Source organism: Trachurus japonicus, chromosome 14 (assembly GCF_045865225.1).
Source record: "Trachurus japonicus isolate A0001 chromosome 14, Traja_1.0".
NCBI lineage: Eukaryota > Metazoa > Chordata > Actinopteri > Carangiformes > Carangidae > Trachurus > Trachurus japonicus.
Window position 1 is genome coordinate 300880 of NC_140920.1, and position 72089 is coordinate 372968.

Consider the following 72089-nt stretch of genomic DNA (forward strand, 5'->3'; position numbering starts at 1 on the left):
GTGTGCATGTGTGTCTGTTTGTGTGTAATTGTGTAAATTGTGTATGTGTTTGGTAAGTGGTTGTATGTTTGTTGGGTGTGTGTGTGTGTGTGTGTGTGTGTGTGTGTGTGTGTGTGTGTGTGCGTGCGCGCGTGTGTGGTAGTTAGTGTGTGTGTGTATGGTGAGTGTGTGTCCATTTGTGTGTGAGTGTGTGTCCATGTGTGTGTGTGTGTGTGTGTGTGTGGTAGTTAGTGTGTGTCCATTTTTGTGTGTGTGTGTGTGTGTGTTGGATGTGTGTGTATGGTGAGTGTGTGTCCATTTGTGTGCGTGTGTGTGTGTGTGTGGTAGTTAGTGTGTGTCCATTTGTGTGTGTGTGTGTGTGTGTGTGTGTGTGTGTGTGTGTGTGTGTGTGTGAGACACTGACAGACTGAGAGAGAATGTGTGTGATAGATATATGAATTGTTGAAATAGCACAAAGTATGAAGGAGGAGTTAGATCCTGAAAAAGAGCGGAAGAAGTAAGAATAATAATTAGATAGATAGATAGATAGATAGATAGATAGATAGATAGATAGATAGATAGATAGATAGATAGATAGATAGATAGATAGATAGATAGATAGATAGATAGATAGATAGACAGACAGACAGACAAAGAGAGAGAGAGAGACAGATAGAGAGGGTGACAGAGGGAGAAAGAGAGACAGAGAGTGAAACACACACACACACACACACACACACACACACACACACACACAGGTAGATAGATAGACAGACAGATAGATAGATAGATCTAGAGAGAAGGAGAGAGGGAGAGAGAGGGAGGGAGGGAGAGAGGGAGGGAAGGATAGAGAGAGGGAGGAAGGGAGGGAGAGAGGGAAGGAGGGAGAGAGGGAAGGAGGGAGAGAGGGAAGGAGGGAGACAGAAGAGAGAGAGGGAAGGATAGAGAGAGGGAGGAAGGGAAGGAGAGAGGGAAGGATAGAGAGAGGGAGGAAGGGAGGGATTATAATTATTATTATTTAGAAGTATATAGTATTGAATAATATCATTTCAGACAGACAGACAGACCCAGAGAGAACAAGAGAGAGAGACAAATAGAGAGGGTGACACAGAGAGAGAGAAAGAGAGAGATAGATAGATAGATAGACAGACAGACAGACAGACAGACAGACAGACAGACAGACAGACAAAGAGAGAGAGACAGATAGAGAGGGTGACACACACCCACAGATAGATAGATAGATAGATAGATAGATAGATAGATAGATAGATAGATAGATAGATAGATAGATAGATAGATAGATAGATAGATAGATAGATAGATAGATAGATAGATAGATAGATAGATAGATAGATAGATAGATAGATAGATAGAGAGACAGATAGAGAGAGAGAGAGAGAGAGAGAGAGAGAGAGACAGACAGACAGACAGACAGACCATGCCACAGCATGGTGGCAGCTTTAACCATAGGCTTTAACTGCTCTGTGACACCCTCAAACAGATCTAATGTACGACAAATCTGTACTTAGTACGAGCAAAAGGTTTACATTTTCCGAACCATAAGACCTTGCTGAACGCGTCCATGTCACTTTGGTGTTTCTAGAGTAAAAATTGTTGATTGTGTCGCAGGTTGGAAACTTTGGGACGTTTAGAAAATCAGCGCCTACTTTTGAATGGGAGTCGATGAGAGGAGAGAGGAAACTGGCTGCACTCGGAGGCTCTTAGTTTAAATTGTGTTCGTCTCTCTGGTTTTTTGAGCACATGAAGAGATCGAGGATGAGCTTGTCTACAAACATGCCCGAAATTATGTGTGTAGAGTGTAATCTGTGGCCGTGCTGGCAGGATAGAGAGAAAAATGTGAGAGGATTTTTAGACCCTCTGTCACTCTACCAACTGCCAACGTCCGAACATTCCGTCCCATTGACTTTCATGTTAAATCTGAATTTTGTCAGAAATTTTAATGATTTTAAAACTATACATATATCTGAAACTGTTGAAGATATCAATAAGCTGAGATATAGCTGAATAGTTGAAAGGTTTGTGAACAGTTTAAAAGTTGAATGAAGTCTGTAGCTGAAAGTATGCTGAAGCTATTAGAGGCTGAATGAAGCAGAAGATTTGAAGAGTTTGAAGACTGTTTCAATTCATTTCCTATGGGAGAAAAATTGCACAAAAAGTTAAATATTTTAAAAAGTATAAATAGTATGAAAGAGAAAAGACATAGCATAAATGTCCTGAAAAAGCTGCACGTTTTGATATATGAATTGTTGAAATAGCACAAAGTATGAAGAAGGAGTTAAACGCAGAAAAAGGGAAGAAGAAGTAAGAATAATAATAATAATAATAAGTATAAAGATTTGAATAACAATAGTGTGAATGCTTCCAGCATTCACACTAATAATAATAAGAAGAAAAAATCCACACAATAACAGTAGTGCCCGGGCTTCGCCCGGGCACTGGTCCCTGCAGCTATTTCATAGCTGTTGGGACCAGTGCCCGGTGCGATTGCCCGCGGCCCTAATAATATTGATGAGCTGGAGTGTAATGTGGTCAGGATCTAAAATAAAACACTTGATCTCTTCCCGTCTCCACCAGGTGACAGGAAGCAGTCGTTCCAGCTGTTCTGGTGTTTCCATGACAACCCTCTCTCTCTCCCCCCCCCCCCCCTCAGGCCACTCGTCCCTCTTCCCGATGGAAGACGGTTTTCCGGACGAGGAGCGCGGCGACCCGGGTCTGGCCGGTCTGGGATCTCCTCACTGCTTCCCTCACCAGAACGGAGAGCGCGTCGAACGCTACTCACGCAAGGTGTTCGTAGGGGGGCTGCCCCCCGACATAGACGAAGGTACGGATGTGTTGTCATGGCAACTGGGATGGTCCAGACACAGAGAGGAAGTCTCTCCATGTAGTTTACAGTTTTTCTCAATCGCTTTGGTGCTTTTCTCACATCACTCTTAAAGGACAATTCCAGGAGAATTCAACTCAGGGGGTGTATTTTCATATCATTTAGGTCTAACAGAATGAATTTGAAGATTTTCAGTTTAATGTCTCCTGTTTTGTGGTAGTTGTGTCTGTCCCCGCGTCGCCACGGCAACAATGAATGGGAGTGGATGTAAGTTCCACTGTTTAGGCTGTTTCCATCCCTCAAAGCCACAGACAGCGTCAGATGGAGACTCAAACATGCAGCCAGAAGTTTATTTACTTCAACAAGCCGACATGTTTGTAAAACTAGATCTAATTCAAAGTCTCCCGGAGTCTCGCGCCAGACCCAGTTGCCGTGCTCGGTGTGTTCAGGTGCAGTGGGAAAAGCTACCGTTTGTGTCATAAACACAGGAATATCAACTCTTTACTTGCTTCAAGTAAAAAAAACTTCTCGGCGCATGTTTGAGTAGCCACCTGACGCTGTCTGTGGAAAAAAATGTACACTTGAAGCAAGTAAAGAGTTGATATTCCTGTGTTTATGACACAAGCGGTAGCTCTGACTGCACCTGAACACACCGAGCGGCAACTTCGGGCTCGCGCGAGACTCCGGGAGACTTTGAATTAGATCTAGTTTTACAAACATGTCGGCTTGTTGAAGTAAATAAACTTCTGGCTGCATGTTTGAGTCTCCATCTGATGCTGTCTGTGGCTTTGAGGGATGGAAACAGCCTAAGCAGCAGAACTTACATCCACTCCCATTCATTGCTGCCGTGGCGACGCGGGGACAGACACAACTACCACAAAACAGGAGACCTGAAAACCTTCAGATTCCTTCTGTTAGACCTAAAATGATATGAAAATACACCCCCGAGTTGAATTCGCCTGGAATTGTCCTTTAACATTTGCACAACAGTTAATTCATTTCTCAGAACAATTATTTCAAACTGTAAAACCTAGTGGATGACCTGCAAAAGCGCGTCACTTGCTCAAAATGGATTGTCCATCCCTCAAAAGCAACTGAAGTCCTCATGTCAGTGAAAGTGTCAGTGTGGTCAACATGAGAAGTCCTGACTCCATCGTTTATGAACAAGATAGTCACATGGCTTTGTCATGTTTTCATTAGGACACTTTATTCTCTAAGTGTTTTCCAATGCACAAAGTGATGATACCTGAACATGCTCCAGACAGCACTATACACTAGGGCTGCAGCTATCGAATATTTTAGTAATCGAGTACTCTACTGAAAATGACAACGATTAATCGAGTAATCGGATAAAACGTATTTTTGCTTGGTTAAAGAGCAATTATGAATACACAAGAGAAAATAACATATTTCACTTAATAATGAATGACCAATTGGTTTCCTTTTGTAGAATCAACTGTTTTTATTTCTTAAATTCACAAGCAAGTATTTTCTGGTCTTGAAACATTACCAAAGAGGCGACTGCTGCTAACATAAATAAGAATAAATAAAACACAAATAAAAATAAATTAAATTAAATTACTTTCAAGATATCAAAAATAAATTAAATTAAATTACTTTCAAGATATCAAAAATGTTTTCTGTGGAGATGCTGCAACATGGAAGACGTGCTGCTGTGGTATGCAAGGGCCGTGTTACAACTAGAGTGCCTATAGAGAGACATTTTCTGTCTTTTTGTCGCCTTTTTCTCCCTCAGTCAAACACCCACGTCCGCCCCCCCGTTAAGGTTTCTACCTAATCAACGGTCTCACCGCAACAGATGGTTCACGTCATGATAACTTCAGTATTTTGGCCATTCAAACTTCCACAGTCCATAGTCCTTTTCTTTGTTTGATATTTCAAGAGACTTGGTTAAGTAGCCTAACCATGGATAGCTCCTAGGCAGGATTGTTCTGCTGTGTTGTCGCCACTCGCCACCGTCCCCCCGGTCATCGCGGCCATCGCCTCGCCGCCGCCCCCCTCCTCCCCATCTCCGCCGTCATCCGCGGCGAACGGCCGCGCGCGGGGGGGGGGGGGGGGGCGTGCACGGTTACGTTCATAGGTTACGTTACGGCGCATGTTGTGCCACATTGAAAGTCCGTGCGGCCGCTTGAACTACAATTAAATTAACGATTCCTCGAGGCAGAAAAAAATCCTCGGACCATTTTTTGTAATCGAGGTATTCGAATTACTCGAGGAATCGTTTCAGCCCTACTATACACTACTAGTACAGCCATGTGAAAACTACAGTAAAGTTACACATTACTGTATTTAGTAATGTGTAACAGGAACTGATGATGTCATCTCTGTTAAAATACACTAACACCAGACTGACGTCGTGTTAGAAACAGAAAAGGTTCTGAAGAAGGAGGTTGAACTGGACCTGGTTTCTCTCTGGGTCTTTACCAGAGTCACTAGCTGCGTTTACATGCAGTGTTTTCCTCAATCTGATTATAAACAATCGTATTAAATGAATCTTATTGGACCTGTTTACATGAACACTAAATAAAGCGATCCACATTCAGTCTGCGTCTACATGGACCAGCTGAAGCCGGTTAGAATAAACTCTGTCTCAGTTCAGCGGCTGCAGCCTTCGTTGCTACAGTCTGCCCTATTTCCTGTTTCCTATTTCCTGCGATCGTCAATACGTGACGCCTACGTACGATGACGCGCATGTGCAGGATGAATAATGCGCTCTATCAGCTAGAGATGGTGTGGATTGACGGGCCGGTCCTAGAGTCTGGGGGGCCCAGAGCAAAGAAGCCCCCTTTTACATTGAAGTTCATTTCACAGCCTGTACTTTATTACTACTTGAGTAAAGGAGTTGAATCAGTACTTCTACCTTTACCAGAGTATTTTTGCATGAGTGGATGAATTAATAGGGAAAAAAGAGTAAAAAAAATATAAATATTAATGATATCGTCCCATGTGATCAGACCATCTCTATTGTCAACAGAATCCCCGTTTACATGCAGCATGAAGCTGATTATCAGTCGGTGTAGACGAACTCTTTCAATCCGATCCCAAATCCGATCCGATCTGGGTGAATCTGATCCGGTACGGTGTTTACACGATACATTTAGAATCTGACTGACCTCTTAATCTGATTGGAAATAGGAGTTTTGGACCCAAGTAAACGCACCTACTGATGTACAGTATATCACAACAAACTGTACAATGTTGTCACATTTTGAGCCAGGAGAAATATTATTTATCTTTATTTATCTCCCACTGTATTGTGTTGTATAGTATTGTATTGATGATGATGATGATGATGATGATGATGATGATGATGATGTGGTGTCTTCTTCCTCCTCAGATGAGATCACCGCCAGCTTCAGGCGTTTTGGACACCTGTTTGTGGACTGGCCTCACAAGGCCGAGAGCAAATCCTACTTCCCCCCTAAAGGTGTGTAGCTCTGTGGTTGTGTAGCTGTGTAGCTGTGTAGCTGTTGTGTAGTTGTGTATTAGTTGTGTATTAGTTGTGTAGTTGTGTATTAGTTGTGTAGTTGTGTAGCTGTGTAGAATAGAATAGAATAGAATAGAATAGAATAGGCACTTTATTGTCATTCAAATACACAGTGGGTCTCATTCATGAAACGTGAGCAGCACGGATTTGTGTGTAAACCCTGAGCAGCGCAAATTTACGTGGATTTCCGCATTCATCAATCTTTTAGTAGCGCTGATTTTTTCGTAGCTACTCACAAAATCTACACCTGCTCCGGACTGTGTGTAGCGCTTGTGTAAATGTAGGAATGCAAATAAATACTGCTTGTCACTGTTGAAAATTACAATTTTAATCCGTATTACTCTCTCTCATGTTCAAAATACGCCGATGCCTTTGAAACACGTAATTTAAACATGACAAACAATTAGAAATATTTGGAGAGAGAGACGTTTTAGGGATCGGACCCGCACAAACACGTCAAGGCTCCATCTAATGATGATAATAATCTGATATAAAACCGGAAAAAACTTTTTTGTGTTGCTACACGCTCGGTGGACGCACACTTCACCCTGCGCAGCAGCGCAGTCAGCACCGGTTTGGATGGAGCTGTGACGGACGGCTGGTGCTTCTGTAACAATACAACCTGCCTATATAACTTGATGTGTTGATCCAACCATGCTCCTCTACAGCTGAGGCTGTGAAGAGCCTCCTCCTCCCGTCGCTGCTGTAGCTCTGGAGTTGTGTGTATTTTTATTTTTATTTTTTTTCATGTTTCATATCGAACTATTCTGGCTTTACTTCTTAAACGGTTCTTTAATAAACCAAGGATAGGCTACTTAATTCACTAAATCTGTTTCTTCCCTCCACGCCTTTGACCTGACCCAGTCACACCACTACTAGGCTAACAGAAGAGAATTAAATATTTTTTCTGGACTCCACTTCACCCAAAATGACTTTGATCCGTGATCTCTCTTTTTTTCTCTCTCTCCCTCTTTCCTCGTTTGCGTCATGGCCGCAGGTGAGCAGGATGCAGCTACCTCCTAATATGGTGGTCAGGATCTCCTTATATGGCTATTCATGTATGGAGATCTATGCTAATTGCTGATCACCGGGGGCGTGTTGTTAGTTTACGATGGGTTGGGATTCATGAAATTACACACGTGTTTACGATCAAATCTGAGTTTCCCGCACCGTTCATGAGTCCGGAGTAGAGTTTTAGTAGAGTGAGCTTTTATGTGCAAATCTACACACAGATTTACTCACGTTTCATGAATGAGACACAGTGTGCATAGAACGAAATTTCGTTTCACTGATTCTTGGCACAAACAAAACATATGTATGTATATATAAATATAAATAAATAGCTGTGTAGCTGTGTATTAGTTGTGTAGTTGTGTAGCTGTTGTGTAGCTGTGTATTAGTTGTGTAGCTGTGTATTAGTTGTGTAGTTGTGTATTAGTTGTGTAGTTGTGCGACAGGCAGACATGTGGGGTGCGGAGCTGCGTGTGTTGACTCAGTCGACTGAAACATTTGTTCACTTGTTTGTTGAAGCTCACGGTGCTGAGAACGTTCAGCGTCTTTAATCTCTCTGTGTGTCTGTGTGTGTGTGTGTGTGTGTGTATGTTGTGTGTCTCTCTGTGTGTGTGTGTCTCTCTCTGTGTGTTGTGTGTGTCTGTGTGTGTGTGTGTGCAGGCTACGCCTTCCTGCTGTTCCAGGATGAGAGCTCTGTCCAGGCTCTGATCGACGCCTGCATCGAGGAGGACGGGAAGCTCTACCTGTGTGTGTCCAGCCCCACCATCAAGGACAAGCCGGTCAGCACACACACACACACACACACACAGAGACACACACACACACACACACACACACACACAGAGACACACACACACACACACACACTCTGCCTTGTTTTGTAAAAAATGTCACAATAACAAAAAACCCAGTAAATGTTTATAATACCGTAATTTCCGGACTATAAGCCGCTACTTTTTTCTCAGGCTTTGACCCCTGCGGCCTGTACAACGATGCGGCTAATGTATAGATGTTTACTGGCTAACGGCCTCCGGGGGGCGCTCTAGCAGGAAGCGCAAGTAGTAAGACAGACATGTGGGGAAAGATTATGCGCTGAAGAAGACACTAGTTTGGAGTGTTGGTGCAGTGTTTTATTTTCTAACCAGGCATGTTACTGTCTGTTGATGCTGTGTTGATGCCGTGTTGGTGCTGTGTTGGTGCCGATTTTCAGGCACAGTTTGAAAAAAAAAGCATGTCAGGAACTAAGCAGGATTTCCCCCGTGGCTCTGCTACATTTTTACCTTAATTAAAAAGCTCCGGAGTAATTGTGATGGTTTAACTCGTCTCACTACATGACTTGTGACTTGTTACGAGTGAGAACGGAGGCTCTCTGTCTTCACCTGGCGTCTCACGGCTGAAAACCAACCTGGTAACATCACTACAGTAGCTACCTGGCCGCTGCCCCGTGTCCCAGCTCTCATCTCTGCTGCACCGCAACACAAACGCGCTCTGTAACCCGTAGCCTAATCTTTTGTTCATGACGGTACAAATGCACACGCGCCATCGTATATGTTATGTAATGTTATCCACCGCTCCATTTATTGATTTTTCGCCGGCTTCGTTGTCTACAAATGCACATGGCTAGGAGCGTAACCAAAACAGAGGAAAAGCGAGCGGACTTGCATAGTTCCACACATCTTCCGTGTAGCCTACCGTCTTTCTGTGTAAATATCTCATGTTACAACATGAAAAACCTGCGGCTTATATTCAGGTGCGGCTTATATATGTAAAAAATCAATTTTCTTTTAAAATGTAGCTGGTGCGGCTTATATTCAGGTGCGCTTAATAGTCCGGAATTTACGGTAAATTAGTGTACTCGGCAGTCTTCAGAAGGTTGTTTCCTGTTGCCCCCATGTAGAACAAACGCAAAACTAAAAACTGTTTATTATATATATATGCATGGAATTCTCTGCCAAGATTTTTACACAGGGAGTAAAGATGGATTTGTTTTTACCAGAAGGAGCTCCTCTCTGCTGCATGGTTTCTGTTTCTTTGTCCTTTAACAACAGTTTGTAAATGAGATGTGAGCTTGTTTGTGTTTTGTGTTGCTGTTGTCCACTGTGTGAATGATGATGATCTGTGTTGAATGTTCTGTTATGTGTTAAATTCTGAAACAGAAATGTTTGTAAGAATCAGAATCAGAATCAGAATCAGAAAACCTTTCCATAGCAGTGGGAATTTTTCTTAGACGTGTGCATACGTGCGCAAAAGAAACATAAAAACACAGTTTAGCATGACATAATAAAAAAACAGGCAACTGACACAAGCAAGATACAGAATGACACAAGTAAAAACAGAATAAAAACCTTAAAAAGCACATTAAAAGATGTTTTGACCCCAGGAAGAATAGCTGCTAATAGTCTTGTACAGCAGCTAATGGGGATCTAATAAACACACACACACACACACACGCGCGCACACACACACACACACACACACACACACACACACACACACACACACACACACACACAGGTCTCTCAGATCATCAACAGAACTGAAGGTTTATGAACGATGTAAAGTTCTGATCCGTCTCATCACAGCATCACGGAATATAAAGCCTGTTAGCTCGATGCTAACGTAGAATGGAAAACCTCATAGCCGGGCTGTTGCTGTAGGTTTAAACCGTAGCTTCATCTCTGTCTCTACTTGACAACACTACGTAACACTGTAGCCATGGAGCTGGTAATGAACCGCTACAGGTCAAATACAGGTGGAGGAAAAGCACGGCTTGTAATAGTCCTTTAAATAATCCATCCAATAATACTGACAGGAAGTCTGTAGAGCAGGCTGCTCTGGGTCGAATCCCGACTCAGGCGGCCCTTTGCTGCGTGTCGTTTCCCCCTCTCTCTACCTCCCCACTTCCTGTCTCTCTCCACTATTCTATCAGTTAAAGGCAAAAAGGGACAGTTCAACATTTATTCAGCTCCTTCTCTCACCATAATAACCCCTATAGTCACAGCAGCAGGTTCATCACCTTTAATTATCGGTGCATGTTGTTTTGAGATGGGCGGAGCAGAGCCGTGAGCTGCTCAGTGAACACAATGGTCCCCTGTCCCTCATCAAACTCATCAAATACACAATCCAACAACTCCACAACGCTCTGGTGGACAAGTTGTGAGCTGCACATTCACCACGCTATGAGATAATAACACAACGTTACCAGACATGAAGCAAATCCTCTGAACTGTGGATCCCCTGCCCATCAACCCATCAATCAGTCAATCATATCAATTCCATCCGGTTTGCCTGTCCACCTGCTGGCTTAGACCAACATCCCTTGCTCTTTCTTTTAGTTCTTAGTATGTTTTAATTTGAACTTGTATTATAAGTATTTTATTCTATTTATTGCACCCCGCACTTTCTTTCTTTCTTTCTTTCTTTCTTTCTTTCTTTCTTTCTTTCTTTCTTTCTTTCTTTCTTTCTTTCTTTCTTTCTTTCTTTCTTTCTTTCTTTCTTTCTTTCTTTCTCTTGGATATGTTTGCCTTTGTTACTGTTTTGAATGTATATATATTATGTACTGTGTATGGATGTTTTTACATGTACATGGCAGCTGTCACAACTCCCTTGCCCAAGACAAATCTCCCCTTGTGGGACAAATAAAGTTTACCGTAGATGACCAAATAATCGCCCGCGTGCAAATACGCGCCTGTGCTCTAACAGCCGCCGGGGTCCGACCTCATTTGGCAAAATAAACGCCGGTTCAATTAAACGCCCGGGCGATTAAGTGTTTAAGTCTTACACAGAAAACAAAAGTTTTTTTTAACAGTGCTTCACCGGCTCTCACCTCTTCTGTCAATCAGCCCCTCCTCTCTCTCTCTCTCTCTCTCGCATGCAGGCGCACACACAGACACACACAGAGACACACACACACACACACAGACACACACACACACACACACACACACACACACACACACACACACACACACACACAGACACACAAACACAGGTGCGCTAGCGGGACAGGTCGCGCTGGACTACTAATAGATAAATGACTACAGATGGAAATTAGCTGGGAGCTAAATCTGGTGCAACCATCTTTTCATTTTTTCCTTTAAATGTTTAATGTAATTGCACATTGTCCCTTATCAAATGAATAAACTAAACTAAACTAAATGCGCTAATGTACAGTGTTGAAATTACCGCGATCGACCCCCCCCCGCCGCTATCGTTCATAACACTGCTCTGATCAGCTCCCTGTGTCGCGGTTACACAGACAAACTGTCTTTGTATTTATTGTCTGATGTCAATAAACATGTGTCGGGGAAAAAGTAGTTTTGTTCCATTGTTCCTACAGTGACCTCCTTGTTCTCAGCATGATGGTCTGGTGCTGCTCATTGCAAAAATAAATTGTAGCCTGTTGCAAATACGCGCCTGGTTCTTATAAACGCCTGGGGTCCAAATCGATTTAGCATATTAAACACCCGGGCTACTAAATGGTCATCAACGGTATTTGATTTGAACTAGTTTCTCTCTGACCCCGTGGTTGTGTGGTTGTGTGGTTGTGTGGTTGTGTGGTTCTGACCCCGTGGTTGTGTGGTTGTGTGGTTCTGACCATGTGGTTGTGTGGTTGTGTGGTTCTGACCATGTGGTTGTGTGGTTGTGTGGTTGTGTGGTTCTGTGGTTGTGTGGTTCTGACCCCGTGGTTCTGTGGTTGTGTGGGTTCCAGGTCCAGATTCGGCCCTGGAACCTGAACGACAGTGACTTTGTGATGGACGGGTCTCAGCCTCTGGACCCCCGGAAAACCATCTTTGTGGGCGGAGTTCCTCGTCCGCTGCGCGCAGGTAAGATCTGAACCAGAACCAGAACCAGAACCAGAACCATGTTCAGGTCCAGTCTGTCTCACTTCACAACCCTCTGCAGCTTAAAGGTCCAGTCTGTCATAATTAACAAGGTTTATAGTTAAAATCTGAATCTACTACCCATGAATATATTTGTACACTGCAAAAACTCAAAATCTTACCAAGAATATTTGTCTTGTTTCTAGTCAAAACTAATCTCATTACAAGTAAAATCACATAAAAAGCAGCTTGTTTTTAGACACTTTTTACTTCTTTCAAGCAGATTTTCACTTGAAATAAGTAGAAAAATCTGATAATAATTTTTCTTTCTCATTACGAGCACAAAAAACTTGCTTTCACTGGCAGATTTTTCTACTTATTTCAAGTGAAAATGAGTTTGAAACAAGTGAAAATGATCTAAAAACAAGTTAATTTTTAGGTGATGAGTCTTATTTTAAGTGGAAAGAGTTTAGTTTTGACTAGAAATGAGACATTTTGACAAGAAATAAAACAAATATTGGAATGATTTTGAGTTTTTGCAGTGTACTAGTGTATAATCGCTATAAAATAAAACCTGTTTGGTTTCCGTAGCCTTTTAATTCTTCTTTTATATCTACATTTAACAAGGGTCTTGCTTTAGAGAGCGCCGCCATGTTTGTACGGCAGCCTGAAGGGAAAAGTAGTGAGTGAGCGCTGGACGTGACGGTTTTACCACCATTTTACGGACTGGACCTTTAACATGTGGCAGAGTTACTGTAGACCAGTTTTTAGAGGGTGAAGCTTCATGGTGTTTTAACCCCCCCCCCCCCCCCTCTGCAGTGGAGCTGGCCATGATCATGGACCGTCTGTACGGGGGCGTGTGCTACGCCGGCATCGACACCGACCCGGAGCTCAAGTACCCGAAGGGGGCGGGGCGAGTGGCCTTCTCCAACCAGCAGAGCTACATCGCCGCCATCAGCGCTCGCTTCGTCCAGCTGCAGCACGGAGAGATCGATAAACGGGTCAGCTTTTCTGATTTATTTTTTATTTTTTTAAATGGGAACAGTACATATTGATGGACATTGAAGTGGCTAATCTCCATCCTCAGTCCCATTGGCAGGTTGATGTTAGACATAGAAGACAATGACGATAAAAAGTACAAGAGGCAGGACTAGGACAACAAAACACCTCGACATCTTACACAAAACATATATGAAGGACATAAACCAGCAGTTGACCAAAGAGGGTTAAAAGAGTGGGTAAGGGGACCAACAGGTTACTGAGAAGTTATAAAGAGCTACAGTGTTAGCTACAGTGCTACAGTGTTAGCTACAGCTACAGTGCTAGTTAAAGTGCTATGTGCTAAAGTGCTGTTTGCTGAAGTGACGAGTGCATAAGTGCAAGATTGAATTGAATTTAATTGCACGATGCCCCAATAAAGTGCAGGATCGACATAAACTGCACTATCTCATAGCACACGACTGCACATGCAGATGTGTGTCCAATATTGCACAAAGTTTGTATACATAAATGTATTATGTACACACCATTGTATGAAATTGAGATACATGTGTATATGTATACACAATACACAATACAGAAAAGGAAGGGAAAAAGAAAAAAGAATACAGAGTGGTGGGGGGGAAGGAGTTCTCCTCTCTGTTCTTACTCATGTTTAACTCTTTATTCTCCACTGCTGTGTGTGTGTGATGAGCTTGTTAGGGCCACGGGGCCGTCGCACCGAGCACTACTGTTATTGTTATGGATTTTTTCCTACTTATTTTCTTCTTTCATCTTACGGACAAATTTCGATTCGCTACTAGTCCTACAACTCGAAGAGTGAGTTGCAGGACAAATTATACATCAAAACGTGCGGTTCGACCGGGATCGGTATGCTATTACTTTTCTCAACAGAATACGAACTGCGCAAAATTTTGCATTGAAGTCAATGGGACGAACAAAAAAAAAAAGAGTGAAAAAGACCAATCATTGGAGTTTATCAAACGTCTACTGCTCAGGCATACTTTCACCTAGAGACTCCATTTAAACTTTAACAGGGTATCCGCGGGGTTTTGAAAAGTATTAAAAGGTGATAAATCAATTTTTGGAAAATTAAGACCCTTAAAAAGTATTAAAAAGTATTTTCACGACATTATAAAGTCTTAAATTTTGAAGGTATCCGAGTAGCGAAATGGTACTCAGATACCGCCCACGTCTAGTACAGCCCTACTAGAAACAAAATCCTTTTTTTTTTAATAAACTTTGCCTTTTATTTATTATCCTAGCCTATTTTGAATTCTGTTGTATCATAGTGGTCTATAGTCTTTATCACAAACTAGAACTGTTGAGTTAAAAGTGTCACTGATGTAAATGGTTACAGCTTGAAGTGGTGGTGAGGTGTTAAAAACTATTGAGAAGGTCTTGAAAAAGTCTTAAAAAGGTTTTAAAATTAACTTCAAGATTCCTGTACAAACCCTGTTTAAACAGTAGACACAAGTCTTGTGTATTGTCGTATTACTCCACGTTTTGATAGGTCATATAGTTTTTGATCAATCCCTGATCAATGACCATGATCATTTTTGGAGAAATTATGAGATTATAATGGGTGTGTATTGCACGGAATGTTCGTGTTAGAGTGCGTGACAAGTTGTCTGAAATCGTCAGAAACTTTTCTCTTTCCACACTCCTCCTGGACACAATTTACACTCTACACACATGATTTTTTCCTAATTTGTAGACAAACTTGTTCTGTCTCTCATCATGTGCTCAACATATCAGAGAGACTTACAGAATTTGAATGATCAGCCTCTGAGTGCGGCCACGTCTGTCTCTGCTCCTCATTGACTCCAATACAAAGATTTTCCGAGAGAAGCAGAACGGACCGATGTTTTAAAATCGCAAGTGTCTCCAAAATATTTACTGTAGAAACACCAAAATCACACCAAATCGTTCAGGAAGTCCTTACGGTGATGATGGTCTGTGTTTTGTTCTGATAGGAGTCACCGTTTTGTCACAGTAAGCCTGAATGTGAGACCGGTGCAGAGGCAGAAAATCGCTCTTTTTCTTGACGTTGTGTGTCTTTGTGCGTTAGGTGGAGGTGAAGCCATACGTTCTGACGACCAGCTGTGTTGTTAACTCTGTTGTGTGTCTTTGTGCGTTAGGTGGAGGTGAAGCCATACGTTCTGGACGACCAGCTGTGTGACGAGTGCCAGGGAACGCGCTGCGGGGGGAAGTTCGCTCCGTTCTTCTGCGCCAACGTGACGTGTCTGCAGTATTACTGCGAGTACTGCTGGGCCGCCATCCACTCCCGCGCCGGCCGCGAGTTCCACAAGCCGCTGGTGAAGGAGGGGGGCGACCGGCCGCGCCACATCTCCTTCCGCTGGAACTGAGCGCTGCGCGGCTGCACGGCTGCACGGCTGCACGGCTGCACGCAGGCGGCAGGTAGAGCAGAGCGGCAGCCGCAAATCATTGTACAAATAAATGCACTTTTCTGTTGCTGGTTCCTTTTTGCTCTAATTTAAACACAAAGCGTTTCTCCGTTGGTTGGTTCAGTTAATATATAAATATATTTTAATTAAAGATAGAAAAGAAACGACTGGAATCATATCCACATATGTCCAGCAAGGAAAACAGATGTGTAACATAACTTTATTTATGCGTTTTTGAGTTATTTTGAACTATTTCTATGAGTTGATAGAGAGTAGATGAGCAGGCCGGCCGAGCCCAAACCGTTTGTAGCAGAGCAAACCAGACAGAATCTGATTGGCCGAGAGGCGTGAGGACGTTTTGATTGGCCGAGAGGCTCCAGAGCAAAGTGAATGAGGACGTGTTGCTAAAGAAGAGTGCACTTATTTATTTCAGCTCCGCGGTGCAGATCTGAGATCAGAGACCCGAGTCGACCAAAGCTGAGACAGAACCGACTCTCAACCCTCTTCTCTTCTCTCCTCTTCTCTCCTCTTCTCTTCTCTTCTCTTCTCTCCTCTTCTCTTCTCTTCTCTTCTCTTCTCTTCTCTTCTCTTCTCTCCTCTTCTCTTCTCTTCTCCTCTCCTCCACATCTCACTCTGTTCACCTCCGTCTCTCCGCTTCCATCTCCTCACACCGACACACACACCGAGACACCGAGACACCGACGCGGCGCCGAGGCGTCGGCCACAACAACACAACACAACTCGCTCATCCTACTTGAAACAACACAAACTAGATTTTAGAAACACAAACATAAAATTCTTTGGGTTTTGATCTCATGCAACAAACTAATACCTCAAACTCAGCTGCTAATGTCACCGGGACACAGACAGACAGAGATACAGAGATACAGAGATACAGAAGGACAGACGTGACCGGGACAGATTCAACTTTAAACATAAGAGACAGACAAAAAATAAGACGGACGGACAGAGATACACACTGCAAAAACTCTAAATCTTACCAAGAATATTTATCTTATTTCTAGTCAAAACAAATCTAATTCTACTTAAAATAAGACTCGTCACATAAAAAGCAGCTTGTTTTTAGACACTTTTTACTTCTTTCAAGCAGATTTTCACTTGAAATAAGTAGAAAAATCTGATAGTGGAGCAAGTTTTTCTTTCTTATTACAAACTGTCTTTCACTGGCAGATTTTTCTACTTATTTCAAGTGAAAATTAGTTTGAAACAAGTGAAAATGATCTAAAAACAAGTTCATTTTTAGGTGATGAGTCTTATTTTAAGTGGAAAGAGATTAGTTTAGACTAGAAATGAGACATTTTGACAAGAAAGAAGACAAATATTCTTGGAAAGATGTTGAGTTTTTGCAGTGTAGACAGAGACAGACAGAAAAGAAGACGGACAGGACAGGTTCAAACACAAGAGACAGACAGAAGGACAGACAGACAGGTGTAGCTCCGCCCCCTCATGTCTGCCCGTGGCCCCTGATGCTAAGCTAACCGCTAAAAGGGGGGCGGGGCCTCGTTCCTCACAGAACTCTGTCTCTGTCGTTTTTTGCGTAAAGTTTATTTCGGTGTTTTTTTTTCTTCTCCCGAGTCTCTTAGAGGAAGTTTCAGGTCAGAACTCAGCATCAGTGTTAGGAGCATAAATGAAGATAGTGTCTGCAGCGACACGCACAACCACACAACTACAACTACACACAGTGGTCAGTGTGTGTCTGTCTGTGTGTAGTTGTGCGTTTTTTATTCTTTTTCTTTTGTTCGTAGGTTTTTGTTTCGTTTGTTTCTTCAGTTTCAGTTTCAGTTTCAGTTTCTCTCCTTCAGCGTGAAGCTTCTGAACGACTCAAACCAAAGAGATCGGCCTCGAACACGAGTCGCTATGACAGAGAGGAGCAGAGCGCACACACACAGTAACACACACAGACACACACTGTCTCTCTCCGTAGCCCAGATCGCAGTGCACCACTTTACTTTACGTTAGTTTTCACAGGTCTGAGTGTTTTGGGTAAATGTAAAGTGCACATCGATCGACACATCTGATCCTGGCGGCGTCAGGGAGTTCGTACAGAAACTTGATTCTACACACTAGACTAGTGATGGGAGCCTCATATCGTTAGCGTTGCCGTGGCGACGGCGTTAGTCTGCGTGCGGTGGAGCAGTGGGTGGGTGGGTGAGCATTTTAGAAGTTAAAACACTTTGTGAAGAATTTGCTGTTAAATGAGATGATAAAAAAAAGAAGATTATTTTATACATGGCCTGCTGATTTTTGGTACAGTGTTTTCTAGCTAAATTATTTTGTCATGCACATATAAACATTTATTATGCACTACTTTTCTAAATATTTTTTCTTTTTCCAACAGTCATTTTAGGCACATTTTTCACAAATGGGGAAACTCCTTTTTGCAATACCTCAATTTTTCACATTGTGAAAGGTAGCTTTTGTACTTTTGTTACTGAGAAGAGATCTGCATATATGGAAATGTTCATTTTAAGACAAAAAAAAAAAAAGTTGAGTGATTTCAATATATATTATTTTCAATTATGCTTTTTATACATTTCAGTGCTGAGGAATCTTTACAACTTTAAGTGCGCACTCGCGTGTTGCTGCGACGGCTTCTCTGCGTCTCAGCTTTTCATACACTAGACGTTTGGTCGATGTCGGCATGGCGACAAGAAGTAGAATTAAAAAAAACACACACACACACACACACACACACACACACACACGCGTTGTAATTTGAAATTGATGTTAATGTCTCTATTCTAGTTGGACATTTGGTAACTTCTTCTGTCTTGGTTTCCTCTCCATAGACGAACATGGAGTTACTATAATTAATAATAACTTATTATAAATAATAATAATAATAATAAGGAGAATGCAAAAATGTGGGTTCACGCTGAATAACGCTGAATCTCATCTCGTTATCACAAGAATGGATGTTTGGTGTTTAGATATTTTACTATTTGAAGAAGAAGAATAAGAAAAAAAAAAAAAAGTATATATATTATATTCTTGAACTTGCCAAGTTAACTAGCACCTATTGTAATCCTTTAGCATGCATGACGACGACCAGAAAAAAAAGAAGAGAAAATGACACGTTAACATGAATTAGCTATTAAAAATTAATTGTTGTGGTGTGCACCAAATGTTTCTCAACTATTGACCCCCCCCCCCCTCCCCCCTTCTCCCCCTCCCTCCCCATGAACCAATACAACACTGTTCTGTTTATTAAAGACTTGAGAACTCGTCTGTTGTCGTGGCGACGATGATTGACGACGATGATGGGATAGAGAAACGTATCTAATCTGGAGGAAGGAAAGGGGAGCTTATAAAAGACTTGAATGTGGTAAATGTTGCAAGTTAACTTCAAGTTGTTATGTGCAATACTTCTTTTGAACCTTTTTCCAGATAAAGACTCTTTGCAATGTAATAATTCTTTAATGCCATTTTTAATTGCAGACATTTAATTAAAAGAAGATGTTAATATGTTTTTCACAGTCATTTTCTACTGTTATTGTAATCCTTTTCATGCTGGTGTTTGTAAAAAAGAAAAAGAAATCAAACTATTTGTACTAATATAAATAATTGAAGTTATTTTTAAAACATTAAAGGTTTTGTGCTCATTTGCTTATTTTGTTTATTTGAAGCTACTGTGATTGATTGCATTGTAATTATTAGGTCAACAATGTATTTAGCTGTTTATTGGTATATTTTTAATTGGAATGTATAATTGATTTTTATAATTTTGATCAGATTTTTGTTATATTTTTGAGGTGAAGCTTTTAATATGTTAAAGTGTCTAGTTTTTACTAATTGCTATATTGTGCTCCACAATATATGGTTCACATTTTCTGAAGGAAAATAAATATTTAAATATTTGTCTGTTTAATGATGTTACTTAATGGCAAGATTTCAATAGTTTTTAACTGTGTATGGGAAGGTTGTTGTATTTATTAATAGCATTTTTTTTACTTATGATATCATATCACCTTAATTTTTATTGTCATTTCACTTTATAAGTTCCTATTTTTGTATTTTCCTTTCTAATTAAGTTATGTAATACGGATATGTCCATATTTCTAGGAGTTGGTCTGTAGAAGTGCTAGTGAAATGAAAAAGAAAAATCTAATGTTATTTAATTGTTTGCAGCCAACTATTTATAACAGTATGCATAATTTTTAAATATTTGTAATGTGAAATGTTGAATGAAATAAATCTTAACTGTGATGAAACGGTGTTTTCTGTGTTTTTCTTGCTGCTGTGATTCTGCTGGTCTGGAGTCAGTCTGCTGCTGTGTATCTATGTTGTGATCTCTGTACTGTATTTAGTATTTATTGCATTTTATCCTTGTTGTAAAGCACTTTGTGATTTTATCTATGAAAAGTGCTATAGAAATTAAATTTACTTACTTACAGTGTTGCAGCTGCACCGCCTCAGTTCAGCCACTAGAGGGCAGCGACACCAACAGCATCCTACTGCACTGCTCTGTTATGTTATTATTACTGATTGATTATTGATTAATAGATCAAACCTATAGTTAAATGTTGATCAGTGACATTGTTTTCTCGTTTCTCAACTCACTTTAACATTTTAAAAACAGCCACAGCTGAAACAAACAAAGTGCTGCACATAAATAAAAATAGAACCTATAAAACAGTTAATATCAGTAAAACAATAACGATGTTAAAACAATAAAACACTAAAACAAGAGCAGAGTCTGAACGGGTTTTTGGATTCGTTTTTAAAAATTTAATAACATTTCTTGGAAGAATAAACAGGTTCATACAGCAACATGGAAACTTCACATCTTTAATGAAATTATATTTAATTACAGAGTCAGAGTTAGTCGGGATAAGTTAAAGTTAGTTAAAAGTGAATTGGAGTTAGTTAAAGTTTGAGTTAGTTAATATCAGTAAAACAATTAGGGGAGACCGGGGACAGTTGCAACACTTTTTGCATTTGGCTCTGTTACTCAGAGACGGTTTGGATTAGACAAACCACATTTTTATACAATAAACTTACATTTGTCTGTTAATAGCCAACACAATTTAAAGATGATTACAGAATCCACATTCTTCACAATTTGCATTTGAGTGTAAGGAGTCAGATGTTGCAACATGTTACAAATACAATATATTTCATGTCTAGTAAAAGGATTATTATCAACAATGTAAGTTCTATAGTGTTATTTATTCATCAGCTTTGATCAGATGGCCATTACAGTTTAGATTTGTCTAGATGAGGAGGAATTACTGCATGTGCAGATGTCAAATATTCAAATTGATTAAAAAAAAAAAGACTTTCAGTGACATAGGATGAATGGAACAATTTGTGAGGGAATAACTTTTATTTTGCCATTGTCATTTATTCTCTCATCATTTTAATATTAGCAATACAACGGTAAAACAAAAAAAAAAGTAATGTCAAAATACTGTTTTGTGGTCTGTTTTTATATTCATATATTGCACGGGGACACGTCCGTTCAGCCATGATGAAACTCCATGTAGCTAAACAAAGTGCTCTTGATACATGCTAATCATAAAGTTTACATATCACTCCTTTAAACCATAGAAGTTTGAGCAGAATCACAAAAAGAGTGAAAACAGTTTTAACAAAAACAAAGCTCAAGAAAAAAAAAAAAACTTTAACCTTTTTTTTTTTTTTGCAATAAATAGCCTACTGGAGCATCTTTTGAATTCAAAAGAATCCAACTGAGCATGTGCAGTGTGAGTGTCATCACTCTAGCTTGTTCCTGATTGGAGGAAAATGACATGTTGTAACCATCCCCTGTTGCTACTGTCCCCGGTCTCCTCTAGGCTATCATGTTAAAACAATAAAACACTAAAATAAGAGCAGAGTCTGAATGGGTTTTTGGATTCATTTAAAATATTTAAATAACATTCTAGGAAAACAGTGGGAGTGAGAAATAAACAGGTTCATACAGCAACACGGGAACTTCAGCGTTAGTCGGGATTAGTTAGAGTTAGTTAGGGTTAATTGGAGTTAGTTAAAGTCAGAGTTAGTCAGAGTTAGTTAGAGTTACAGGGACACACCAGTCTGTCTGTGTGTCGCTGCTCTCTAGCCGCCAGGTGGCGCTGCAGCAGCAGAACAACCAGAGTGAGTCTGAGCTCCACATGTTCTGCTGCCTTCAGGGACCCTGGGAAAAACCACACTTCTAATATTTACAACCTCATGAAAATACATCAGAGTTTTCTGTTTTCAGTAAAACTGCCAGCACTGATATAAAATCAATATTTATGAAGATAATTGATCAGTAGTTATTGATTGGACTCAGGTGGAGGTGGAGCAGCTCCGACTCCTCATCAGTCTCAGATGTTCAACCAGAGCAGAGAATCTGGACGTTTTAAAAAGCAAACTGCAGACCTGTATACCTTTTTAGCCTTGCTTTTAGCTGATTATTATTACTTTTTATTGTTATAAAACATTCAATTTAATTTATTTTATTTCTTATTATTGTCTTTTTTATTCTATTTTAATTAATCCACTTTTATTCTATTTTATCCTACTACACCTGTCTATTTTAGCCTACTTCATTTTTATAGTGTCTTTCTTTTCTTCTCATTTGATCTATTTTACTTCTAGTGTTTTCCCCACTGCAAATGATTGAGTAAGACAGCGTTTCCTCTAGAATCCAATGTTCTAAAATTATTATGTGAATGCCTATGTGAATGTACCTAATATGTGTCCTCTATGTTTCTTGTTTTTATCATGTGAAGCACTTTGAGCTGCCCTGGGCATGAAAAGTGCTACACAAATGAAACCTGATTGATTGATTGATTGATTGATGAACAACAGAAACACAACAACACAACAACCCTGACTAGTGGGACCGACCATTAGCTACATGAGTCTCAGTCTGTGTGATGATGATCAAAACAAAGTAAGTAGCGGAGTTTCCGAGGCTCCTCAAACGCAGCATCAGTTCATCCTGTTTCTCCTCCGGATCAGAGCAGCGACGGCTCAGTCAGCTGGACCCGGACTCACACACACACACACACACAGACACACACAGACACAGACACACACAGACACACACAGACACACAGGGGGTCTGGACCAGGACCAGGACCAGGACCAGGACCAGCAGCATCATCATCACCTCCTCTTCCTCCTCCTCCTCCTCCGCCGTAAGGAGCAGCTTCTCTCTTCTCTCCTTCATCTCCTCTTCTTCAACCTGAACCTGATTTCTATTTTTCTCTGATCGATCCGCGTTTTTTTTTCTCTCTTTTGGTTTTTATTTAAATTTTTTTTTGCTTTTGCTTTTTGGTTTTTGCTCCTGTGATCGATCAGTGATCAGTCTGGTGATCAGCCTCTGACTGATCGATCACATTGACCTGTGCAGGTGAAAACAACAAACAAACAAACAGCAGCAACAACAACAGCCGTGTGGTGCGTTCAGGGTCCTCCGGAGCCAGAGGAGCCAGAGGGACAGAGGAGACAGAGCATCCTGAAGCATCCCAGAGCAGCGTTGCCATGGTGAAGCTGGGCAGCAGCCTGCAGGACAAAGGGGCCAAGGGGAACATGGAGGAGGACTGCAGCTTCCAGACGGTTCCTCTCATCACTCCGCTGGATGTGGGCAGCCTGCAGAGCCACGCGCTGCACGGACACGCGCCAGACAAGGTGAGGGGGGGGGGCGGGGGGAGAGAAAGGGTTAAACCTCCTCAGACTGCAGTTCTGAGAAAAATGATTTTAAAGTGTTTTTTGTTGTCCAGTCAACTGTGTTGAACTGAGGATTCTGAAAATGGGTCAAATCCTTGTTTTTACCGGTAGTACCTAGGGGAGACCGGGGTTGGTTGGCACTGTTCACTCGTTGCCATGGCACTCTGGTGTCATTTATGTGAGAATATTCAAACCAGCGTTAAATGAAAGGTTAAGGTGTCAGCTTTAACTAAACACATTCCAATGTCCACAGTTATATTCTAAAATCAGTTTATTTATGAATAAAATCATACTGCGCATTAGTGCCAACCAGCCCCGACACGGGGTTGGATGGCACACTTCATGGGGTTGGTTGGCACATTGTAAAAATGAATGGATGAAGCAACCAATATAATAATAAATTGGAAATTTAATTCTAATATATTCAAATTTAAGAAGATAGCATGTATATGCATGCATATATTTGCATGTATAACACTAAAACAGGGCATTTAAGACCAGGAACAAGATAACACGTAGTCTAGTCTAGCTGTGTAAAAATATTTAACTCAAACTTAACATTTTACCCTTATTTCACAGTTACCTCTGTTTGTCTGTGCATTGAGGCTAAATATAAGCTGGTCATACAACACAAGAAAGGGTTACCCCTTTCTTGTGTTGTATGACCAGCTTATACCATTGGTTGGTAGACTGGTAGCAGCCTGTTGAACATCCTATACCGTACACAGAGAGAAAAAGGTAACTAGTTACTGTGTTCTCTCGTTGCCGATATGGCCTAAAATCAATATCACGATATATTGAGCAGTTTGCCTCGATAACGATAAATGGACGATAACTACTCAGTCCCCCCCCCCCCCCCCCCCGTGCAAAAAATAGCATGACTCCCCTGGACCTATTTATTGTTTTAAAAAAAAATGTTTTGCTATAACTGCTGTATTTACGGAGGTGCCACTTTAAAACTTTACACTGTCTGAAAATATGTTAAGAAAACACAAATAAAGTCCTACTTTTAGTGGTTAAGAGCTATTGAACAATGATAAACACACATTATTACAGCACATTAGGCTGCAGAATTTCTTTTTGGAACAAGCTGCTCTTCCTCAACCAGATGACTCGACTACCTCAGCAGCCCCAGGCTTCTACTCATGAACGTTCTCGCTACATTTAGTTGTGGCTGGGTTAGGGTTATATTTCATAATGGGGTCGGAGCAGACGCACAGTAATAATCTACCGTCACTTTGTAAACTTCTTCAAGGGCCTCGACCCGCTGGACGGCGCTGATCTGTTTAGCCATAAAGAACGTCAACTGGTTATTTCAGCCCATAAATTTAACGTCACTCCCTTCACGCTGGTCTGTTGACAATATCACGTGACAGTGGCGACCGACGCTGCACGTTTTATCGACCAGGCCTAAAAAAGGTTTTATGTTCCCCGCTTACTAAAAGAATGGTTCTATTTTGTAATACAAGTTTCTTTGAAATGAGCAATACACTAATCAAATATGCCCAAAATACACCCGAAAAGGCTTAGAGATGAGAGATTGATAGTCCAGAGTGGATTGGTTGTCTGAGAGAAGTGCAAGGATGGCTGTGTCGTCAGAGTATTTGAGATGTGATGTGGTGGGTGAAATGCTAAGACAGTCATTGGTGTAAAGAATGTACAGGAAAGGGCTCAACACACATCCCTGTGGGTCCCTTTAAGAGAATAGAGAATAAAGAGCAGAGTGATATGTTTTCATAGCTTTCTACCGCGCCTCCGAGCCGGCCGCAGAGCCGGGTTACCGTGGCTACAGCCAGAGCCGGGTTACCGTGGCTACAGCACATAGCTGCTAACGTTCGATAGTTAGCGGCTAGGTTGCTAATAACAACAACGGTGCAGCAAAGCATCTTGGGATACGGGAGGCCGCGAAGGATAGTAGCGATGCATCCTCCGAATGCCTTCCACAGCCTTCCACAGCCTTCCACAGCCTTCCACAGCCTTTGACAGCCTTCCACAGCCTTCCACAGCCTTCCACAGCCTTCCACAGCCTTCCACAGCCTTTGACAGCCTTCCACAGCCTTCCACAGCCTTCCACAGCCTTCCACAGCCTTTGACAGCCTTCCACAGCCTTCCACAGCCTTTGACAGCCTTCCACAGCCTTCCACAGCCTTTGACAGCCTTCCACAGCCTTCCACAGCCTTCCAAGCCTTCCACAGCCTTCCACAGCCTTCCACAGCCTTCAACAGCCTTCGACAGCTTTCGATAGCCTTCCACAGCCTTCCACAGCCTTCCACAGCCTTCGATAGCCTTCCACAGCCTTCGCTCAGCGCTGTGACGTCATCGGCGTCCGAAGGCTGCAGCCGCTGAACTGGGACACAGCTGTAGTTTCATGTCATCGTCACCACAGGTTTAAAACTCAACACCTCGACCCTGATGGAGTCATCATCATCGGTTAAATTGATCACTAGAAAAGTGATCGATTTCATTGATCAAGAGCAGAGTTCTTCTGATTTTTCTGATTCCAGCTTCTTGAATCTGTTGTTTTTAAAGCAGAACTATGCAGCTCGGCCGGAAATAGCTCGCTCCTTCGTTGGTTTCTCTTTTTTTCCCTCTCCGGAGCTCCCCCACAGTTCTGGTAGGCACATGTCACTGTCGTAAAAAAAAAAAAAAAAACTCGCCGCCGCCACCTCCTCCACCCCCCCTACACGTGCTTGTGTTTACTGCTGTTTGCTAAGCCCTGCTAACACCGAGCTAACGCTAACACGGCGCTAATGCTAACACGGAGCTAATGCTAACACCGAGCTAACGCTATGCTAACACGGAGCTAATGCTAACACGGCGCTAACGCTAATACAGCCACACACAGGCACAAAGACACAGACATACACACACAGGAATAAAGGTTCCAAAACGCGAAGGTGTGTGTGTGTGTGTGTGTCATGATGTATTACATTATCTTATAAAAGACCCATGGTGTGTGTATCTGTGTTAGCATTAGCTCCCCGTTAGCCACAAGCTGAACTTCATCAGTAAACATTTCATGTTTCCATGGTTTCCTCCGACTTTCCGAACTCAAACCAATCACGATTCGTGACATGCATGACGTCATATGCGTTCTTATCTCGTACTGCCGTAAAGCAGTTTCTCGCGATACTTCTATCCATTGACGAGATTTGTAACACCGAGACGGACGACTGATCTTGCAAGTGCGGTTTTCAGCCAGTGGGGGGGGGTGAGCGCATTGGCCTAGACCCCATTCACTTCATAACAGGTCACTCAACCATCACAGTGACTCTGAGCCACAATAATTACAGCCCAAATCCTGCATAGTTCTGCTTTAAAGGAAGTTTCACATGTTGATGGATGAGTTTCTTCTTCTGTTGGACTGAAACTCTCTGACTGGTCGGTGCTACGAGCTGCTGCTGCTGCTGCTGTGTGTTTACAATTCTTCCCTGTTAAAAGGGTTTTCCATGGAGTTTTTCCTCAGTGGATGTGAGGGTCTAAGGACAGAGGATGTTGTTATGATGGGATGTAAAGCCCTTTGAGACAAACTGGTGGTAGAAACGGGCTATACAGATAAAACTGCCTTGCCTTTCCTGTCACGACGCTCATAGAGCCGTCAGTCGTTTTACTCTGATTACATTTATTACATCAGTCCCAGTGGAATGAAGAAGGTCAGAGAGGAAGAAGAAAGAGGAGGAGGAGGAGAAAAGGAGGAAGAAGAAGGAGAAGGAGGAGAAGAAAAAGGGGAAGAAGGAGAAAGAGGAGGAGGAGGATATCTGATGTTGTGTTCAGTGTCAGTCTGTACGTTTGTGTGTTACAGATAGATGGATAGAACGATAGAACGACAGACAGACAGACAGACAGACAGACAGACAGACAGACAGATAGATAGACAGATAGATAGATAGACAGACAGATAGATAGATAGATAGATAGATAGATAGATAGATAGATAGATAGATAGATAGATAGATAGATAGATAGATAGATAGATAGATAGATGAACCTTGAATCTTTGTCTTAGTTCAGTGAAGGAGAAACACCGGGCTTTTATTGTGAAAGAGCCACAGGAAGTGCACTGTGTTTGTCTCGGGGATTAGCACTGATTAGCTTCTGTAATTATCTCTGTAATTACACAGGCAGCAATGCATGCTGGGTACTCATCCTCATGAGTTCAGCTCTGATCTCATTAATATTTACATCACAGTTTACTGGCGACTGTCCTTCACCACGGCCTCAGCTGCACTTTACTTACAGCTTATTATCATATAAATATATATGTAGGCTATATGTATATATAGAGAGAGACTTTATTAATATTATTTTATTATTTTATGCTTTGGCTATATAAGCACTGTCTTCCAACACTCTGACAGACTGTAAACTCTAACTGTGATTGGTGGATCCAGTGGTTGAGGAAGCGTTGAAGCTGCTGAAGGAGATTCATCATCTGACTGTCAGACTGTGTTAGTTTGCACATCTGTCTGAGTCTCAGCGTTGTGTATAAATAGAGTTGTTAACATGTTAACAGGTTTCTCTCTTCACAGCTGGAAACGTGTCGACTTCACACTTCAGTTGATTCAAAGGGACAGTTCAACATTTTGGCAAATTGTCCCATTGCCATAATCCCTATAGTCATAGCAGTATAGAGGGATTATCTGTTTACCAACAAGTCAGGATGCGTGCGCAACCTGACTGCAGAAAGAACCGGTTGTCATGGTTACCTCCATGGATCTAGTGTAGTCAAAGCGGTGTTAGCTAGCGATGTTGTCAGCCTACTACAACAGTTTATCACCTACTGATGTAGTGTGTGTTTTATACATAGACTGTAGGTTTTATAACGGCAGGAAAAAAAGAAAAAAAAACGTCAGGACGGAGGATCGAGTTTGTACCGCGGCAACGGAAACTCAGCCACGGACACTCAGAGCACGGCGTCGGTCATCGGTAAAAACACTGTGCATCCCTAACGTTACCTACAGCTATTTAACACACAATCATGTTCAGGAAAACACTCACGATTACAAAGCTATGTGGCTGTGAGGACTGAGCTGCTGCCTGGTCAGAGACGAGGGAAGAGGACGGACCTGTCTAACGTCTGGAACAACTGCATCCTGACCATTGTCCTGACCCGAACTGTAACGTTACGTGCATTACTGACTATGTACCGGTAATTTAAAACAATAAAGTTGAACGTTAATTAATCTGAGCTGCTTTCCATTAGTATGTGACCTCGTCTTCAGCCACTGTCGTAGTAAACATTTCACAACTCATTCGCTGCAGTTCTCCAGCTGTGCCTGTGGGCATTTATCTTCATCACCATTCAAACCAACGTGTCTAACACGTTATATTGCTCGAAATTAATCCCCAATGTACTATTTTCTCTCTCGTTTGCCTTGAAAGGGGTGCGAGTTGACGCTATTCTGTAAAATTTGCGCGTTTTGTTATTTTTATCAAAACGATTAGTGTAACTAACAGCACAAAAAGACCTGATCACGGCTCTTGCTGCTCTCTTTCTGCAGGCGACATGCGCAGTAGAACGTCAGTGACGTAGGCTGATAATCCCTCTATAGGTTCGTTACCTTTAATTGTCGATGCAAGCTGTTTTTAGAACGGCGGAGCAGAGCCGTGAGCTGCTCAGAGCTACGCTACAAATCGCCATCCAAAAAAATCGTAGAAGAATCGAATCGGGAGAAAAGCGTATCGTCCCAGCCCTATTGGTAACCTCGGTAACCTCGGTAACCGTGGTAACCTCCTCTCTCTCTGTCCGTCCGTCAGGTGGTGGTGAAGACGCGTACGGAGTTCCAGACGGAGAAGAAGAGGATGAAGGTTCCCAAGGTCGAGGAGTTCACCATCAGCTTCACCGACGGAGTCTCAGAGAGGCTGAAGGTAACACACACTCACACACACACACACACACTCACACAGAGACACACACACACACACACACACACAGAGACACACACACACACACACACACACACACTCACACACACACACACACACACACACAGACACACACTCACACACACACACACACACACACACACACACACACACACACACACACACACACTCACACACACACACACACACACACACACACACACACTCGTTACTCCTTCCATCCTTCTTTCCTTCCTCCCCCTCTTCCCTCCTCCCTTCCATTTTCCCTTCTTTCCCTCCCTCCTTCCTTCCATTCTTCCTTCTTTCTCTCGTTCCCTTCCCCCTTCCTACTTTCCTTCTTTCCTTCCTCCCTTACGACACACACACACACACAGGCTGTGTTGTAAATCATCCACTCCCTCCCTCCCTCTCCACTACATCATGTACACGATGTAGGAACGACGGGAGGAGAATTCGGACACTAGACGGTCATTTTCTGGACGTGGTTGCGTCAGCTGATGCTCCAGGTGTTAGCGTGTTAGCGTGTTAGCATGTTAGCCTACTGCTGTGACGGAAGCAGACGCGCCGAGAATCATGTAAACAAACCATGGACGTATGAAACAAACTGGACACATAAAAATAAAATAATAAAAACCAGACCCTTGTGGGAACATTAGAGGATGTGATTCTGTGTGGTTGTGTTACTCGGACAATAAACTGTTGAAATATCTGAAGTTTGGTTTGGTCGACTACTGTTGTGTGTCCCGACCGTGAGCCGTTAGCGGCTCTGTGGCTATTAGCTTAGCTCGTTAGCTGGTATTTACTACATATTCTACTACAGATTCTTAATTAGATTGATTTACAGTTTTTCTTGATTGCTAAGACACATTTCTGTAAAGCTTCTCTCCTTTTTTCTAAACTGTGAACACAAACCCCAATTTTCAAGCTACATTCACAAAACCTCAGACTCTTCTTGCAAAACCAAACTTTCACCTCAAAACAGTTCAATCTGGTGCCCAAAACTGAACTATGTTGTCAAATCAAAATTAAAAACACTACTGAGCAGCCACTAAACACTACATAGACAAATAGAAAACACAAAGCTCAGGACATGAAGCTGTAGAAATAAATGTTTATCGTTCACTGTAGCTAAATGCATGTTGCAAAACAAAAAACATAACACTGTAGCACTTCTCTCCTTCCCTTTCTTTGACCCTCCTCCTTACCTCTCCACATCCATTTCATCCCTTTTCCTTCCTTCTTTTTTCTGCCCAGTTCATCCCTCCCTCCCTCCCTCCCTCATCCTTTCTTCCTTCACCCTGTCGTCTCTCATCTTCTCCTCTTGCAAAACAAAAAACCTGTGCATTTAGCACTCGTACATAGTAAAAAAAAAAAGAAGTACAAAAACCAGAAATCTTGTGCATTTACACGTAGCACTTGTACAGTACAAAGACAAACAGAAATCTTGTGCATTTAGTACTTGTATGCAGTAAACCTATGTAAAAATAAAGTACAAAAATATAGAAATGAGAAGTGCACAACTCAGCCACAGCATCATTTCTCTGTACTGGATCAGGCCACAGGACTTCATCCTGAACTAGCTACAGTATATGTGCCCTCACATCATTAGACACAAGTGTTATCTATTTTGAGTTGTTGTGTTCAACCGGTGAAACTTGTGCTTCACTTGTGTTTGACTTTTGCCACCTGTGCTCAGCATTATGCAACACAGGTGCATCACAATGAAAATGTGTTGGTAAGTTGTGTCTAAACAGGTGAAAAGTGCTGATGGTTTTGCCAAAAGAGACTGATTCAATCAGTGGGTTCAGACAACTGAGAATTTGGTTCAGACAACAGGGTTTAGTGTTTTAGCAATTGAGAAAAACTGTAATGCTGCCTGTTGTTGTTGGGATGCTGCTGCCCAACTCCTGCTGCTCAGGCAAACGGAGCCAAGAGTTTACTGCTAAATAACCTAAAGAAATCCTAGCTAACATGCTAATTAGCTTGCTGCTCGTCTTCTTTGGCAAAACACGACCGCATTGCATTGTGGGATACATACGGGAGTAGAAAGTAGTGAACATCGCTTGTTCACTCAGTGTTGCGGTGCATTGTGGGTGTTTTGTCATCCACTACATAGTGGATGAAATTAATAGCGGAGAATTCGAACAACACTACAAAATGGTGAACACACTAGATAGTTAGAGAACTACATCCGTGATAGGGGAGATTTACTACACAGCCATAGACACACACACACACACACACACACACAGACACACACCGCCGTTCAACAACAGCTCCATCAGCAGCCGTCGTCTGGTCCGTTCATCTGTCGTTAGGGGCGACCACAGAGAACTCACGTTGTCATGGCAGCAAAGAAAACCTCCCTCCATGGCAACGCTGTGTGTGTGTGTGTGTGTGTCTGTTACCACACACACACACACACACACACACACTCCCTCTGTGTGATGTGCTGACAGGTGTGTGTGTCTGTGTGTGTCTGTGTGTGTGTGTTTGAGGACACAATGACGACACTTTGCCAACAGCATCACACACTGCTCTGACTCACACACACACACACACATACACACACACACACACACACACACACACACACACACACACACACAGACACACACTCCCTTCACTTCTTGTGTTGCCGTCGCTCTGATTTTCTGCCGTGTCGGTCGGTTTTTGGAGCCGCTCGCTTCGCTTGACTGACACACACACACACACACACACACACACACACACACACACACACACACACACACACACACACACACACACACACACACACACACACACACACACACACACACACAGACACACACACACAGACTCAGTGCCGAGCAGACAGTTCTGTCTCATCTCTTCTCTTCAAAGCTGCAGATTGTGTTGATGGATGAAGCTCAGAGGAAAAACCTCTAATCCTCTTCCTCTTCCTCTTCCTCCTCTTCCTCCTCTTCCTCCTCCATCCTTCTTCCTCTCCTCTCCTCCCTCTCTCTCTGGGACGATAATCAATCAATCAATTAATCGCAAAATAAATGAAAATAAACTCGATAATTTTTCCAGCCTCGACATATCGCCGTGTGCATGTGTGTTTGTTTTCCTGGGCCGTTTGTTCCACAGCAGAATGAACGGAGTGAACCCTCTTGTTCATCCAGTGTCTTTGTTTCCCAGAATGCATTTCGCTGCAACCAGCAGCGCTAGCGGTAAAGCTAAAGCTACGCAGGTAAAAGCTGTTTTAATTCTCGCTGCAGCGCTGTTAACCTCCTGAGACCCGGCCCATGCTGGTCCTCCAGCTTCTTCCTACTGATGCAGAATCCCTGACAAGTCGATTACCAAATGCATCAATGTTCCTATCTGTCTTCCCTACTGTATCTGTTTCTAACAATAACTACCGTAGATGACCAAATAATCGCCCGCGTGCAAATACGCGCCTGTGCTCTAACAGCCGCCGGGGTCCGAGCTCATTTGGCAAAATAAACGCCGGTTCAATTAAACGCCCGGGCGATTAAGTGTTTACCATAGTCTTGCACAGAAAACAAAAGTTTTTTTCACCAGCGACTCCTACCTCTGTCAGTCAGCCCCTCCTCTCGCTCTCTCTCTCGCATGCAGGCGGACACACACACACACACACACACACACAGACACACAAACACAGGTGCGCTAGCGGGACAGGTTGCGCTGGACGACAAAGACAAATAGATAAATGCGCTAATGTACAGTGCTGAAATGACCGCGATCGACCCCCCACCTTCCCTCCTCCCGCTATCGTTCATAACACTGATCTGATTGGCTGCTCTGATCAGCTCCCTGTGTCGCCGTAACACAGACAAACTGTCTTTTTATTTATTGTCTGATGTCAATAAAGATGCGTCGGGGGAAAAAGTAGTTTTGTTCCAGTGGTGCTATGGTGAGCTCCTTGTTCTTTGCATGATGGTCTGGTGCTGCTCATTGCAAAAATAAATTGTAGCCTGTTGCAAATACGCGCCTGGTTCTTATAAACGCCTGGGGTCCAAGTCGATTTAGCATATTAAACGCCCGGGCTACTAAATGGTCATCTACGGTAGATGTTGTTGTGTTTAAGTAAGTAGTTTAAGTGTTTAAGTTAGATATGCTTCTCAGTTAGTATTTGGGTTAGTTAATTAGTTAGTTCACTTGGTTATAGTATGGACCCTGTTGTTTTTACTTTGACTTTTGGCGAGGCTGCCATAGCAGGCCTACCAGGTTGTGGTGAGCTCCAGAAAAAACTAAACATGGCCACATTAGCCTAACACTAAACCAGTGTGTCCTCTGTTTTCTCAACATGACACTAGCAGGTATTGACAGGGAAATGAACAGGTTGAGTTGCTAATACTGTCACAGTCAGCAAAGTGTGCGTGCATTTTTGGAACTAATTGTGACTCCTCACTTTTCAACTGCATTCGGTAATCGACTTGTTAGGGCTTCTGCATTAGCAAGAAGCAGCTGGAGGTGTGTGGGTTAGTATTTTTTATCTAATTAAATGTATTCTTGGGTTAATATCACTATTACACTACTATAATTATATTATTATAGTTATCTAAATTTAGTTGTATTTTCACACGGAAATCGACCTGTTGTCCTCTACAGTGGACATGCTGTAAAATTAAAATTAAAAATATATTTAAAAAAAATAAAGTTGTAAGGTGTTTTTTTAGGGCCAAACAGATAGGAAATCAAAAAAAAAAAGAAATTGTAAGACACTTTTTTTCTCCGGTTCTCAGGCAAATTCACCTCAGGGCTGTATGTTCCTAACATTTTAGGTCTAACAGAAGGAATCTGAAGGTTTTCAGTTTAATGTCTCCTGTTTTGCGGTAGTTATGGTCTGTCCCCGCATCGCCATGGCAACGATGATGAATGGGAGCGGATGTAAATTCAGCTGCTTAGGCTGTTTCCATCCCTCAAAGCCACAGACAGCGTCAGATGGAGACTCAAACATGCACCCAGAAGTTTATTTACTTGAAGCAGGTCCAGAGTTGATATTCCTGTGTTTATGACACAAACGGGAGCTTCCCACTGCACCTGAACACACCGAGCGTCAACTTGGGTCTCGACTCCGCCAGACTTTGAATTAGATCTAGTTTTACAAACATGTCGGCTTGTTGAAGTAAATAAACTTCTGGCTGCATGTTTGAGTCTCCATCTGACGCTGTCTGTGGCTTTGAGGGATGGAAACAGCCTAAACAGCAGAACTTACATCCACTCCCATTCATCGTTGCCGTGGCAACGCGGGGACAGACACAACTACCGCAAAACAGGAGACATTAAACTGAAAATCTTCAGATTCCTTCTGTTAGACCTAAAATGTTAGGAACATACAGCCCCGAGGTGAATTTGCCTGGAATTGTCCTTTAACACGTCACTTTTTAAAGTTTTAATATTTTTTCACGTGGTAAAGTCAGAGTTCAGATCTCCAGTCTGTGGTCAGGTTTACCGCCTGTTAGGAGATTTCCTCCCACGTTTCTGTACAGAGCCGCTGTGGGAGCAACGGCGGCTTCCCATTGGCTGCAGCCGTCTGCTGAGCTCAGGGGCCGGGCAACCTCCGTCCTCATCCTGGGGGAGAAAACCAAAACCACTTCTCTCCATCCATCCCTCTCTCTCTCCTTCTAACTCTGTTGCTTTCTTTGCTTTTTTTTATGTCAACAGCTTTATTTTGAAAATCTCTGCAGTGTCATGTACTGTATCCATGACGACTGATTATGTAATCAAACAAACAGCAGGAAGAGACTCTGGAGGAGGAGGAGGTGATGATGTCAGCTCCTCCTCCATCTTTACTTCCCTCTGGAGGTTCTCCGGTTCCCTTTCCTCCCGTTGTTTCCTTCTGTGAACGAAGAGAGGGAACGATTCACCTCATTAACCAGCTCCACTAACGTCAGAAGACTGAACGTCACTATGGAACTGAGAGGGAGGAGAGAGGGAGAGGAGGAGGAGGAGGAGGAGGAGGAGGAGGAGGAGAGAGGGAGAGAGGGAGGAGGAGGAGAGAGGGAGGAGGAACAGGAGGAGGATGAGGAGTCTGTTACATTAATAACAGAAAACAACACTGCAAAAACTCAAAATCTTTCCAAGAATATTTGTCTTGTTTCTTGTCAAAATGTCTCATTTCTAGTCAAAACTAATCTCTTTCCACTTAAAATAAGACTCATCACCTAAAAATGAACTTGTTTTTAGATCATTTTCATTTGTTTCAAACTAATTTTCACTTGAAATAAGTAGAAAAATCTGCCAGTGAAAGCAAGTTTTTTGTGCTCGTAATAAGAAAGAAAAACTTGCTCCACTATCAGATTTTTCTACTTATTTCAAGTGAAAATCTGCTTGAAAACAGTAAAAAGTGTCTAAAAACAAGCTGCTTTTTAATGTGATGAGTCTTATTTTAATTATAATGAGATTTATTTTGACTAGAAATAAGACAAATATTCTTGGTAAGATTTTGAGTTTTTGCAGTGCACATTGACAATGATCCAAGAACTTTAAGAGGAATCAACATGAATGTTGATCATTTTTATTGAGTTTTGAACAGATGCAGATCTGTACAGAGTTTATATTTATTGTACAGTATATACATATACACATACAGGTAATACTCAGAAAATTAGAATATCGTGAAAAAGTTCATTCATTTAAGTAATTCAACTTAAAAGGTGAAATGAATATATTATTTAGACTCATAACAGGCATTGCAAGATATTTCAAGCTTTTATTTGTTAGAATTTTGATTATTATGGCTTACAGCTTATGAAAACCCCTCTCAAAAAATTAGAATATCGTGAAAAAGTTCAATGTTGTAGCTCAAATTGTCACAGCCTCGTCAGCCAATTAATCCAAAACACCTGCAAAGGGTTCCTGAGCCTTTAAAAGCTCTCTGTCTGGTTCAGTACAGTTCGCAATCATGGGGAAGTGAATGAACTTTTTCACGATATTCTAATTTTCTGAGTATTACCTGTATATGTATCAGATGTGTGGGAACGGTCCAGTATTGATGATGGATCGTCTCTGATATGACGGACAGAGGACGATGACGGACGAAGTTTCTTTGTGTTTAAATTCAACTCACAACCTTCAGCTGCAAAACACTTTTACTTTGTTTTCCATTTTCCATCAGACTCAGACTCCGTCATATGAAAACAGTAAACGGTGCAAAGAGAGAGGATGATGGGATGGAGGGATGTAGAGATGGAGGTGGAGACACGTTTCGTCTCGTTTTGGTCACGTGATAAAGGTTCGTTGACGATGATATTTCATCATAATTTTCGTTAGTGACACTAATGACATCACTTCCTGTTGTTTCTGTGATGAGTCGACTGGAAAACGATGACGGATTAGTGTGATCGACACAACACCTCATCATTTACAGTGTGTTGGTAAACACCCCGATCCCCCCGTCTCTCTGCTGAGGATCAGTTCAGGTCAAAGAGAAGCAAAGTCCTGAGGCCTCAGTGACTCACACACACACACACACACACACACACACACACGTTACACACAGTCTGAAACAACGTATTATAATACCTGACCTTAAAAGTCATGATGAAATGCTTTATAGTGTGTTATGATTATTGTTATAAAGCAGTATGATCATTTATGAGTGTTTAGGAATGGTAGAAACGATAGAAACAGCAGAAACGGTAGAAACGAAACGATGGAAACTGTAGAAATGATGGAAACAGTAGAAATGATGGAAACGATAGAAATGGTAGAAACGATAGAAATGGTAGAAACGATAGAAATGGTGGGAACTGTAGAAACGATAGAAACAGTAGAAACGATGGAAACGATAGAAACGGTGGAAATGGTAGAAACGATAGAAATGATAGAAACGGTGGAAACGGTGGAAACGGTAGAAACGATAGAAACGGTAGAAACTGTAGAAACGATAGAAATGATAGAAATGGTAGGAACTGTAGAAACTGTAGAAACGGTGGAAAGGGTAGAAACGATAGAAACGGTAGAAACTGTAGAAATGATAGAAATGATAGAAATGGTAGGAACTGTAGAAACTGTAGAAACGATGGAAACGTAGAAACGATAGAAACGATAGAAACTGTAGAAACGATAGAAACAATAGAAACGGTAGAAACTGTAGAAACAGTAGAGATATGGACTTCAGCGGACACAGATACATCAAACCCTGGTGTTTATTCTGCTGCAGTGCATCAAGGTGTCTTTATTATCCCCAATGAAACAATGTGTAGTGCAGCCAGCAGAGAGAAAAAGAACCACATCATACTATGTGTATGTTCAGAAACAGTCACACTAGGTATACTAAAGAGAAGAGAGTATGGATTACATCGTTACCATCTATGCTTCAAATTATACCGCAATGTAACAAATATAACATATATATAGCCTAACAAATGCATTGTGTAGCCAAACAAAACAGTTTGTTTTTACGCAGCGTCATGACAGCTTCCTCTGACCACTGACCTCTGACCCTCTGAGGAGGAACTCCCAGGAGAAACCAGGAGACACCTGAGAGACAGAGGAGATCCAGAGCTGCAGCTACAGAGCTGAGCTGAGCTGAGATCAGAGGAAGCCTGGTGTTCTGGTGTTTCCTCAGGTCGACGTTTCAACACTTTGTGTTTCCTGCTGAGACGAGATGCGTCTCGACAGCAGCGTTTGTGCTCCATTGCCTCACGACTGCAGCTGCACTGCACGCGCCCGGACCGCATCGCTCCGTCCTCTAGAGCCGCTGTAATCCCTGAGCACTGTCACCTTGACGATCTCCTCCTCCTCTTTTTCTCTCCTCCTCCTCCTCCTCCTCTTCCTCCTCCTCCTCTTCCTCCTCCTCCTCCTCCTCCTCCTCCCCGGACGCTGTTGATCCAGCGGATGAAAACAAAGAGTCTCTGCCCAGAGACGCTCAGGGAGGAAGGAGAGCAGGATCAGCAGCACCGCGGGAAAAAGCACGTTGGAAACAAATCTATGAGAAAAGAGTGTTTCTGTAAAACGCAGCAGAATGTCTTCACACACATTTAAAGGGATACGGCAACTTTTTTTTTTTCATGTCTTGCCTCACTCCCGAGTCCATGACCAGCAGATAGACACCATCCTTTCCACTGTGTGTGCAGTAACAAGGGAGATAGAGCCGTATCGCCGTAATTAGCTTAGCTCAAACACTGGAAGTGTATGGGTAGTGTTAGCCTGCCTCCTACCTAAAGTCGCTAATTAGCTTAGCTCAAACACTGGAAGTGTATAGGTAGTGTTAGCCTGCCTCCACCTAAAGTCTCTAATTAGCTTAGCTCAAACACTGGAAGTGTATGGGTAGTGTTAGCCTGCCTCCACCTAAAGTCGCTAATTAGCTTAGCTCAAACACTGGAAGTGTATAGGTAGTGTTAGCCTGCCTCCACCTAAAGTCTCTAATTAGCTTAGCTCAAACACTGGAAGTGTATGGGTAGTGTTAGCCTGCCTCCACCTAAAGTCGCTAATTAGCTTAGCTCAAACACTGGAAGTGTATGGGTAGTGTTAGCCTGCCTCCTACCTAAAGTCGCTAATTAGCTTAGCTCAAACACTGGAAGTGTATGGGTAGTGTTAGCCTGCCTCCACCTAAAGTCGCTAATTAGCTTAGCTCAAACACTGGAAGTGTATGGGTAGTGTTAGCCTGCCTCCACCTAAAGTCGCTAATTAGCTTAGCTCAAACACTGGAAGTGTATGGGTAGTGTTAGCCTGCCTCCTACCCGAGCCGAAATCAGCAGTCAGAAGCTGATTTCATTTTAGCTCTAAACTCTGTAAATATTTCACTTTATCAACATTTCAAACATGTTTAGGAGAGAAAGTAGCCGTTTAGATCAGCAGTGTGTCGTTAATTTGTCTAAATACCAGCTGTTTACTATTTTGTTGGGACGAATTCGGCGCTACTCAAGCTAGCCGTTGTGACCAACACACTTCCGGTTACTTTCACAAAATAAAACACCCGTTGCCCTTTACATTCAGAAAACCATGACGATAGAGTTTGTGCTTTTACTTTGAAATAGGAAGCTAACCTACCCTCGATGTAGCTAGCTTGAACCAAAATAAAGCGTCTTTGCTTGAACCCTCCGTTTTGACCGATCTCGTCCCGTTAGCGGCATTTGACCGCTCAAGATGCCTTACCGGAGAGTTTTGTCAGCTCTGATACCAAGATCGGCCCGCCAGTTTCCCTTTAGAGTTGCTGAAGAGTTTCTCTGACGACTTTAGGTGGAAGCAGGCTAACATTACCCATACACTTCCAGTGTTTGAGCTAAGCTAATTAGCGACTTTAGGTGGAGGCAGGCTAACACTACCTATACACTTCCAGTGTTTGAGCTAAGCTAATTACGGCGATACGGCTCTATCTCCATGGTTACTGCACGCACAGTTGAAAGGATGGTGTCTATCTGCTGGTCATGGACTCGGGAGTGAGGCAAGACACGAAAAAAAAAATGTTGGCGTGTCCCTTTAAAGTGACTGTGACTGTTCATCCTCTTGTTGTCACTGTTTTCATGTGTGTGAGTTGTTAAACAAACTGGTTCCGTCAGTTAATTTACAGTAGCCTATAATATAAGAATTAAAGGGAAGTCAGTTGTTAAAACTCTCCGACCCATAATGCATCACTCTAGCCGCTCGGGGGGATTAGTGCTCATCGACTACACTAATGCATCAGTATTAGTAGGCTAATGGAGTATGTACAGATGTATCAGAGGACAGTGAAGTAGCTGCTGCTGCTTCAGGGAACCAGAGGAGAGAAAGAGGAAACTGGTCTGGAGCCAAAATGGCCGCCGCCGTCGTGGCCTGTGTTGAACTTGTTTAGTTGAAACGTGGCCGAGACGCCTGAGGCCGAAATACAATCAATACAATAAAATGAAGCTCATAACCTGCACATGTAGGCTATATGTGTGTACAGTGGCACAGTGGGTTATGTGGTTTAATAACACAGGGATCAAACCTGTGAAACCTTAACCATAACCTCCTTAACTTTAACTTTAACTTTAACTTTAACCTTAACCTTAACCTTAACCTTAACCCTTGTATGATTCTGTGAGGATGAGCTGACGCCGCTGCTCCGTGTTCAGTCTGTGAACGCGCTCTGACTTCTGCTGCTCTGACCTTTAAGCTTTTTATATTTTTATTCTCCTGCTCCGGCTCAACCTGTCATGAAGTTCATTAATTTCATTAATGAACAAACTCCCCTCAAGGCATCACGGACTATTTCAGCCCAGATAAAAAATGTATTTAATATAGGCTAGTATAAAAGAATAACTTGTCACAAATTACCCTGTATACAAAAGATGATGTAGAAACGTCCTGAGAGCTGGAGGAGGAGGAGGAGGAGGAGGAGGAGGAGGAGGAGGAGGAGGAGGAGGAGGAGTTACTGTTACTGTGAATTTTATTTTTCCACATGTATGACCTATAAAAACAGTGTGTTAACATCTCCTGCAGACAGGTCTCCACCTTTCAGAGGGAAATACATGTAAAACCTCTGATGCACGTTGCCTTCAGGGACAGTTTTTCATCATCAGTCTCTGTATTTCCCTCTAAAACAACTCTGTGTGGTAACGTTGTGTTATTATCTCATAGCGTGGTGAATGTGCAGCTCACAACTTGTCCACCAGAGCGTTGTGGAGTTGTTGGATTGTGTATTTGATGAGTTTGATGAGGGAAACCAACAGAGATATCCCATGAGCCTCCGTAGCGTAGCTCTGAGCAGCTCACGGCTCTGCTCCACCGTTCTAAAAACAGCTTGCACCGACAATTAAAGGTAACGAACCTACTGCTATGACTAAAAATGTTGAACTATCGCTTTAAACCTCTGAGCTGTTGTCTTGTTGATGGAGCGACCTCGGGCTTTTACCTCTTTGTGATTCTGTATTTAAGTCTTTCATCACAATGTTCCAAACATGAAGTCAAGTAAGTTGAAGTACTGCTGCACAAAGAACTGAAGCTGTGTTTACAACAGAGAGAAGTCGCTCTTTTATCTGTCGTTACTTTCAAGCTCTGATCTGTCACAGAGAGAGAGGGAGAGGGAGGGAGAGCTTATCTGAGTAAAAGCCAAACAAAAGAAACAAAGAAAAAGAAAAAGGGATCACACACTGCAAAAACTCTACATCTTTCCAAGAATATTCGTCTTATTTCCTGTCCAAATGTCTAATTTCTAGTCTAAACTAATCTCTTTCCACTTAAAATAAGACTCATCACCTAAAAATTAACTTGTTTTTAGATCATTTTCACTTGTTTCAAACTAATTTTCACTTGAAATAAGTAGAAAAATCTGCCAGTGAAAACCAGTTTTTTTGTGTTTGTAATAAGAAAGAAAAACTTGCTCCACTATCAGATTTTTCTACTTATTTCAAGTGAAAATCTGCTTGAAAGAAGTAAAAAGTGTCTAAAAACAAGCTGCTTTTTATGTGATGAGTCTTATTCTAAGTAGAATTAGATTGTTTCAACTAGAAATAAGACAAATATTCTTGGTAAGATTTTGAGTTTTTGCAGTGCAGTTTTCTGTTTCATCAGAGTGAGTGAGGTGAAGCGTGCGGTGGATCCGGTCCGTGCTGGTTTAGAAGCGGTGGTTTTGTTTTCTGGCTGCTCGCTGAGAGAGAGCGTCCACCTGCATCCAACAACAACAGGCGGCTGACTGTTATCAGCGCTGCACAGAGACCGGCCGTGGCTGCGTTGGTGCTGATAGGACAGCAGACAGGACGACGACGGCCATGTTGGAGGATTTAGTCCGTCTGTGATTGGACGACGTCCTCACTCCAGGTTAACCAGAGTATTACAGCACTGCAAACACTCAACATCTTTCCAAGAATAGGCTATTTGTCTTATTTCTAGTCAAAACTAAACTCTTTCCACTTAAAATAAGACTCATCACCTAAAAATGAACTTGTTTTTAGATCATTTTCACTTGTTTCAAACTAATTTTCACTTGAAATAAGTAGAAAAATCTGCCAGTGAAAGCAAGTTTTTATTTAGCTATTTATTTATTTGTTTATTTCGGGCATGTCAATTTAAATCATCATCATCACACTTCATCTTAGTTCAAATGATACAATACACATGACTGAAAGGGAAAGCGGGAGAAGCAAAAGCTGATCTAGTCCTGCCCCCATTACCCACAGAATAAAATCTTCATCCTAATCTTTGTAATAAAAGTTGTAATAAGAAAGAAAACTTGCTCCACTATCAGATTTTTCTACTTATTTCAAGTGAAAATCTGCTTGAAAGAAGTAAAAAGTGTCTAAAAACAAGCTGCTTTTAATGTGATGAGTCTGATTTTAACTATAATGAGATTTGTTTTGACTAGAAATAAGACAAATATTCTTGGTAAGATTTTGAGTTTTTGCAGTGAGAGGAGTCAGAAGATACTGAATCCACTTCCTGCATGGAGGTTGTCTTCATCCTGGGGGGGCGGCGTTGCCCTGACGACCTCCTGAGGTCGACTGCAGAGATTATGAATAATGGAGAAAGGTCAGGATGGATCTTTAATGGATCGGACTCGGAGCAGCTGCATCAACAGAGATTTCACTGATCGTTTCTATCAGAAGGTTTATGCTGCTGCTGCTTCTCGCTGTGAGTGTGTCTGAGCTGCACTGCAAAAACACAAAATCTTACCAAGAACATTTGTCTTATTTCTAGTCAAAACAAATCTCATTATATGAAAATCACATTAAAAAGCAGCTTGTTTTTAGACACTTTTTACTTCTTCCAAGCAGATTTTCACTTGAAATAAGTAGAAAAATCTGATAGTGGAGCAAGTTTTTCTTTCTCATTACAAGCACAAAAAACTTGCTTTCACTGGCAGATTTTTCTACTTATTTCAAGTGAAAATTAGTTTGAAACAAGTGAAAATGATCTAAAAACAAGTTCATTTTTAGGTGATGAGTCTTATTTTAAGTGGAAAGAGTTTAGTTTTGACAGAAATGACACATTGTGACAAAAGATGTAGAGTTTTTGCAGTGCAGCGTCAGGTCTAAGTGCTCAGAGCTGCAGGACGATGTGTCGTGTTCTGCAGGCAGCAGTTCCACTGAGCGAGCAGCGAGCAGCTCAACGCCTCCGTCATTCAAATGCACACGGAGACAAATTTGCTCCATCTCAGTTGTGCAACAGAGCAAATCTCCTCAGTTATTAGCCGGTGCCGTTTTCATTTCATGTTTCAAAGTGTGTGAGTGAAGTGGGGCAGCGCTCGCTCCACCATACGAGCAGCTTTACAGTAATCCCTCTTCTTAATAAGCTGCTTCACACACTTCATACACTCCGCCATTCAGCCGAGGTCAGGATGGAGCTGCAGCAGCAGCAGCAGCAGAAACATCAGTCACTCTGGGCTGCAGCCTCTAACAGGAGTCTGTAGAGTCCCGTAGAGTCCCAAAGAACGAATCTGTAGAAAACCAGCACGTAATTTGTGTAGAAATTTCTTTATTTAAATAAACCCCTTGAGATGTGATATCTCGTTTTCGAGGGGGTCCAATTTGAAAGAGTAACAGAGTTTAGCTAGGCTATTCATGAGTTTCAAATAGTCCTACACCTGTGGGGACCAACACAGGTGTTTCAATTTGAGTTGTGTTTCTGATTGGTGTAGAACTAATTAATTAGTTTGAAACACCTGTGGGTCCCCAACATGGCAGGTAGCTATAGGACTACATTTGAAACTCATGGATATATCATGTTTTTCACGCCCTATCACCGTTTAGACAAATCTGAAATGATTGAAGAAACATTACTATTTCTGTGTGTGTGTTTTGTGTTGCTATGTGTTGTATTTATTCAGTTTGGGGGAATCACAGTGTCTAGAAAGCATCAGTGGCTCAGCTGACAGGGACAGCTAACGGTAGCTAAGCTAACGGCGGTAGCTAAGGGGATCATCCCTATGCTCCCCACTTTTCCCCAAAAGGACCCGGGGAACGTGCAGTTTTTGTTCCCATACCTGGAAGTGGAGTTGTGAGTGACTTGGCAGATTTTTGCCTATTTTTGAGTGAGAAGTTGAGTTGTGACTTTGAGTGAGAAGTGTAATTGTCCCATTGGTTGGGTTTAGGCAATGAAGAAAGGAGTTGGTTAAGTTTAGTAAAAAGACCAGGTAGAGGCTAGACAGGCCAGATAGAGAGAGAGAGAGTCCATCGACCAGCAACGGTGGGGAACATAGGACCCTTTTCCAAAAAGAGTGTACCTATATTCCCCAATTGGGGAACATAGAAACGCTCCCCTTCTGGCGCTCTGCGTTGTGTTTCGGTACGGACCGCCCCAGGTGGAGTTCGAACCCCAAACCGTTGTGCCAAGAGGTCAATGACCACTTAGCAGTCAGGTTAGCACGTCCTTTTTACTGGTGAGTGAGTGCACACGGACCCTCTGTTACACCAGTTTATGATAACCATGACTAATTACAAAAACATGCACACAAATAGTAATGTTTGTCCAATCATTGGTCTTATAAACTTTACAAACATCAGATTAGTCTAAACGGTGATATAGTGACATGAAAAATTAGATAAATATAGTGAAACTCTCGTCCGTCACTATTGTTCTCATGCTGGTTTTCTACCCGGAAGTAGTTGTAAACAACAAGGAGATTCTTTCTAATAATGTATGTCCTGTAATATCCTACAGTGTATGTTCTGTCATATATGTCCTGTTGTGTTCTGTAATGTCCTAAGTGTAGGCTATGTTTTGTCTATGTCCTGTAGTGTAGGCCTATGTCCTATAATGTCCTGTATTATATCTTGTAGTTTACAGCTCAGTGTGATGTGGGAGATGTGAGTTACAGAGTCGTGTCCCTCAGCTGACACCCTGCCCCCCCCCCCCCCCCAACCCCCCCAGCCTGATCCAGCCTGATGATCACACCCGTGTGTAATTGGTCTGACGTGTCACTGTGACTGATCAGACTTTAAACTCACTCATTGCCCCCCCCCCCCCGGTCATGACTTGGCAGACGAAACCGTTTTTTTTTTTTTAAACACAGCGATCCTCTGCGCCTCATTTGCATAATTGTAATGAAGCGCTCGCTCATCAGAAGCGGCGTCCTGTCGTCGAGGCGACGGCGGCAGGAAACAAATCCTTTTCTATGTTAATCAGCTTCACTGTGACATTGTCTGTCCTGCCGGGGAAACACACACTTCACACCTCAGACTGCACCGCAATAACAAACCTCTTACTGTTTCCAGTCGTTTTAAAGGAGCAGTTTGTTAAACGTTGCAGGTGTTGTGACTCTGAACAGACGCCGGTCGTTTTCATGTTTAAACTCAACTTTCACTTTGTCCCACCTGGTTCCTGTAAATGATCTACACTGCTCAAAAAAATAAAGGGAACACTTAAACTACACATTGTAACTCCAAGTATAGGGGAGAGCCGGGTTGATTGATACACTTTTCATTTAAACGTCTTTTTCAAAGATGACGTTATGTACACAAACATTTGTATCATGTGATCAACAACTCACATGTGTATTCTCTTAGTTACAAGTGTAATTTAACACATATGTTGGATGATCGCGCTGTTTTATAACTTTGAACATAAGTTGACGTTTGTCTCAAACGCCCCACCTATGTGGGTCGTTGGGACAGTTGAAAACAGAAACTACTGACATTACTCTCGTTTTTATGCAGCATATCAGACAACATACTAGTGGACTCGTTATTGCCAAAATGTCACATAATTCCTCACAATATAAATAGGTCAAATAAATATTTTTGTTCCGTGCGTCATTGTCAAGATCCGCATTTCGATTAAACTCACCTTTCTTCTTTTGTACGAGTTGTTGGAAGACTGCATTTTCATTTTATTTACTTATTTCCCTGTCCTAAGTCATGTTTATGGAGACACAGTTGAACATATTGTCATTTACCCTCGGCATTTTCCCCTCACTTTGCTGAATATCTGTTGATTCACGTCATAAACACGAACATTAAAAATATCTGGTGTTTATTAAAAATATGTTGTTCATTCAAATCGGTTGTTGTTCATTGCAAAACAGTTAGGCTATTAATTCAGTGATTTATATACAGATATTGATCGCGCAATGTGACCACAATCACTACGCACGGTGGCGTGAGGGACATTTGAAACAGCTGCAGCGACTACTGACACTTCAACCTGTTTTGCCTCTAAACTTCAAAACTATGACATTTCATAGTTTAGGACCTGTTTATGTACGAATTCATCTGTTGTTAGGTCATATTATTATTGCATGAAACACACAATACAACTTTTGATCACAAAAAAACTACCGCACCTAACATTTTACTTTCCGTAGTCAAAAACCGGTTCGCGCTAATAACTTTTGAATGGCGTGACGTCATTTCACAAGCTTTCCCAGGATTGGTCGGTGTTGAGTGCTGAACATAGTGACAAAATCTGACGGCTCAAGCTTGTGTGGTTTTCGAGGAAATCGCTGTGTATCAATCGTCCCGTGTATCAATTGACCCGGCTCTCCCCTATCACACCCATGTGAAATCAACCTGGGATGATAATTTTGATTTACATTGATCATTTTTATGTTATTTTGTTCTCAACACACTCTACTATATATTGAATAACGATTTTAAACTGCAATATTTCATTAATTGAGATCTAAGATGTGTTGTTTAAGTGTTTGCTTTATTTTTTTGAGCAGTGTATTTCTCTCTGCAGCTTCTGACTGATTCATATCTGTGATTGAGGCGGTAAACAGCTGGAACAGCTGGAACAACCAGACGTAGAGATGAAGGTTTAACTCATTTTCACACAACGCCATTTTCACAGTCGTTGCCGATTTAGAAAAGACTAGGAGTTCACACTAACCGACTCTTTATGATGACTGGGGATCAGACACTCAAAGGGATAGTTCACCCAAAATTCAAATTTTTCCCTCATTATCTCCTCCTCCCCCTCATGTGGACTAAGGGCTGGGAGAAGTTTCCGAGAGTCCTCCGTGGCTTCTCTGAGTTACAGGGGGTCTCGGCGTAGCAGTGCATGTTCATATGACGGTTGCAAATGGATACCAACTGTCTTCGTAATAAAAAGACACACCAAAAAACATCCAGATACCTCCATGCTGCTCGTATGTAATGTCCCTCTTGTATTGAAGCCCCGACATGAGAAATTGTTCCGCCGGTCAGGCACTGACACCAGAAGAGCAGTGAACTGAGACACTGGGAGCTTCCGCTACAAACAAGCTTAAAATATAGACTTATTTAATTTTTTTCGGGACAATTTCTCATGTCGGGGCTTCAATACAAGAGGGACATTACAGACGAGCAGCATGGAGGTATCTGGATGTTTTTTGGTGTGTCTTTTTGGACCAAGAAAAGTGAGCTCCGTTCTCAACCGTCATATGGACATGCAGTGCTGCACGGAGCCACGCTGTAACTCAGAGAATGAAATGCATTATTTTTAGGGCTGTCAGAGTTAACGCGTTAATCGCGATTAGATTAATTAAAAAAATTAACGCGATTAAATTTTTTAATCGCGGTTAATCGCGGCCCATTTTGTCCTCTGTCTGCTGGACTGGAGGACTGGAGTGTGGGACCTCCAGTCCAGTAGGTGGCGGTAAGGCACCTTCAAGTTGGTTGCTACACAAATATACACAGTCTAACATATATCCACAGCTCTATCCACTGATTTTTTGACGGCTTTGTTGTCAACAAATGCACATGGCCATGTATTGATTTTTTTGACAGCGTTGGTTGTCAACAAATGCACGTGGCGATGTATTGATTTTTTGACGGCTTCTGTTGTCAACAAATGCACATGGCCAGGCAGAGGCGTAGCAAAGTAAAGGGCAATTTCCACTGGATGCAATTCGTTTCAATTCTGTGTGAGTTTCATGCATCATGTGTTATGATTAGGTACTAGGCCTGCTAGGTCTGGTCTAAAAGTTGTTTGTCTAGAGATTATAACACTTTGGAGGGTTGAAAGTCCAAAGCGCCATATATAATATTTTTAATAGAGATTAATCGCGAGTTAACTATGGGAAAAATGCGATTAATCGCGATTAAAAAAATTAATCGTTTGACAGCCCTAATTATTTTACATCTTATATATGTTATGTTATGTTATGTTATATAATAATCAGTAGTTAAACAGCAGAGTGTGTGTGTGTGTGTGTGTGTGTGTGTGTGTGTTGCTCCTGTCTAACCACCTGAGTCGTTCATCATGACAGAAACAGTTTGCCTTGAGGAGCCACTGACCTCAGTCTGCTGCTTTACCATTCATTATGACACACACAGACACACACACACACACGCACGCACGCACGCACGCACGCACACACACACACACACACACACACACACACACACACACACACACACCCCAGTGAGCTGAGCAGTGTGTGTGTGTGTGTCCAATTTTTCCCTGTTAAAATGGTTTTCTATGGAGTTTTTCCTCAGTGGATGTGAGGGTCTAAGGACAGAGGATGTTGTTATTATGGGATGTAAAGCCCTTTGAGACAAACTGGTGGTAAAAACGGGCTATAGCCTACTAATAAAGTTGCCTTGTCTTGCCTTGTGTGCAGGTGACCGTCCTCATCCTCCTGGCTCTGGCCTTCCTCGCCTGCATCGTCTTCCTGGTGGTGTACAAGGCCTTCACCTACGACCACGCCTGCCCCGACGGCTTCCTCTACAAGGTAACACCTGATTGGCCCGTTATCCTCTACAAGGTAACGCCTGATTGGCCCGTTATCCTCTACAAGGTAACGCCTGATTGGCCCGTTATCCTCTACACGGTAACGCCTGATTGGCCCGTTATCCTCTACAAGGTAACACCTGATTGGCCCGTTATCCTCTACAAGGTATCGCCTGATTGGCCCGTTATCCTCTACACGGTAACGCCTGATTGGCCCGTTATCCTCTACAAGGTAACACCTGATTGGCCCGTTATCCTCTACAAGGTATCGCCTGATTGGCCCGTTATCCTCTACAAGGTAACGTCTGATTGGCCCGTTATCCTCTACAAGGTATCGCCTGATTGGCCCGTTATCCTCTACAAGGTAACGTCTGATTGGCCCGTTATCCTCTACGAGGTAACGCCTGATTGGCCCGTTATCCTCTACAAGGTAACGCCCGATTGGCCCGTTATCCTCTACAAGGTAGCGCCCGATTGGCCCGTTATCCTCTACAAGGTAACGCCCGATTGGCCCGTTATCCTCTACAAGGTAGCGCCCGATTGGCCCGTTATCCTCTACAAGGTAGCGCCCGATTGGCCCGTTATCCTCTACAAGGTAACGCCCGATTGGCCCGTTATCCTCTACACGGTAACGCCCGATTGGCCCGTTATCCTCTACAAGGTAACACCTGATTGGCCTGTTATCCTCTACGAGGTAACGCCCGATTGGCCCGTTATCCTCTACACGGTAACGCCCGATTGGCCCGTTATCCTCTACAAGGTAACACCTGATTGGCCCGTTATCCTCTACGAGGTAACGTCTGATTGGCCCCTTATCCTCTACGAGGTAACGCCTGATTGGCCCCTTATCCTCTACGAGGTAACGCCTGATTGGCCCGTTATCCTCTACAAGGTAACGCCCGATTGGCCCGTTATCCTCTACAAGGTAGCGCCCGATTGGCCCGTTATCCTCTACAAGGTAACGTCTGATTGGCCCGTTATCCTCTACAAGGTAGCGCCCGATTGGCCCGTTATCCTCTACAAGGTAACGCCCGATTGGCCCGTTATCCTCTACAAGGTAGCGCCCGATTGGCCCGTTATCCTCTACAAGGTAGCGCCCGATTGGCCCGTTATCCTCTACAAGGTAACGCCCGATTGGCCCGTTATCCTCTACACGGTAACGCCCGATTGGCCCGTTATCCTCTACAAGGTAACACCTGATTGGCCTGTTATCCTCTACGAGGTAACGCCCGATTGGCCCGTTATCCTCTACGAGGTAACGTCTGATTGGCCCCTTATCCTCTACGAGGTAACGCCCGATTGGCCCGTTATCCTCTACACGGTAACGCCCGATTGGCCCGTTATCCTCTACAAGGTAACGCCCGATTGGCCAGTTATCCTCTACAAGGTAGCGCCCGATTGGCCAGTTATCCTCTACAAGGTAGCGCCCGATTGGCCCGTTATCCTCTACAAGGTAACGTCTGATTGGCCCGTTATCCTCTACAAGGTAACGCCCGATTGGCCCGTCTGTTACCTTAATTTCTTGTCAATATTCATCACCGGGGATGAAGATGAACTTTTTCTTCCTCCTCTTCTTCACCGTGTCGTGTTTAGAGTCCGTCAGTGAACCGTGTGGAGTGTTTCTGAATTATAGAGAGAATCAGTTCTGCTTCTGTTCCTCTTGTTCCTTTTAAACCAACACTAAGGAACTTTTCAACCTTCATATAATATTTTCATAACTTCTGTGATGGTACATGGACTTACAACAGGTTGCATGACACCTCTGTCATGGCCTGATGGACAGTTTCGACCGTGACGTCACCCAGGCAGGTCACAAGCACATGCACAAAAATCATAACAACAACGGAGAAGGATGGAAGGAGCTGAGGTGGTAGCCTCGTTTCTGGTTTGTGTGTTTGTGCACATGGCGGCTGATTGTAATCCTGCTTGAGTGTTTTTTTGTTTTGTTTTTTTTTTACTTTTCACGGCATTGTTTAGCGGCGTGATGGATCCCCAGTGTGTCGAGGTGCGCTGATATTTTCATTTGGCCGCGATGACTCAAACCCCCTCTGAATCTCCTCGGTGCTGTAGACTGCATCAATGTCTGCACCTCATCGTCGGTCCATTTGTCGTACATCTTCCTGCTGTTTTCTTGTTGTTTACAGCGGTGTCTGCTAGGCTAATGCCCCTTCTGCCGGTTGTTTTGGTGCTTTCTGGTAGCGTCAGAGCTGCTCTAGCTTTAGCCAATCAGCGCCGGGTTAACCTCGAGCCCCACCCAGGAGCTTTTCAGGGCCGAACGTAGTACCTACCCTGGAGTAGGTACTCCGTTGGCCCCCGTAAAAGTTCCTGCAGTGGAAACACGCCTATATAAACCCTTTCTCCTCTCTGTCTCTCTGTCTCTCTCTGTCTCTCTGTCCGCAGCACAAGCGCTGCATCCCGGCGTCTCTGGAGGCGTACTACGCGGCTCAGGACGCCTCCTCGCGGGGTCGGTTCTACACGGTGATCAGCCACTACAGCGTGGCCAAGCAGACCACCTCGCACTCTGTCTCCCCCTGGCTGCCGGGAGGGGCCGGACAGCAGCCGCCACCGCCGCCGCCGCAGCAGCAGCAGCAGCAGCAGCAGCAGCAGCAGCACCATGACGACAAGGGCAGCCAGGGCCACTGAGACACACACACACAACACACACAACACACACTGACATGAGCAGAGAGAGAAAGACAGACAGACAGAAAGAAAGAAAGAAATAAAGAAAGAAAGAGAGAAAGAAAGAAAGAAAGAGAAAGAAAGAGAGAAAGACAGACAGAAAGAAAGAAAGAGAGAAAGAAAGAAAGAAAGAAAGAGAAAGAAAGAGAGAAAGAAAGAGAAAGAAAGAGAGAAAGACAGACAGACAGAAAGAAAGAAAGAAAGAAAGAAAGAGAGAAAGAAAGAAAGACAGAAAGAAAGAAAGAAAGAAAGAGAAAGACAGACAGAAAGAAAGAAAGAAAGAAAGAGAGAAAGAAAGAAAGAAAGAAAGAAAGAAAGAAAGAGAAAGACAGAAAGAAAGAGAGAAAGACAGACAGAAAGAAAGAGAAAGAAAGAAAGAAAGAGAGAAAGACAGACAGACAGACAGACAGACAGAAAGAAAGAAAGAGAGAAAGACAGAAACAAAGAAACAAAGAAAGAGAAAGAAAGACAGAGACAGAAGGAAAGAAAGAAAGAAAGAAAGAAAGAAAAAGACAGACAGACAGACAGAAAGAAAGAGAAAGACAGACAGAAAGAAAGACAAAGACAGACAGACAGAAAGGAAGAAAGAGAAGGACAGACAGAAAGAAAGAAAGAAAGAAAGAAAGAAAGAAAGAAAGAAAGAAAGAAAGAAAGAAAGAAAAAAGAAAGAAAGAAAGAAAAGTGTAGGTGGACACACACACACACACACATAAGAGAATATGTAGAAGTCTAGACAACAAAGACGCACTAACAGCAGCTACATGTATAAAGTCAGTGTAGAGTGAAAACATGCATGAACACATGAACACACACACATAATTAGACCGTCCTCTCATTTACTTTGTCTGCCCATCAAAGGGATAGTTCAACATTTTTGGCAAATTGGCCGGCGGAGCAGAGCCGTGAGCTGCTCAGAGCTACGCTACGGAGGCTCATGGGATTTCTTGGTTTCCCTCATCAAACTCATCAAATACACAATCCAACAACTCCATAACAAGAAATCCCATCAGCCTCCGTAGCGTAGCTCTGAGCAGCTCACGGCTCTGCTCCGCCGTTCTAAAAACAGCTTAATAACGAACCTACTGCTATGACTATAGGGATTATGGTGATGGGCCAGTTTGACTAAATGTTGAACTATCCCTTTAAATCTGCTCTTATCTCACACACATACACACACACACACACACAGTCTACCCCCCCCCCCCCATCTCTGATTATCGACTGTGTCATGATATATTTATTTTTTACTGTAACGTGTGGATGTTTTCTATGTGATTCCTCTTTGTACAAAAGCACGAGTCAAATGTTTCTGAACTCTTTCTGTTTCTCCGGTGTGTTCACTGTAGTTACTGTATATACACACACACACACACACACACACACAGACACACACACACACACACACACACACACACACATCAGTATGGTTTTGTATTGCTCTGATACATTTCTAAGCTGGAACATCGACTGGATGAGTTGTTTTTTCCGTCCTGGTTGTTTGATGGTTCAGTCTTGTTCATAGACCTGAGCAGTTTCCTCTGTGTTTGCATCGTAGTAGCTTTTATTAGAGGAGCTTCTTCTTATTCTTTTCTGTTTTTATTCCCTTATTTATTTATTTTTACCTCCGGTTCCTTCCCTCGTAGCTGAATCCAACACAGTGTTTCCTAGGTAACACTTTACTTGAATAGGTATTCATCAGATTGACATAACAGCTGTCATAACCATCAATGAATACTTATGACAGCTGTGGTTAAGTGTCATTCGGTAAGTTATGTCACTTTTGATGCAAAGTTGACATTGTTTGAGATGTCCTTGTTATGAGAACTTGACATAATGTTTAAAGTTTGTCCATTAGGTCTGCTATGACAGTTTAAATTGTCTTTATGTCAAGTTGTCAGAACAAAAACATCTCAAACAATGTCAACTTTGCATCAAAAGTGACATAACTTACCGAATGACACTTAACCACAGCTGTCAGAAGTATTCATTGATGTTTATGACAGTGTTATGTCATGGTATCTTATGAATACCTATTACAGTAAAGTGTTACCGTGTTTCCTTCTGTTCATAGACTCCTCTACTGTGACTGTGACTGGCTGTTTTCATTCTGTGATGTTTGATCCACCGTCTGCCAGAGCTTTTCTCAGATATTGTGATGTCGTCAGTTAAAATGTACTGTAGCGATCGATACCCGGTGTAATTTATCAGTGTGCATCCTCGCCCCCCTCTCCTCTGGGTTTGAATTCAGAATAAAACGTTGAGCTGTGACCTGTGTGTGTGAGTGTCAGTACTGCTCCGTCCGTCCTCTAACGCAGTGGTTCTCAACTAGTCTCACGACCCACTTTCATAGAATTCAAACCAAGATTTTCTTTTTAAAGCCTTTAAAAACTAATTTAGCTCTTTATTGAGCAAAGTGCATTTCAGAGCACATGAATGAAACTGAGGAGTTACCATGACAACTGCATGTACGGAAGTGAATAAAAAAATATCAAACTGCACAAAATGGAGACCAACAAAACGATATATTTGACTTCTAATGCATCTCTGCATTCAGAGCATGTTCACTAAAGTGAATAAATATCAAATTGCACAAAATAAAGACCCACAAAACAAAACCAGCTTCACTGCATCCAGGCCACATTAATAAGAAACTGATATCTTTGCATTCAGAGCAAATGGAGCAAATAATCAGAAAGTGAGGAGGAGCATTACAACTGCATGTGTTCACGTGTCTCGTGCCTTTCAATATAAGTTATTTTTCAAAATAAAAGACATGTCCAACATCAGATGTGCATTAAATATTTACTTTTTTGACCAGCTTTTCCACGACCCATCCAGAACGGGTCTAGACCCACTTTTGGGTCCCGACCCACCAGTTGAGAACCACTGATTTAGGGCATTTAAAAGAAACATGAGCTTTATTCTGACTCAAGAGGAACTTCACTGCATTTTATATCAGACAGACATTTTTAGAGCATTTATTGTATGAAGTCTTTTCAGATCTGGGATAATAATAATAATGCAAGGAAAACATGTTCATATTCATTCCTTTCTCATTCATTTTTGGGTCCCGACCCACCAGTTGAGAACCACTGCACTAATGCAGCTCAGCCATTACGACAATGTTCCTACACCTACTCACAGTCTCAGCACATTAGGAAGGTGTTTGTCTCTCTCTGTCTCGGCTCGGCTCTGCACAGAGAGATGATGATGATGAGCAGCTGTGATTGACAGGCTTATAGCAGCAGCAGCAGCAGCAGCAACAACAGCAGCAGCAGCAGCGTGTGAATGTATAATTGATGCTCTGACTGAGCCTCTGTCAGCGGCCGATAACGACTCTGCTTCTCTAATGTTTCTAACGCAGCAGCAGCTACAACAACAACGACCGAGTCCTCACTGACTGACACCAAGACTGGATGCTGCTAATTAGAGTCTTGTATTCTAATGAATCTGTCAGCTGTCGTAGGCTGCTCCCTCTGGAGGTTTATAGTATTATATTTATACAGTAGCGTTCACACACTGTTCAATAACAAAGACACGAAAACTGAATGAGTTTAAAAAGCAGCAGCTTCAAACGAGCCGGGTGGGTGGTGGTGGTGGTGTGTCCTCCATGAGGAGAGGATGTTAGAGGAAGGTGGAGGGTGATGGGAGATAAACAGAAGAAAGAAAAAGAAGAAAGAAAGAAAGAAAGAAAGACTAAGAAAGAGAGAAAGAAAGACAGAAAGAAAGAAAGAAAGAAAGACAGAGACAGAAAGAAAGAAAGAAAGACAGAGACAGAAAGAAAGAAATAAAGACAGAAAGAAAGAAAGACAGAGACAGAAAGAAAGAAAGAAAGAAAAGAAAGAAAGAAAAAGACAGACAGAAAGAAAGAAATAAAGACAGAAAGAAAGAAAGACTAAGAAAGAGAGAAAGAAAGAAAGAAAGAAAGAAAGACAGAAAGAAAGAAAGACAGAGACAGAAAGAAAGAAAGAAAGAAAAAGACAGACAGAAAGAAAGAAAGAAAGACAGAAAGAAAGAAAGACAGAGACAGAAAGAAAGAAAGAAAGAAAAGAAAGAAAGAAAAAGACAGACAGAAAGAAAGAAAGAAAGAAAGAGAAAGAAAGAAAGACAGAGACAGAAAGAAAGAAAGAAAGAAAGAAATAAAGACAGAAAGAAAGAAAGAGACAGAAAGAAAGAAAGAAAGAAAGAAAAAGACAGACAGAAAGAAATAAATAAATAAAGACAGAAAGAAAGAAAGAAAGAAAGAAAGAAAGAGAAAGAAAGAAAGACAGAGACAGAAAGAAAGAAAGAACAAGACAGACAGAAAGAAAGAAAGAAAGAAAGAAAAAGACAGACAGACAGAAAGAATGAAAGACAGAAAGAAAGAAAGAAAGAAAGACAGACAGACAGACAGACAGACAGACAGACAGAAAGAAAGAGAAAGAAAGAAAGAAAGAAAGAAAGAAAGAAAGAAAGAAAGAAAGAAAAAGACAGACAGAAAGTAAGAAATAAAGAAAGATTCATGTTTATAATCACTGTCCCTCTCTTTGTAGTCGAATGGAGCAACTTGTTAGCAACTGCCTTTCTGACCACACGTCAAAGCTTCAACATTCACCAGTAGGGGATTTAAAGGGACAGTTCAACATTCACCAGTAGGGGATTTAAAGGGACAGTTCAACATTCTCCAGTAGGGGATTTAAAGGGACAGTTCAACATTCACCAGTAGGGGATTTAAAGGGACAGTTCAACATTCACCAGTAGGGGATTTAAAGGGACAGTTCAACATTCACCAGTAGGGTATTTAAAGGGACAGTTCAACATTCACCAGTAGGGCGTTTAAAGGGACAGTTCAACATTCACCAGTAGGGGATTTACTGACCTGGTTTATGTCCTACAACTAAAGCTGGAACTCTCTGAAGCTTCTGTTCACCACAGACCTGATCTGAGGGGTTTCCCCAGAAAGACTGTTAGACCAGGGAACAGGAAGAGATGGAAGAGCTGACGTAGTTCAGGGTTTACTGGCAGACTCTATTATCTAATAATTTATTACATTATGACTTTCATTATGTTATTCAGGACGAAGGAGCGATGTGACTTTCCTCTGACTTCCTGTTTCCACCTGGTTGTTCTGTACCTATCAGCACACACACACACACACACACACATAGCTACTGTATGGCCATCTGTGTCATTCCTCCCTCTCTCCTGCTGCGTCTCAGCAGTCGGTCCTCAGAGGAAACAGAGGGAAGAGAAGGAGAGAAAGACCCTGAGGAGAGGGATGGAGGGATGGAGGAGTGGAGGGGAGGAGGGGGTCAGGTGAGTGCAGCAGACTGGAGCTTCACTCTGACAGACTCTGAATTCAGACTCAAACTCTCATTTTGTGTCTTTTTGTGCTCAGTTTTTTTCCTTCAATGAAAAATTAAAAAAAAAGATGAAAGAATATTTTTGCTCTCCTCGCGGCGGCTGCACCTCTCTGTGGCTGTTTGGACCTGAGAGCAGAGCTGCTATTGAGCTCCCGAGGGAAGAAGAGAAGAAAAGAAAAGCAAAGAGCAGCACTCAGTGACTTTCTGCCTTTGCTCTGTAAAGTTTGTTGTGGAGACTGAGATGATGGAAAACACAGCGTTTGAACTAAAACGCTGCTGATTAATATAAAATCTATACTTTGATGTCAATCCAGGGTTTGAAGTGAAGTGAAGTGAAGTCTCTGGTGTAAACAGTTTTTCTGCCGGTCAGAAATGAGTTTTCATCTGAGAAACAATCAAACACAAAACAACAACAGAAAAATACAAACCAACGTTGTTCAGTTTTAAATCAACCATGAAGAGGAACTCTGCAGGATTTCCACCTTGACTCTGCTCCAACAGCCTCAGATAAGACTACACATACACATGGTAACATGGTAGATGATAAATAACCTTATCCACCGCTCAATGGATTGATTTCTATGGAAGCGTGTTGCATTCACTTGAGTAAGTTTTTCTGACTAAGTTTTTTTTGTTTTTCGGGGTAATTTTTTTCTGACTTAAAGGGACAACGAGGAGTTTTGTAAAGCAAAGCGTTTCCCACTACATTTACCATGAGCCTCAGCACGCACGGTGAAAACAGTGAAAAGACGTCGGACGTCTTGCCCAGAATGTTTTCATTCATCAAGAATTAAAGTCAGAGGTTGGAAGACGATCACATACCGTCGTAGTTCCCACCATAAACGGAGATTCATACGGCGGCGTTATTCTCATGACTCGCCACGAAACCGAAAGTAAAGAAACGCTGGTCGGCTCGCCCAGCATTTCCACCACCACTAATAATAACAAAATAACCATAGAGACAAAACCATAGATTTATCTAAAATGGACCATTAACAAGTGGTAACGGAGATTCATCCACATTAATATCAGACTTTTTTATAACCGAATAAAAACTCCTCGTTGTCCCTTTAACAAGTAACGTTTAACCGCTGCAGTGAAGCCTCCACTTCATCACGGATCTATTACATCTTAGATCCATGAGACACATTGTTAAGGATTTTTATTCAAACTCCACTTTGGTTCAGGTTTCACCGTTGCTTTATTTTCCGCCTCCAACACGTAGAAGCATCAACAAACTTTTCAGTTGTACACGTCACATCCGGGAGCGTATAACAAACATCCTTCAAAATAAAAGTACTACTCCTTTTCTACTACTTTTCCTCAGTGGATGTGAGGGTCTAAGGACAGAGGATGTTGTTACGATGCCATGTAAAGCCCTTTGAGACAAACTGTTTGCAAAAACGGGCTATACAAATAAAATTGCCTTGCCTTGCCTTACTCATAACACAATGATTAAAGGCGCTTTCATACATCCATGGATATGCTTCACAAAAAATACAGTCTCATTTTCACTGTGTTCCCATTAATTTCAGATTTATATTGAAAGGAAACGACCTGTTATTACAGAACTCCTCCTCAGAGAGACTCACACCTTTATTTTGAAATCAGTCCTTACGTTACCTGCAGGTGGAGGAGCTTCTCACGGGATTTTGAAATCTCGTTAAGTCAGAAAAAAATTACCCCAAAAAACAGAAAAAAAATTAATCAGAAAAACAGAAAAAATTATCCAAAAAAAACAAACACAAACTTAACTAAGTTATTTATGTCACACCTGGCAGGTAACACCAACAGGAAGGACTGTCTAGTTTTTGTTTTTTGTATTTGTTATTGTGTCTTGTAATCTCATATGGGATGGGCCACAGTGGTGGCATGACACGAAAATAAAACATTCATTCATTCATTCATTCACAAACAAAAATAAATTACTCAGAAAAAAATGTTTTTTTTTTTTTTTTTATTCAAGTGAATGCAATATGCTTACGTAGATTTCTCACTGGCTGAGGAGAGGAGGGTTAGAGACACAGGACTGGAGAGTTCAGAGTTAAATATATTATTACTACAGTAGATCCTCTATGTGTGTGTGTGTGTGTGTGTGTGTGTGTGTGTGTGTGTGTGTGTGTGTGCGCTCTTTGTTCTGACCTACTTCCTCTCTCCCATTTAGCATCAGATCAGTTCAGTCCATGAACTCTTTGTGCTGCAGACGATTCAACATGAGTCCGTTCAGACAAAGAGGTGGAGGGAGGTTAGTTGTTGTTATTCAGGTCATCGCAGAGGAGAAAAAACAAAGAGGTCAAAGGTCACAGGGTTGAACATGAAGCTGTCACACTGTACTTTCCTTACGCACACACACAGATTGAACGCAGACATACTATGCTCACAACACAGACCACAGTGAATACATGCACACATTCATTTGACAACACACACACACTCGGCCTGTGTGCTGTGTATGTGGGTCAGTGGGATAATCTCTGGTCATATTCAGGAGCTGAGACAGTTTGTGCTGCAGCTGACAGGATTAACCAGAGATGATGAAGTTAAACACCAACCTGGATTCATCTCACTGCAGCTCACAGCTCACAACTCACAGCTCACAACTCCTTCATTTACACAGACTGGACACAGCTCTCTGACCCGAGGAGCCTCGTCCACGTCCACGTCCACGTCCACGTCCATTTGTTTATTATTAAGATCCCCATTAGCTGCAGCAAAGCCACAGCTATTCTTCTTCCTGGGGTCCAACAGCATCAAATATACCGTTGAAAACACAAAACATAAACATTATAAAAATTAAAAACAAAAAACAAGTGAGCGATATAACACCTTAACCTAACAAAACAAAAACAGAGTAAGTGTTTACATTTCTTAACTGTGCTTCATTCATTCTTCGTTATATTAATTGTTCACATACTAATCCTATTACCCACATTTCTACATATCATATATGTATAATACTGTACATCATTACACATCACACATCATACTTGTATATACATTCATTCTATAGAATATACATTATAATAACACATATCATATATCCATTGAAATATACTCCATATATAAATATACCATGTTGTCTTACTTTGATAAATGCTGTTTTATTAATATTTTGAATTTCTTTGTGTTTGTGGTGAGTTTGATATTTTTCGGCAGTGAATTCCATTCTTCCATACCTCTATACAAAACCGTACGCTTGATGGCGTTAGGTCTTGCTTTAGGTGATGTAAAGTTTCCTACAGCTGCATGTCTGCTGATATATTTATGACTCTCTGCATTAAAAGCCAGGGCCCGTATTCCTGAAGATTGTAAGAATCCTCTCAGAGCTCCTAACTTATCCTAAAAATTCCTAGCAAGGAGTTTTAGCTTAGGAGTGATTCCACAACACTCTCAGAGAACTCTGAGCGAGGAGTGGACAGAAACTCCTATCTTAGTGAGGAGGTGTGGTTGACCCCCGTTGCTAGGTATGAGTCATCATTTCAAACGCTGTGATTGGTTGATCCTAAAAGTTAGATAAAGAGCACCCGCCCCATGTGTTGAGGCTATAGTCCTCACTGCAGGTGGCCCCGGTTTGAATCCCTTGTGGAGCAGTCCTATCCTGCATGTCTTTCTGCCTCCCATTTCCTGTCTCTCTCTCAACTGTTCTGTCAATTAAAGGCCAAAATGCCCAAAAAATATACTTTAAAAAAAACTAGATAAAAAAATATACTTTTGGTGATAATGGGCAAAGGATGGACCCTCAAATCGATAAATTTAACCATAAAATCCAATCTTATGAAGACTGTGTAATTGTAAAAATTATTTCACATAAAAGAAAATATCTGTTAAATGAATAGTAAGCTATACTTTAAAATTATCCTACAAAATGTGTGAAAACTTGCACAGTATTCACATAGTGAAACTTAGATTTATTTGCTTATATTAATTACCATGCTGGTCATTTTTGCACTTTCAACTTTCCAACTCAATTTGGTATTAACAAGGGTAAAATGGCTCAGCTTTAATCAGTGTCTGTGATTGCTGAGCGGCCTATAAGAAGCAGTGTTGGTTGGCTTTGAAATCTACCACAAACCAGTGAACAGCAATAGAGAAGAAAAGAACAAGGAAACCCAACTGGACAGAGGAACAGGAACAATCTGTAGCGTTTCATTAATTCACTGACATCCAGTGTTTGGAGAATATCTCTCCTGCCTCTTCTGTCCACCATTTTGTCCTCTGCTTAGGGAACTCCTAAGCCACTTAAAAGTCCTCTTCCCTGCTCTTAACAGATCCCACCTTAGGAGCTCCCTTAGAGCTAGGATTCTTTAGGAATAGCTTTTATCTTTACTAGGATCTACTCTTAACTTTTAGGAGAAATTCTAAGAAAACATCATGATTCTAAGAATTTTCTTAGAATTTGGCCACTAGGAGCAACTCTTTGCACTAAGAATCTTTAGGAATACGGCCCCTGGTTTTTAAACAAGATAACAGGTGTTTTTAGGACAGATGTTATCTTGTTTAAAAACCTCGCTTTTAGTTTTAGTTAAACCTTGTCCATGTCGTCCATGTCCTCGTCCACGTCCACACTGTCTCATCTGTGCTTTAGTTTGAGCTGTGATGATTCAACACATGCTCCAGTCAGCAGCTGTTTAAAGTCAATAAATACAACATGATAACTCACTGTCATTATTATTAGAGGAACATCAGATCATAATTAAGATTAAACTCCATTTACAGTTTTTTACTTTCGGTAAAACAACATTTTTAAAACTTTGGCAAGGCAAGGCAATTTTATAGCCTGTTTTTACCAATGGTTTAGGCAAAGGGCTTTACATGGCATCATAACAACATCCTCTGTCCTTAGACCCTCACATCCACTGAGGAAAAACTCCATGGAAAACCCTTTTAACAGGGAAAACCAGGAGAAAGCTCAGGGTGAGCAACAGAGGAGGGATCATCACCCAGGACGGACAGACGGGACAGAGATGTTGTTACAGACAAGAAAACAGTTTATAGTTTATGACACAGAATGTGGGAAACATGTACCCCTTTTCCACTGGCCAAAAAACTTGTTTAAACAATCGGCTTTTGGTGGCAGTGGGAAAGGCGCACCGACCCGCGTCAAACGACTCGGCAAGCGACGTGGGTTTAAATCGGCTTCAATCAGCTCGGCTCCAATCGGTTTGCAGGGGGAACGCATATAATGGATATAACATTCAGACATCTCTTGAAGCAACACAGCAAACGCTTCATTCAAAACTATATAAACTCTTTGAAAAACTGTATTTTTCCTTCACAACTCACCGCCACCTGCCGTGTGCCAAATATAAGACACTGTCATCTAGTCTTGCATTTCTCTTTGTAGCATGCTGTAAATAAAACTATGAACACAAATGTAGTGAGGGAACATTAAAAAACCCAGACACAGTTACATGAGTAAAATGACAGTATTTTGCTCTAAGTGTCTATTCCGTCTTCTGTGTGAGAGGACGTCCTCTCTGGTAGCAGAGCGTGGAGCAGCTCAGAGGTCGCAGCCTCCTGCAGACTCAGCACATGGTGGATAACATGTCTAGATCTTATCTGTCACATTTCCCCTATTTCTTCCTCTTGCCACTCCCTGTGCTCTTTGTCCTCCTCTTTCTTTCTTTTCTAGAAAGAACACTGTTTTGTTTTGTTGTGTCTTACATTGCATGTTATTCTTGCTGTTGTGTTGTATTATATTGTGTGTACTGTTGTTGTTTGGAAGGCTGCTTGTGACACCCAGCAGCCTCTCAATCCCTTCTGCTGTGTCCTCAATGTCAGTGTGGCAAGGTGAAGAGGGCCCGGGCGGGGATTGAACCCACACCTCCCGGGTAAGAGTCACGCACGCTTGCCAGTCACCCAAAGGGACATCCCCTTGGCCAAGTAGCCAGGGCACATGATCAACTGGAGGCATTGTGACAGGACCCGTCAACTGTCACATCAGCACAAACCAACACTCTACTCTCCCTGGAGGAAGTGTCTGCAGACCTGAGGAGACTGCGTCCTGGCAAGTCGGCTGGCCCTGACGGTGTTTCAGCTAGACTCCTTAAAGGGATAGTTCACCCTAGAATGATATTTCGCTCATTATCTACTCACCCTCATGTTGACTAAGGGCTGGAAGAATTTTCAGAGTCCTCCGTCCCTTCTCTGAGTTACAGGGGGTCTTGGCGTAGCAGTGCATTTCAATGCAACGGTTGCAAAGGGACACCAGAGCTCTTCGTAAAAAAACACACACAAAAAAACATCCAAATACCTCCATGATGCTCGTATGTAATGTCCGTCTTGTGCTGAAGCCCCAAATTGCGTAATTGTCCCGAAAAAAATTAAATAAGTCCACATTCCAAGCATGTTTGTAGCATTAGCTCCTAGTGTCTGTTCTTCCGCTGCCAGCGCGCATGCGCAAGGTTCTGGCTCGTACAAATACGGCTCAGCAAAGAAATGCAGCTCGTCCTCGACATCAAAATCTTCAGCCATGGCTAAAATATGTTTTAAGAGGCCAAAATTGCACGAAAAAGTGTTGTCTCGGTGCAAGGCAGGCTATTACGAACTGCTTCTAGTCCTTCGCCGGGGTAAACAAGGAAGCGAGTCGGTCTCAGTGCGAACCTTGCGCATGCGCGCTGGCAGTGGAACCGGACAACAACACTAGGAGCTAATGCTACAAACATGCTTGGAATATGGACTTATTTAATTTTTTTCGGGACAATTACGCAATTTGGGGCTTCAGCACAAGACGGACATTACATACGAGCATCATGGAGGTATTTAGATGTTTTTTTGTGTGTGTTTTTTTACGAAGAGCTCTGGTGTCCCTTTGCAACCGTTGCATTGAAATGCACTGCTACGCCGAGACCCCCTGTAACTCAGAGAAGGGACGGTGGACTCTGAAAATTCTTCCAGCCCTTAGTCAACATGAGGGGGAGTAGATAATGAGCGAAATATCATTCTAGGGTGAACTATCCCTTTAAGGACTGTGCTGCCCAGCTGGCTGTGCCTCTCCGTACCATCTTCAACCTGAGCCTGTAGTCATGTAGGATCCCTCTTCTCTGGAAGACCTCGTGCCTGGTGCCGGTTCCCAAAGTGGCGAGGCCAGCAGGAATCAGTGACTACAGACCAGTAGCCCTGACTTCTCATGTTATGAAGACTCTGGAGAGACTACTACTTCGCCACCTTCGACCTCAGTTACAGCATTCTGTGGACCCCTTGCAGTTTGCATACCGGGAGAACATTGGGGTGGACGATGCAATCATCTACATGTTGCATCGGATTTACTCTTACCTGGATGAACCTGGGCGATGTGTGAGACTGCTGTTTCTAGACTTTTCCAGTGCCTTTGACACAATTCAACCTAGTATTCTGAGAGGAAAGCTGGAGAAGATGGGAGTAGATCCAACCATCATCTTGTGGGTCTATACTGTAACTATCTGACAGAGCGGCCACAGTATGTGAGGCTGGGGAATTGCATGTCAGACACAGTGGTGAGCAGTGTAGGAGTACCACAAGGTACTGTGCTCTCACCTTACCTCTTCACACTTTTCATTGCAGATTTCACATCCACATCTGAATCTTTCCATGTTCAGAAGTACTCTGACGACACGGCCATAGTGGCATGTGTGAAGAAGGGACAGGAAGATGAATACAGGGACCTGGTGGGGGCGTTCACAGACTGGTGCAACAAGAACAACTTGTTGCTTAAAGCAGAAGTAAGTGATATATTTGTGTTAATATAAGTCTTAAATAGTTATATCTTCCGACAGCAATCACTTCTATAGAGTGTTTGGTCTGAAACACGGGTCTGTCAGTCCCAACTCCGTCGGCTGACAAGAAGTTATGGTGCGTTCAAGGCAACCCGTAACTCGTGTTTTTCCGACCTGTGAAGTTGTACCAGTTTGATCAGAAGTTACGAGTGGCCGTTCTAGTGACTTTCACAGGTAAAACTGGTCAGAAAAACACGAGTGGGTTGCCTGGAACGCTACAAAGTCGTAAGTTGTGACCTGAAGCTGTAATTTACGATTTCAAAAACCTGCCTGGAATGCAGCATTAGCGAAAACCACCGGATCGCTTACTTCTGCTTTAATACATCAAAGACCAAAGAAATGATTATTGACTTTGGCAGGTCCAAGAGATCCTTCCGGCCTGTGACTGTGGATGGGGTGGACATTGAGAGGGTTCAGTCATACAAGTACCTGGAGTACACCTTGATGACAGGCTGGACTGGTCCGTACACACAAATGATGTGTACAAAAAGACACAAATCTGATGATGTGATTTGTTTCCTGTTTGCTGCTCCTCGCCTGTTTTATTTACTTCTATTTAAAGGCATTGCATGTCTGAGCTCAGACTTCATTAAAGACTTTGATGTTGAACTTTGACTTGGTTTCCTGTCTGATCCCTGAGTTTGAGTCAATCACCAGCTGCTTTATGACAGTTACACAGGCTCCATGTGTAGAGACGATATTCTATCTCACTGCTCCTGTTTTTACTGTCACTTTATTGTGGTACTTTGACCTGAGTAATAAATTATATTGTTTTCATGTAAGAGCATGTTTATGAACGTCAATAAATGAACCTTGAACCTCATAACTGGAAACAGGTGACGTGTCAGAGCTGATGTGGCTCAGAGAACAACTTGGTAATCCAGAGTGAAACGTCTTGACTTTGGAGACGGTCGTAGAGGAGAAATGGCGCAGCAAATGATTCAGCTGGATCAAGAAAAATGGAACTGTTCGATCTGTCTGGATCTTCTAAAGGAGCCGGTGACTATTCCCTGTGGACACAGCTACTGTATGAGCTGTATTAAAAACTACTGGGGTGAAGATGATCAGAAGAAGACATGCAGCTGTCCTCAGTGCAGACAGAGCTTCACACCGAGGCCAGCCCTGGTGAAAAACACCATGTTTGCAGAATTTGTGGAGGAAGTGAAGAAGGTTGGACTGAAAGCTGCTTCAGCTGATCACTCCTACGCTGGACCAGGAGACGTGGCCTGTGACTACTGCACTGGGAGGAAGCTGAAAGCCGTCAAGTCCTGTCTGGTGTGTACGGCCTCTTACTGTGAGCAGCACCTTCAGCCTCACTACGACGTAGCTCCACTGAAGAAACACACGCTGGTCCAAGCCTCTTCTAAACTTCTGGAGAACATCTGCCCTCGCCATAATGAGGTGATAAAGATCTTCTGCCGCACCGATCAGCAGTGTATCTGTTCTCTCTGCTCCATGGATGAACACAAAGGCCACGACACAGTCTCAGCTGTAGCAGAAAGGGCTGAGAAACAGAAGGAGCTCGGGCTGAGTCGTCAAAAGATCCAACAGAGAATCCAGGACAGAGAGAAAGATGTGAAGGTGCTTCAACAGGAGGCGGAGGCCATCAACCTCTCTGCTGATGAAGCTGTTAGTAACAGTGAGAAGACCTTCACCCACTTGATCCAACTCATTGAGAAGAGAAGGTCTGAGGTGAAGCAGCAGATCAGATCTCAACAGGAAACTGAAGTGAGTCGAGTCAAAGAGCTGGAGGAGAAGCTGCAGCAGGAGATCACTGAGCTGAGGAGGAAAGACTCTGGTCTGGAGCAGCTGTCAATCACAGAGGACCACCTCCACTTCCTAAACACCTACCCCTCTCTGCCTCATCTGGGTGAAGCAACGAAGTTACCCACCATCACTCAACAACCTCCATCGTATTTTAAGGAAGTGACAGCAGCAGTGTCAGAGGCCAGAGATAAAGTAAAGGCTGTTCTCAGTGAGGAGGGGTCAAAGGTCTCATGGTCAGTGTCTCAAGTAGAAGTTTTACCGCTGCAGAGAGAACCTCAGACCAGAGATGAATTCTGGAGATTTTCAAAACAAATCATTTTGGATCCAAACACAGCACACACACGTTTGTTACTGAGTGACAGGAACAGAAAAGTAACTATGATGAGAGTGGACCAGTCATATCCAAGTCATCCAGACAGATTCACTGGATGTCATCAGGTTCTGAGTCCAGAGGGTCTGACAGGACGTTGTTACTGGGAGGTGGAGTGGAGCGGTGACGTTTATATAGCAGTTTCCTACAAGAACATCCAGAGAACAGGGACAGGGAATGAATCTGCATTTGGATACAATGACAAATCCTGGTCATTACACTGCTACAGTGGTGGTTATAGATTCAGACATAACAGTAAAGGTCCCTCCGTCTCAGGTCCTCGGTCCTCCAGAATAGGAGTGTACCTGGATCACAGGGCAGGTATTCTGTCTTTCTACAGCGTCACTGAAACCATGACTCTGATCCACAGAGTCCAGACCTCCTTCACTCAGCCTCTACATCCTGGACTCTGGGTTTGGTCAGGTTCAGCTGAGTTGTGTGAGCTCCAGTAAACAGGAGTGTTTAGTGTGGTTCATCATGATGCTGCAGTCGACCTCAACCCCCCTCCCCCCAACCAACACACACACACACACACACACACACACACACACACACACACACACACGCAACTTTCTTCTGGCGAACAAGACTAGCACTGATACAGACAGTGATGGTCTAATGTTTTTATTTTCTACTTCTGGATTAGATTATTTTGTTTGATGAATCTTTATCGTTACTTGCATTTAACATGTGGATTATATTATTGAAGTGGAAAATATCAGCATGTGCAAAGTGTCTATTAAAGATTATTGATCATATTAATCATCACTATGAATATAACCTGGATGATTTAATGTTAACTCTGCTGTTGTAATCATGTTATCTAAATCACTTTACTCTTATTTAAGGAGAAATACATAGATATAAACTATAATCATCTAAAGATTATCCACGTTGTCAATGATAAAATATAAGATTGTAAAATTTAAAACTATGATCCTTTAAAGTGTGTATAAATCATTTAACAGGTTCATGTGGATTATATTATGGATGTGGAAAATATCAGCATGTGTAAAATGTCTATCAAAGATTATTGATCATGTTAATCATCACTATGAATATAACCTGGATGATTTCATATTTACTCTGTAGTTGTAATCATGTTATCTAAATGACTTTACTCTTATGTATGGAGAAATATATAAAAAACTATAATAATCTAAAGATTATCCACATTGTCAATGAAAAAATATAAAATATAAGATAGTAAAATTTAAAAATATGATCTTTTAAAGTAGATTGACGTGTTGTTACTTGGTCAGTTTTAGGGAACAGGTATAAAAACTTACTGTACAACATTATACAAATAAACAGGTTCATGTGGATTATATTATGGATGTGGAAAATATCAGCATGTGTAAAGTGTCTATCAAAGATTATTGATCATATTAATCATCATTATGAATATAACCTGGATGATATAATGTTAACTCTGCTGTTGTAATCATGTTATCTAAATCACTTTACTCTTATTTATGGAGAAATATATAGATATAAACTATAATAATCGCGTTGTCAATGAAAAAATATAAGATCGTAAAATGTAAAACTATGATCTTTTAAAGTGTGTATTAATCATTTAACAGGTTCATGTGGATTATATTATGGATGTGGAAAATATCAGCATGTGTAAAGTGTCTATCAAAGATTATTGATCATATTAATCATAATAGTGAATATAACCTGGATGATTTAATGTTTACTCTGTTGTCTGTGTGTATTGAAGTGTTGTTACCTGGTCACAGTTTCAGGGAACAAGGTGTAAAAACTAATCGATCAACATTATACAAATAAATAAATCATCTCACAGTCAGCAAACGTCTCATTCTTTATAAAAATAATTTTCTTTAATACGTTTCCTCTCCATCAGTCACTTCTGAAGATGTTTGGGTCCAAGATGAGCTCATGAGGAGACTGAGGATGGGAATTTATTAAACTTTGGAGGAAATGACAACTTATTTTTCTTTATTTTTATTTTATTTTTTACTAAATATTGACAGAATAACTGATGAGAACAGTAGAAGAAAAGTTTTCAACAGACAACGTGCTTATGGTTCAGCATCTGGTCGACAGATCGGCTACGTGAGTTAAAGGGTTCAATAACTGGGCCATAAGAAAAAAACTAAGACTCATAAAACTAAAACAGATTTTTAGTTTCAACTCATTTGTGAAGTTGAAGCTTCAAATATTAAATAATTATATTATAAACATGTTGTTGCTGCAGCTGGAAACATCTGGAAACATCTGGAAGCAGCTGCAGCAGCTCCATTTTGCTGGTAGGAAATATAAGAAGTCATGGTGACATTTAATCACATCTGCCTCAAGGAACAAACACAACTTTACCTCATTTATGCTCCATTAACTTTACTGATCCACACACACACACACACACACACACACACTGGGCCGGTCTAAGCTCGGTTGCAGCAGGATGATGACGACCGTCTCTACATCGTCTACTTCCTGTTTACACTGGTGGCATTTACTGCACACACACACTGAAAACACTGGTGCTCAGGGTGTGTCCTGACTCAACACACACACACACACACACACACACACACACACCAACACACACACACACACACACACACACACACACACACACACACACACACACACACACACCTTCTGGCTGACATATAGTTGGCAGATTTTGAAGCAGATGAGTGCGTCGTGTCCCAGCTGAATCTCTCTCCTACTTTATTTTACTATGCAGAGAAAAATCAATCAAATCAATATTTACTTGATCGGATTAAAGGGACAGTTCAACATTTAGTCAGATCCTCCTCTCACCATAATCCCTATAGTCACAGCAGTAGCTTCATCACCTTTAATTATGGGTGCATGTTGTTTTTAGAACGGCGGAGCAGAGCCGTGAGCTGCTCAGAGCTACGCTACGGAGGCTCATTATGGGATTTCTTGGTTTCCCTCATCAAACTCATCAAATACACAATCCAACAACTCCACAACGCTCTGGTGGACAAGTTGTGAGCTGCACATTCACCACGCTATGAGATAATAACACAACGAGTTGTTTTAGAACGCTGCAGCTCAGGAGGGGGTGCAGGAGAACGATGCAGCTCAGGAGGGGGCACAGGAGAACGCTGCAGCTCAGGAGGGGGTGCAGGAGAACACTGCAGCTCAGGAGTGGGAGCAGGAGAACGCTGCAGCTCAGGAGTGGGAGCAGGAGAATGCTGCAGCTCAAGAGGGGGTGCCGCAGAACGATGCAGCTCAGGAGGGGGCACAGGAGAAGTCTGCAGCTCAAGAGGGGGCGCAGGAGAAGTCTGCAGCTCAAGAGGGGGCGCAGGAGAACGATGCAGCTCAGGAGGGGGCGCAGGAGAACGCTGCAGCTCAGGAGGGGGTGCAGGAGAACGCTGCAGCTCAGGAGGGGGTGCAGGAGAACGCTGCGGCTCAGGAGGGGGTGCAGGAGAACGCTGCGGCTCAGGAGGGGGCGCAGGAGAACGCTGCAGCTCAGGAGGGGGCGCAGGAGAACGCTGCGGCTCAGGAGGGGGCGCAGGAGAACGCTGCAGCTCAGGAGGGGGCGCAGGAGAACGATGAAACTCAGGAGGGGGTGCAGGAGAATGCTGCAGCTCAGGAGGGGGAACAGGAGAACGCTGCAGCTCAGGAGGGGGAGCAGGAGAATGATGCAGCTCAGGAAGGGGTGTGAGAACGCTGCAGCTCAGGAGGGGGCACAGGAGAATGATGCAACTCAGGAGGAGGCGCAGGAGAACAATTGCAGCTGAGGAGGGGGCGCAGGAGAACGCTTCAGCTCAGGAGGGGGTGCTGGAGAACGCTGCAGCACAAGAGGGGGCACCGCGGAACGCTGCAGCTCAGGAGGGGGTGCCAAAGAACGCTGCAGCTCAGGAGGGGGTGCAGGAGAACGCTGCAGCTCAGGAGGGGGTGCAGGAGAACGCTGCAGCACAAGAGGGGGCACCGCGGAACGCTGCAGCTCAGGAGGGGGTGCCAAAGAACGCTGCAGCTCAGGAGGGGGTGCAGGAGAACGCTGCAGCTCAGGAGGGGGTGCAGGAGAACGATGCGGCTCAGGAGGGGGCGCAGGAGAACGCTGCGGCTCAGGAGGGGGCGCAGGAGAACGCTGCTCAGGAGGGGGCGCAGGAGAACGATGCAGCTCAGGAGGGGGCACAGGAGAACGATGCAGCTCTGGAGGGGGTGCAGGAGAACGCTGCAGCTCAGGAGGGGGTGCAGGAGAACGCTGCAGCTCAGGAGGGGGTGCAGGAGAACGCTGCGGCTCAGGAGGGGGCGCAGGAGAACGCTGCAGCTCAGGAGGGGGCGCAGGAGAACGCTGCGGCTCAGGAGGGGGCGCAGGAGAACGCTGAGGCTCAGGAGGGGGCGCAGGAGAACGCTGCGGCTCAGGAGGGGGCGCAGGAGAATGATGCAACTCAGGAGGGGGTGCAGGAGAATGCTGCAGCTCAGGAGGGGGAACAGGAGAACGCTGCAGCTCAGGAGGGTGCGCAGGAGAATGATGCAGCTCAGGAGGGGGTGCAGGAGAATGATGCAGCTCAGGAAGGGGTGTGAGAACGCTGCAGCTCAGGAGGGGGCACAGGAGAATGATGCAACTCAGGAGGGGGCGCAGGAGAACAATTGCAGCTCAGGAGGGGGCGCAGGAGAACAATTGCAGCTCAGGAGGGGGCGCAGGAGAACGCTGCAGCTCAGGAAGGGGCGCAGGAGAACTCTGCAGCTCAGGAGGGGGCGCAGGAGAATGCTGCAGCTCAGGAGGGGGAGCAGGAGAACGCTGCAACTCAGGAGGGGGCGCAGGAGAACGCTGCAGCTCAGGAGGGGGCACAGGAGAACGATGCAGCTCAGGAAGGGGCGCAGGAGAACGCTGCAGCTCAGGAGGTGGCGCAGGAGAACGCTGCAGCTCAGGAGGGGGCACAGGAGAACGATGCAGCTCGGGGGGGGGGGGGGGGGCACAGGAGAACGCTGCAGCTCAGGAGGCTTTTGTTTATATGACAGTATACGATTTTTTGGTGGTGAAAGAAGAGGTGTACAGATGGTACATATATGTTTAAATCACCTTTGTTGTTGACGTGACGTCGCTCGTGGGCTGCCGTAGTCTGATATTGTTTGAGACATTTTCAGTGAAAAAAGAAAGTGTCCTTAAAAGGTCTGTGGTGGAGTTTTCATTACAGCATGCCTACTTTTCGTTATATTAAGAACGCCGTTCATGTGTTATTGATTTGGGACGCCGGCGTCCCAACCACTAGGGGGCCTGCGTGAACAGGTTAAAGTGGATTGACGTGTTGTTACTTGGTCAGTTTGGAGGAACAGGTATAAAAACTTACTGTACAACATCATACAAATAAACAGGTTCATGTGGTTTATATTATGGATGTGGAAAATATTAGCATGTGCAAAGTGTCTATCAAAGACTATTGATCATGTTAATCATCATTATGAATATAATGGATTATTTAATGTTAACTCTGTTGTCTGTGTGCATTGAAGTGTTGTTACCTGGTCACAGATTTAGGGAGC

At 42.7% G+C, this 72089-nt stretch overlaps 3 protein-coding genes across 3 annotated transcripts in view; all 3 read left to right on the forward strand.

The window, feature by feature from the left end:
- cpeb4b (cytoplasmic polyadenylation element binding protein 4b) overlaps positions 1-16147 on the forward strand; it is a 67624-nt gene extending 51477 nt beyond the window's left edge. The window contains exons 7-12 of the mRNA XM_085796966.1: positions 2651-2821; positions 6180-6269; positions 8001-8119; positions 12052-12166; positions 12983-13164; positions 15304-16147. Coding sequence (XP_085653092.1) covers positions 2651-2821; positions 6180-6269; positions 8001-8119; positions 12052-12166; positions 12983-13164; positions 15304-15531 — 905 coding nt within the window. The 3' untranslated portion in view covers positions 15532-16147. The remainder of the gene's footprint in view (positions 1-2650; positions 2822-6179; positions 6270-8000; positions 8120-12051; positions 12167-12982; positions 13165-15303) is intronic.
- Positions 16148-23064: 6917 nt separating this feature from the next.
- On the forward strand, positions 23065-51329 carry nsg2 (neuronal vesicle trafficking associated 2). Its single transcript, XM_085796964.1, has 4 exons — positions 23065-23211; positions 29008-29118; positions 48569-48679; positions 51079-51329. Exons 1-4 carry the CDS (start codon positions 23065-23067, stop codon positions 51319-51321), a joined length of 612 nt encoding a protein of 203 aa, XP_085653090.1. The 3' UTR covers positions 51322-51329.
- A 14041-nt stretch (positions 51330-65370) lies between these two features.
- LOC146973973 (tripartite motif-containing protein 16-like) lies at positions 65371-67045 on the forward strand. The gene has a single exon (XM_085796957.1). It carries the CDS (start codon positions 65381-65383, stop codon positions 67043-67045), a length of 1665 nt encoding a protein of 554 aa, XP_085653083.1. The 5' UTR covers positions 65371-65380.
- Positions 67046-72089: the final 5044 nt, after the last annotated feature.

Coding starts and splice junctions, on each gene's coding strand:
- nsg2 (XM_085796964.1), top strand. CDS start 23,065: ATGGTGAAGCTGGGCAGCAGCCTGCAGGACAAAGGGGCCAAGGGGAAC. Junction 29,119..48,568: donor GAGTCTCAGAGAGGCTGAAG/GTAACACACACT, acceptor CCTTGTGTGCAG/GTGACCGTCCTCATCCTCCT. Junction 48,680..51,078: donor CCGACGGCTTCCTCTACAAG/GTAACACCTGAT, acceptor CTCTGTCCGCAG/CACAAGCGCTGCATCCCGGC.
- LOC146973973 (XM_085796957.1), top strand. CDS start 65,381: ATGGCGCAGCAAATGATTCAGCTGGATCAAGAAAAATGGAACTGTTCG.